The 51,471-nt window shown below is 43.0% G+C and overlaps 2 protein-coding genes across 5 annotated transcripts; both read left to right on the top strand.

The window, feature by feature from the left end:
* Positions 1-359: 359 nt before the first annotated feature.
* Positions 360-38,276, top strand: SMARCAL1 (SWI/SNF related, matrix associated, actin dependent regulator of chromatin, subfamily a like 1). Of its 4 annotated transcripts, none has more exons than XM_032693167.1 (17): positions 360-442; positions 1,354-2,327; positions 3,012-3,062; positions 5,699-5,959; positions 7,132-7,182; positions 11,203-11,383; positions 12,319-12,469; positions 15,283-15,441; positions 17,188-17,253; positions 24,421-24,561; positions 29,999-30,217; positions 30,983-31,053; positions 33,223-33,325; positions 34,384-34,566; positions 35,063-35,163; positions 36,707-36,803; positions 37,193-38,276. In XM_032693167.1, exons 2-17 carry the CDS (start codon positions 1,457-1,459, stop codon positions 37,397-37,399), a joined length of 2,913 nt encoding a protein of 970 aa, XP_032549058.1. In that variant the 5' UTR covers positions 360-442; positions 1,354-1,456; the 3' UTR covers positions 37,400-38,276. The 4 variants fall into 4 exon arrangements, with proteins under 4 accessions (XP_032549058.1, XP_032549059.1, XP_032549060.1 ...); XM_032693168.1 differs by having other exon boundaries at positions 397-442; positions 1,351-2,327; XM_032693169.1 differs by lacking the exon at positions 360-442 and adding an exon at positions 592-685 and having other exon boundaries at positions 1,351-2,327.
* Positions 38,277-42,023: 3,747 nt separating this feature from the next.
* On the top strand, positions 42,024-45,362 carry RPL37A (ribosomal protein L37a). The gene is made up of 4 exons (XM_032693172.1): positions 42,024-42,118; positions 43,096-43,224; positions 44,487-44,569; positions 45,212-45,362. Exons 1-4 carry the CDS (start codon positions 42,116-42,118, stop codon positions 45,273-45,275), a joined length of 279 nt encoding a protein of 92 aa, XP_032549063.1. The 5' UTR covers positions 42,024-42,115; the 3' UTR covers positions 45,276-45,362.
* The last annotated feature ends 6,109 nt before the right edge of the window (positions 45,363-51,471 follow it).

Raw genomic sequence — 51,471 nt, 5'->3', positions numbered from 1 at the left:
CTCACATATCACCTCCAGCGTTTACTCCCCACTCAGTCTCCAGTTAAGAGCCACACACGCTGGTGTGCCAGATCGCTCAGAAGGGGCAGCCAGCGAGGGTGCCCTGCTCCGTCCGTGCAGCACCAGGTGCTGGCTGGGGCAAACCCTCGGCCTGGGGCCGGTAGCAGACTCCCCGCATCCCGTATGTGGCCCTGAACCGAACAGGGGCAAGCGGGTGGCAGGGGCGGCCCCTGGACCCCCGCCTGCTCCGGTGTAACCACCGCAGCGGCCCCGACATGGCGCCCTCAGCATGAGACTACACTTCCCAGCTCCCTGCGCGCCCCGCGCCGCTTGTATCCCGTCACACCGCGCGCTGCCGCCCGCTCGGTGCCGCCAGGCAGTGGTGCGGGGGCTGCTGGGAGGTGTAGTCCCTCGGCGGGTCCCGGGGTGCGCCCGCTGGCGGGTGAGCGAGGGGCGGCGGAGTCCCCGGGGCCGGGCGGGCACCGCGGCGCAGCCCCCGCGCCCGGGGACGGGCGGCAGCGCCGGGGACCCCGCGGGGCGGCGGGGGGTCCCTGGCGGCGGGGAGGGCCGGGGAGCGGGCCGCGGGCCGCGGGCCGGGACCTCCGTGGAGTTTGGGACGGGAGCCTGCCCGCCGCATGGGAGAGGAGCGGGCAGGGAGCAGGTCGCTCCCGGGGTGGTGAGGAATGTGCGTGAATGGAGGGCTGGAGCGGGCGGGCGGCCCCCGGGGCATGAGGTGGAGAGGAGATGGAGCGAGGCCGGCTCCTGGGAGATGTCGCGGGAACCGGGTCTGCGCTTCTATCCGTGAGCTGCCTTTCTCAAGGCAGGAGCCGACTCTGCCCTTTGGGGTTCAATATGTATCTGCCACGCTCTGTCAGGTACCCAAAGAGCTAAAGGTGAACAGGTAGAATGGCCATCGTTCCATCTTTGCTGATGGGTACCTGAAATAGGACACATTTCCACAACACTGTGCAGAGATGTATTGCTTTGCCTGCGTTTACCTTTTTAGAGCTGGCTCTGCAGTGCAGTGTGTCCCTGTGCTTTGCTGTTTCATCAGTTCTGTGGGATTTGCAGACAAGAGTGCTCAGAACTGTAGTGGGATAGGGGTTTTCTCCTTTTTCTGTATGTTTTATCTACATGGGACTGGCATCAATGGTTGTCACCATCTACTTGCTGATAATGACTGAACCTTGGTCTGACAGCTTTGCTATACTACCAGATATTTGTGTAGGATCAGATACAGTAATAGTCAATCACTAATAATACTGAGTTATCAATACAATAATCATTTGGGGGAACTGAGTTGAAACTTCCTGTCTCTATTTGTTGGTGTTCTTTTTTTTTTTTTTTTAGTAGACTGGCCCCCGTTCCTGTAAAGAAGCAGGTGCCTCTGTAATTAGCCTCTGTGATTAATTCCCGATGTAGTGTTGGTGCAGATTTATTATTTGAATTGTTGAAGATGTCGTCAGGCCTTACAGAGGAACAAAAGAGGAGAATTGAAGAGAATCGGCGGATAGCTTTGGCTCGGAGAGCAGAGAGGCTGGCAGTCCAGAGAGCTGCGCAGGTGGGGATTGCTGCACCTCAGGTGAAAGAACAGAGCCCAGGCAATCAGGGAAACTCAAAGGAAGAAAACAACCATGCCAGGTTCACCAGCCAGCACCAACAGAATCCAAACAATCCTGTGGAGCAGAAGAGCTATCTTCAGAAAGGTTATAACCATTACACTGCAAACCAACAGATGGCTGGTTCACAAAGGGAGCAGCAAAAGAATTGTTCAGAGGACTCGGAACAAGCAAGTGGCCTTAAGCGTTTCCCTACAATGATCCCAAATTCTCTGAGTTATTCCCATAAATGTTACTTGGATGCTGGTAGTCAGGAACATGGACAACAAGCTTTAATTAATCTTGGGACCTTCCAGCAGTCCAAATGCTACCCAGCTTTCAAAAACTCCACAGAATCATCTCATCCTAGATTAATTGATAACATGCACCCTGACGATAGTAAAAATTTACAAAGTCTGAACAAATCTGCCATAAAATGTGTTTTACCATCAAGCAGTGCCGCCCCAAGTGATTCAGAAATGCTGATAAACACAAGCAGACTGACAGAAAGAAGAGGGGAAGGTTTTGTCTCTCAGGCCAGTGGTAGGATGCAGAAGCTGACCAACTCTGCTGGTGTGGACTCTACCTTTGAAACTGCCTCTGGCAAGAAAGCAAATAATGTTACAAAAGGAAAATGTGTGAAATATGGGGAAGACAGATTCCAGGTTGAAATAGGGTATAATGCTGAACTTGTTACTGTGTTTAAGAAGGTACCAAGCAAAGCCTATGGTAAGAATTGTTTGTTTGTTGCTATCTCTGTGTTACATTGGGTTGAAGTTTTCGCATCTGCTGCAATTGTAGTTGCTATATGCACCTACCAGTGCACCTATTGCTGGGGTGGAATAGGTGGTATTAATGGGGCCTAAAAAAATAAAGACAGATGAAATGGGATAGAAATTTTGGGTATAAATAGCTTGAGCTTGGATTTAGAAAAGAAATCAAAAGCCTTGCTTTATGAACAGTGCTCTGAGAAATTTAGTGGCAGCAGCTGGTCAGAGTCTTTAGGGAGTGAAGGAAGAGAAGTTATTCATAAATTGATAGGGTCACTTCTGCTGTAGTTCAGAGTTGATAAGCTGATTCTGTTAACTGGGTTACGGAAAGCAGCGGAATCTCCGCCTTTTGGCTTGCTTCTGATCTTTCCCCCCGCCTTTATTTGCTATATTCTACTTTTGTTTCCCCCATGTGTTGCTGATCCCTGTGAATGGCTACTGCATTCTTCTTGTTTTGATACTGATATGCCCTATGGCTTTTTTTGGTGTCACGTAGCTATGAACTGTTATAACTGAGTATAACTGGTTTTCAGATATATGGCAAAAAGTTTGCACGAGTAGATTTAATTCTCTTACCTCACATGAACATTGCATACCACCACTTTTTTCTACCTCAAATGATCCATATTCTACCCTATTTTAGATCCTGCTATGAAAAAATGGAATTTCAGCTTGGGAGATTACCACAGTCTCAGTAAGTAAATTGGTTGTTTAATGATAAAAAAGCATTGAAATCTTGACACATACCCCCCTTCCCCTGCCTTCCTTAGTTATTATTTAGCTCTGTTATTGCCTTGGATAATAAAAGTAGTGCTACTCAAAGATAATGCCTATCTTTTAGGCATCTAGCTCATAGCATTTTTCTGACACTTTGTAGTTGATTAGAAATAATTTAATTTTTCATGTAATCTAAATACCAAGCACGGGTTAAACTTCTTCTGCCATTGCTGAGTTCTTCAGCAACCAAGAAGATCGTAGGAAAATTATCTGCTGTGCTGGTACTTCATTTGAATTTGTATTGAGAATTGAGTGTGTTCCAGTGGCTAATGCTTAATTTCTGCATCCATTCATGTATTTTCTTTTTAAATAGCTCTTTTGAAACACTTTTCCTGTTAATTTTGTGTGTCATAAAAGGATAAAGGGTAACTCTCCAGAGCTTTGAGTGAGACTGAAAATGGATTTGCCTTTTTTTGGCATAACAAGGATAGCTTTATCTTTTTTTCCCTCTCCTATCATTTTGTTCTGGAAAGATTGAGAGATGATAGAGGCAAACACTTCAGGTAAGCTTTTCAAAAGCACACTGTATTGAAGTGAGTGATAAATCACTATTGATTTCAGTGGGAACAGAATTAGGCCTGTGTTGAGCACTTTGAAAAGCCACAGTTGAGTGCTGGTATTTTAGCTTCCCATGTGGGTTGCCACACATTTATAATTTAAATGCTGCTGGTTTGCTTGAATTGTATCGAGTACAGATGAGAGCAGAGTCTGCACCAAGGAGCTTGCAAATGAAGAGGATGGCTTTTAGAAATCAGACATTTTTCCTTAAAGCTATCAAATATATGAGTACTCTGTGGAAAGTTCCTGTTTACAAGTGAAGACAGTATGTGATCAATATTGGGCAATGAAATTGTGGAAAAATAGTCTGAGAAAAGGGAACTGAATTAAAAGGGCCTTGAAGTCTTGACAGTGTAAAACAATTATTTTAAAAGTTCCCACTCTTAATTTAGTTCTTCTGAGTAATGTGGTCTTGTATCACCTTTCTTTCTTTGCGCTATAATTTAAACACGCAGTCAAGCCTAGAAACAAATGTTGAAATAAGAATAAAATACACGTTTTTTCCCCCATTTTCTTTCAGTATTAGTTGTAGAGGTGAGATCTAACAGTAGCATCTGAAATGTTTTGCTTAGTGCATTTGCAGGAGAAAGTCTAAATTGGTGGTTTCCTATTCTTCTACTTTAAAAATTACTTTCACAGGATGCTCTTAAACTTTTTATTTGGAGTAGAAATCTCAAATACTTGGATTTATTTTGGAAGTCGCTTATCTTAAAATAAGATTGGATTAAATCCAAACGGTATATTTATTAACTGGTTAGGAAGAAACTGTCTGAATTTCCTTCTCCCATTTCAGATCTTGACCACTGAACTTAAATTTTGTATATTTTGTTGCATATCAGTTAGCTGGACTGTTTAAAAAGAAGCAGAGTGGATCATGATGTGCAGGTCAATGCTCAAAGGACTGGATTCGCCTGGATCTGCTCTAAACAGCTACCAGATAGGGGAAGTTGCCTCTTCACAAATACATGGAGGCAGAATGTGCTTGGTGATCTCCTGCTCTTAAGTCTAATGGACTCTGGAGATGTTTGTGAATCTTTGTGTTACTGTAGTACCTGTGAGTTGGAGTCCTGGGGACAAATTGCACTATTTTGGTGCTGTAAAAAAATACAAGAAAAGTTATTCCTGTAGCTTAACCATCAGAGTTCAGTTATAATAATGGAGACAACACATGGGTATAGATTGGCTGAGCAACACAGGAACAAGTGGCACATTTATTATGTGGATAGCTGTGTTCTCAGGCTAGCAGCTGTAAAATGCTGCATCCCTTCTCTCTCCATGCCCTGGCGTGACAGAGGTGGTTGCTAGCAATGGGTAAGGCAGGAGTGCAGGTGGCTGGTCAAGACAGTACAAGCCTCACTGTAAGACACAGTAGAATAAAGGGTGATGAACTTAAGTTGTAACAAAAATAATTTAGGAATTTGGACTAGTTTCCTTCCTGTAGCACTGTGAATATGCAGTGTTCTTCCTAGATGAGATTGCCTATCAGACATTGGCAGGAGGCAGGTATTTTTAGATCTTTCTCCTTTGCTGTTTACAGAAGCACTTTCCCATCTTTTCAGGCATGTACCATTGATCACCATGCCTCTGTCCCTGTGATTTTGTAAGTGAAAATGCTGTATGGCTGTGTGCAATTTACTGCTAAATGTAGTTCTGCAGATTGCTTGCCCTGGCTTAGTGAGCCACATGTTAGGATTGCTGACAGAGAAGGAGCCTAATGCAGTGACAATGCTGGACAGGGCCTTGTTCACCTACTGTCATACATTCCCTTTGCCATGTCTGCATTCTCTGTGGAAAATCCCACCAATCTGCTCCTCCAGGCCATTCCTCTCTCTAGTCTTTGTCCCTGTGAGTGAAAGGAGGGAATCCTTTTCAACTTGAAGGTGCATGGTTTGTTATCCTCTTGTCCCTTTTCTTCCCCAAGTATCCTATGCATCTTCAGTTTACTGGTGTTCTCTGTCATTCATTCTTTTCTGTCTCTCATGTTTTTATCCCTAGTGGAAGCAGCGAATCAACTTTCATCAGTAGTTCTGGAACCGCTGGAAGGAGAAAATGCAGTTGGCTTGGCATCAGGCTCTCATTTCATTGGCAGTGGGGTTGATGTGAAATCCCTCTTGAAGATGTGTAAGAACTGGAAAAAACCCTCAGCCCTTGTCCAAGGGAAGTGTGTGCTGATCTCGCGCTTGCGATTTGAGGTTGATATTGGGTATTCTGCAGAAGTGATTGGAGTGTTCAAACAGATGGATTCCAGAAATTATGGTGAGTCTCATGGGGTTTTTTTGCTTTTTTTTAATGACCTTGTTGGGGCTGCTCTTACTTCAGAGAAGACAGATTGTGAGAGTACATCCCTCTGAAAGAGCATAAGAGATTGTGCTTTGGTGAAGATTTTGAGAGCTCTTGTAGTTCTGTTGTAGTGCTGTATCTGTGTCCAGCATTTTATCTCATGGCAGAACATGTCTCCTGGGCCTGTTAGCCAAGGTGATATTTCAGAACCCAACATGATGACATTTACTGTTGAGGTGGGATGTGCTGATAATTTGCCAGCAATATGGAGACCGTGTGAAGTTCTTGCCTTTATTATCAAATGCAGTTGGACATTCTCTTATCCTGCTTTACTCTGGCGTATAATGGCTGCAACTGCCTGGGCAGATTTAATTTACCAGCAGTTTTACCAATATTTTTGAGGCAAGTGTAACTGTAGAGTACTTTTTATATTGGCATTCAGATTTCAATGATAAATATAATTTTTTTCCCCTTGTAATTTGGGGAACGAGGCACAGAGTGTCACAGCAGGTCAGTGACAGCATAGAGAACAAATTCCAGATTGCTTGTTCTTTGGGCAGGGCCTCACCTGGCTCATTGTTCAGCTGATTCAGGATTCACCCTGTTTCCCTGGATGTTGTAGGCAGGTGCTATCCAGAGATAAACCTGCCAGATAGGTCTGGCATGATGTTACATTTTGGATATTGTTGAATTGGTGAATTTCCTTTGTACCCTCCTGAGCATGTCAATTGTAGAGTACAGAGGTACAACTGAAAGTTATTGTTCTACTGTTTGAAGCCAGAGTTTGTTGGTTAACAAATGGGAACCTTCATGCACATTCTCCATCCCTTCTTGCAGGGAAAAGAAAGGGGTTGCCAAAATTCTTGAGCGGATGGGTTCATTACTGTGGTTCATTTGGAGAGCTGACCTTGGCTTGCTCTGGTGATACCAGTTCTAGATGTGTGCTTGTAATTTTAAATCTTCTCCAAACTGGTTGCTTAACATGAAAGCAAACAGAGGAGAAATGATTTTGAAGAAGGTAACAATTCTTTTAAAGCAGTTCTGAAATCTGTAGCAGAAGATATGGATGAATGGGCAAGTTCTTATGGATGGACAATTCAGTCTTTTTTGAAAGAGACTTGTGACATTGTTTGCTGTAACTATTGCAGATGTGAACACCAGAAAGTGGAATTTCCTGCTGGAGGATTACCCCAAACTAAGTGAGTAGCTGCATTTCCGTGGTGAGGGCTATTTTCTGGGGAGGCAAATGAATTCTAACTTTATTTTTTCTTTATTTTCACTCTGGAAAGACAAGTTGCTAATGAACTGTGAGGCCAGCGTCATCCTGTTTTGTCAAATATTTACACTGTTTGCCCAGACTCAAAACTTTATTCATGTGTGCTACTCATGACAGTACTTTAGGGGCCCATGGGGAAGGTAGCTTTAGCTTTTGTCAGATTCTGCACTGAATTTGTGGACCATTTCTTAAAGCGTGGGTGTATTTACTATCACAAAGTTACTTTTATTGCTTATAAGGTAAAGCAGCTCTACTTGAACTAAGGAGTTACAGGAGAATGGATTCCTTTGTTTCCACTTGCCACATTTGAAGAGGTTGACATGGTGGCTGCCAAGCCTACCTGTCCTTACAGAAATTCTGTCAAACTGATGTGTTTTAGCTGTGCTCCCCTTACCCTCAGTGCCAGCCCACCTTGCACTCTTTTGTGTGTATATCAATTCGTACACTGTCACAGCCACCCCTTGCTTAGAAAACAAACATGTATCAGGCAGTTTTGCTTCCATTTCCTTAGTAGTGTGCATGTTGGTGTGCTAGTTCATTTCACACCCAGTAAATTTGGGGTTTCAGATCAGAGCACTAGGTTTTCAAGTCAGATGATGACTTCTGTAACAATCAGTTCATCTACAGTTACAGTCTGAGTGCTGTCTAGTTGATTTTGTTCAGCCTCATATGTTACTGCTGGTAATAATGGCTTTGCAGGCAGCACACAACTATTAAGTTTCTAATTGATGTCTGCAGCAGGTTAGAATTCAGGGTGCTTCTATAGATGAGTTGATTCTAAGGCAAACAAGAAGAGTTGCTTTTTTCTCTTGCAGAATTGTGCAGATCTGCTTGAAGCAGAGGCATTCTTGAAGCTGAATTTCATATTCTACTAAAATGTTTTGATGCTGTTTGGGTGCTTAAAAGAAAGCTTAGCAAGAAAAAAAGCATCCTATTTTTCCTTGCAAGTGGAATTTAAGCACATAATGTCACTACAGAGTTAATTGCTTGGTAGAAGTTGGTCAGTAGACTCAGAATCACAGAATGGGTCAGGTTAGAAGGGACCAATGTGGGTCATCTGGTCCAACCTCCCTCAGGCAGGGTCATCCTAGAGCACATGGCACAAGATTGTGTCCAGATGGTTTGTGGATATTTCTCCAGTGAGGAAGACTCCACAACCTCTTGGTCACTCGCACAGTAAAGAATTTCTTCCTCATATTCAGGTGGAACTTCCTGTGCATCAGTTTCTGCCCACTGCATTTTGCCTTTATGCATCTGTGTAATCCTGCTGAAACTGTGACTTGCTGAACTGAAATGTAGAACTGTGGTTTGTTGTGTTGCAGTGATTTTTTATTTTTTTAATGGGTGCAACTTTGCAGAATAATCCAGTCTCAGCAGCATGCTTCTAGCACATCTGCTTCTTAGTCTTCTATGTTTAGTTAGAGTTTATAGAGTGCTTGGAGAGGAATAGCATTACACAAGTCCTAAGTGTTAGGATTATTATTTTTCATCCCAGTTGACCTGCTGCGTTTGCCTTGGTACTCATATGTGGCTGTGGAATTTGGTTGGGGTAAGCTTCAGGAAGACAATAAGCAAGGTGCTCTACACACATTCTTAGAAAATGTGACTGAGCGTTTCAGAGATGAAAAGCTGTTGCTTAGAGTAGTTTTTATCCAGCATGGGCTCCTGCTTCCACAGGATTCCAAAGCATGTTTAATAATTGAGTATATGCATGCTTCTATGATGCATGCCTTAATAACGTTAGTAATGGCTGTAGAGCTGAAAGCCACGCAGTGGGGCTCTGTAGGAATGCCAGGTCTTGAAAACAAGAGAGTGTGTCTTGGTGGAGACTGTTATGAAACTGCAGGGTTGGGATGCTGACAGGTCCTGATTTCAGTGAGAGCTGGTGTTCACTCACAATTTGCTAAAAAGGCCTTTTGTACGTGCAAAGGGCCTGATCCTGTCGCACATGCTAGGCAGTCTGAGCAAACACATCACCTCCCAGTCTGTCACAGTTTCAGTCAGCTGGCTGGCAGTCATATACATTACATGAAGTATTGAGAATCCCACAGATTTGAGGAAAGAAAAAAAATTTCCGTGAATCTTGCAGGGTGTAATTTGTGAGGGCATTTGAGGCTTCTAGCACGTGCCTTTTAGAGAAACAGCATTTGCTTTGTTGCCTGTTCATTTGCCTACATCAGAATAAAAAAAGAGAATTTAAAAAGGCTGGTTGCCATTTCCAGCAGAGAGATCTGTTAGCTGAGAACTGTTTATAGAGGTTAATGTCTCTTTGCCTAGTTGCTCAGTCATCTTTATATAAAGGTCACTTCACTAAAAAATGTCTGTTGGATGAATCATGCTGGTGGCAGATATATCTTAATCACTTTCCCAGCTCGTGTACAGAACAATAGCAACAGAATTTTCAGTGAGCAAATTGTAGCAATTATGCTAACACGCAGCTCGGTCTGTGAGTGTAATAACAAGCTTCTGCTGTACTTCGGGTGGAGAGAGTTCCTGCTATTGAAGAAGTATAAATTAAACTGGAGAGTTTAAAAAGTTTGGTCATTGCCCAACCACAAATGGAAATCTTTTCATATGTATATTTCTTGGAATTGCTTTTCCCCTTTATATGGCAAGGGTCCATCCTGCTGCTTTCCTCTTGGAGATAACTGAAACAAAAATACCTAACTGAATTCTGATGCATTTACTGTTGATATAGTGAGTTCTTGTTTCAGTTGTTTTTCCAAACAGGTTTTTTTTTGTGTCTTCTGGACTTCATATACAGACCAACCACTAAATAAAAAAGAAAGTTGCTTCCTGCAGTGAAGATCTGTGCGTGTGCATTTGTGTTCCTAGTGTAGAGGTGTCTTTTGTTTCATAGTCACTGGTCAAAAATTACTAAATATGTTTTCCTGGTCACAGTTCTCTGCATGTTTTAAACAGGTATTTATTTTCGTGGAAATTCACTGTTGGATTAAAAAGAAATACGTTTATTGGGGGGGGATGGGATAGAGAGGCTGCTGGAGGGAACTGAAATAAGGTTGTCCAGGAGGAGAATTACCTCGATGCTTTGTTTATTATGATGTATGGGTGAAGGCCTCAAGGTCTTGGCATAATGGAGGCTGGGGATCCCTTTAGTTCAGCTGGGAAGGTAAAGTTCAGGGGCTTCGTGGGTGAAACAACGTAAGTATTGAAGAACTCAAGTGACTGCCTGTGGGCTGGTTCTGACCTGCAAGCTGCTTCTGTCCAGGACAACAGCAGTGGACACCAGCTGAGCAGGGAGGTGCTGTTGTTACTGAAGGATGCCTGTCAGAGTGCTGCTGACAGTGGTACAAGAGCAGTTTCTCTGACTCCTGGGGTGATTCCTGTTTTCTTACCCAAATGTAGTAAACGAGGGAGATGAAGTGGAGACAGAACTCAGCCTGTGTGAATTTGGGGAACAGGAGGAAAAGAGAATTTTCAAAGCTGAACACGTATGGTATTCTTTCGGTAACTGTCTTGGGTCACTCCTGGTGATTTGGACATGGTGGAAACCTCAGAGGTGTTTAATGCAGAATCCCAAGGTCAAGATAAAGATGCCCCTGCCTTCTAGGCTTCAGGAGCTCTTTTGTTAAAATCCATACTTTCATTTCTGAGTAAGTGTGCCCTAAGCTGCCCTCAGTGTGAATAATCCAGCTCCAGCTGTATTAGTAGCAATCATCTCAGAATGATGGCGTCAGAGTTTCATTTTTTTTATAACCAAGTCTAAATATGAGGGGAGGAGATGTGATTCATCATGTGGTTCTGAAATAGACTTCAGGGAACAGGCCAGGCTAACACCTGTGCATGATGCAGTGATTTCTGTGAGCTGTTTCAGGACAGGAAATAGTATTGCTGATGAGGTTGAGGGTTGTGCCCTGACGTCCATAATGTAAGTTGTGTGTATGTTGCCCCTTGCAATCATAAACTGCTCTGTTCTTTGCAGTGGAAGTGTTACAGAGCCTCGTGTCAGTAGAAGTGGAGCCACTGCCCCAGGCAGTAATACAGACCTTTGCTGCTCAGCTGCAGAGATCCCCGTCACGCACAGACATTCCTGATGCCGACCTTTCAGTAGTGGACTCCAAAATTGTGACGAGCCTCATGCCCTTTCAGCGGGAAGGTGTGAAGTATGTCCTTTTTGCATGCTGTTAAGGGCTACTCCTTGCCTAGAATTATCTAGTTTATATTGGTGCCCAGGTTGCATTCTCTTCCATGGAAGGCTCTGCATTTCTTCAGTCTTGGTCTCTTATACTCTGGCATTCTGGGCTTTTGGTTGTTTGGTATAGTATGGTTTATTTGGTTGGGATTTTTTTTTTGTGGAATTTTTGAGTGACACATCTGTTTTGTTTCTAGATAGAATTCATCATGAGTCAGGAGCAAAGTAGCATTTTGCTAGTCTGAAAAAATTGTTCAAATGATACATCTCTGATCTCCCTCTTGTGATTCAGTATGTACATAATTGTCATATGATTTTTTTATTTTGTAAGGTAAAATATTTTTTTATGAGTACATCTCTTTTGTTGTTGTTGTTTTTTGAATATTAACTACACAGGGGAAGGGACCAGGAAATGGGACCAAGGCCCTGACAGATTCAAAATGACTAATTGTATGTAAAGATAAACTCTTAAATGACCCTGTGCCCATCGTATATGATCATTTGTTGTTTTCAATATACAGTCCAGGAAAGTCTGTTCTTAGTGGCCTTAAATTGCCATTGTTACGGGTAATGATTTCTTAGCTCAGCCAGGATGAACTCTGGGACAGAATGTAATACCATGTAAAGAATGTGCTTTAAATAATTGTATGGTCTTGACACTACTTCTCATATGAAATCAGTCTCTAAGGACTAGGCTGAACCACTCTGTTCAGGAGCTTCCAAGCTGTGAGAGATCTGTACGAGTTGCTCATGTCTGTTAAGACTAAGGGAGAAAATCCAAGTTTACTGAAGAACCCAGATCACTTTCAGGTGATCCACATTAGAGGCTTGGTGATGACTTGTGCTCATCTTGGTTGCCAGACAGTAATGCAATTCTTGACCCTTATTTCCCTCTATTTTCCCTAGTTTCGCAATTTTGAGAAATGGACGTTTGCTCCTTGCGGATGACATGGGCTTGGGCAAGACCATCCAGGCGATCTGCATTGCTGCCTATTACCAAAATGAATGGCCCTTGCTGGTGGTGACTCCTTCTTCCGTGAGGTTTACATGGGCAGAGGTACTGTGAGCTTGAGCATGGGCAGGTGGCCAGTAAAGGGCCTGTGAGATGGTTATACTGTATTGCACTTTGTAAAAGTTAAATTTTTAAAATATTGAGGTGAAGAAACTAAAAATTATACTGATTTAGAAACTTGAAGTTGGGGAAATTGCTTAGCATTGACTATATGGTATATGCCAATTTTGTTTTATTGGCCGTTTTTCTTCTTGTGGTCCAGCTGATCCCTTGGAAAGAGGGAGAACTAGAGAAAGTATCTCCTCTGACCCTCTGTTAACTTTGTTCTTACAAGTCAGCTGGCTCCAAGGGGGCATTTTACTCATCAGTGTCAAAGATAATAGTTACATTCAAACAATTGTCTTGTATTCAAGTCCATTGTAGCAGTATTTGCCAGTTCCTTGGCTGGAACAGGGGCCCAGATGCTGGGATTCTCTGCTCTGTTCAAAAGGCCCCATTATCACCATCATTAAGTGTGTGTCATATTACGTCTTTTGGCCTGTCCACTGTATGCTGCTGACTCCGCTGAGTCCTTAATTAATGTTGATCAAAGCCCAGGAAAGCTTGGATGGTTGGGAATGTATCTCAAAATAAATCACTGCCATGGCCTGTACACTGTTGGGTTGCCATAGGCTAGTGAGATGCTCACTGTGGGAGAAGAAGGTGAGCCAGAGGTTTTAGGTCAGTAAATTCATGCCAGAGCAGGAGGGGCTGGGAGTTTAGCTTTTCCTGGAATATTGCATTGATGAGAAGAGTATTGATTGGGATTTGCTGGTTTTGTGCTGTAACCAGGTCATTAGAGCATCCTGGTGTGTGTTTTCACATCCAGTAGTGCAACAAAATGTAGGGCTGAAAAGAAAAGAAAATGGGAGAAGGGAGTGATGCTCATCAGACTTGAAATTTCAAGGCCTGTAAACCTCTGGGACAACACCATCGCTTCTGTGGGATATCTACCAGGAACAATTTGAGGCTTGGTTTCCTGAATTACTGGGCACCTGCAGCTAAATTTCTGCGTTCTGCTTCAAAAGATTTAAGCAATATGAGGCATTTTTGTTTGTTTGTTTCTTTGAGTACTTGATTTCTTCTTCCTTCCCCTAGTCCTGACTCCCCAGGAGGCTGTTGTATATGTTTTGTTAGGTCACTTGCTTTAGACGTGTTGCTTTTTGAGTATGTGAAGGATGCAGGTGTAAGGAAAATGTGTCACAGAAAGTGGAAGTAGGTGAGGTTTATTATAGTCTCTGATCTACTCAGTTCATTCTTGCACAGATGTGTTTTACTGTAATGGTAGAAACTCTCTGGAGCCAAATTGGCAGAAATTTTCTTCATCTTAGTGTTATCAGTGGTTTATTTTGGCTTTTTGGGCTCAGGCCACTCAGTGACTTCATACTCGGGGTGTCATAGGAAGCTAGTGGGAAGATGCAAGGTACTCTTGGGTGACAAGTGCTGCAGCATTTAGAGTTCAGAATTGAAACTTGATTATTTAATGGTCAGGGCAGTTTCGAAGCACCTCTTGTGGACGAAGGTCAGTATCATGTGAGAAGTACAGCATCACTTTTGTGGTGTGAATTAGTCACATACTCTTTATGAAAGGAGAGGGCAGTACAATTAGGAGCTTCCAGATACTTTCCTCTTGCTGCTGCCTTTGTTTAAGATTTGACTTGGTGCCAGCCAAATGTTTTTTGGTTGGGATCTAACCTGCATGTTGGCTTGTTTTGATTGTGGTGCTTATAGTAAGTGGTGAAGGATAGTTAATTGTTACTTTTTCACATACTGAGAAATGTGGAAGCTCTCATCTAACTCCTCTTGCTGCTGCAGGTGGTTGCTGACCAGTGGAGAGGAATGATGGTTGGGGTATTGGGTGTTGGGCAATGGGCTTAGAGACAGAAATGCCATTTCTCATCACCACTTGGTTACATTTCTGTAGGGACCAGATTCGGATGGCCAAAGTCCCAGACAGTTTTATGCAGTGCAACATCAGCAGAACTCAAATGTTGCAGAGAGCTTGGTGTCATTTGGGACAAAATTACAAGGGAAATAGTGGGTGGTCTGTGGCTAACAGATGGGTTTGGGGGAGGATATCTTGCTCTGGTGTGTGGAGCATTTCAAGAGGTTGATTGAATGACTATTACCACATGTATTTCAGCTGCTGTCATAGAGCAGCTGGTGTGTTGTCAACTTGATCTTTTCATTTTTTATTTTTGTTTGGCAAGTTGTTATTTTTTTTCTGTAGACCTTTTCAGAAGAGGTAGTGGAAGAGTTTTGTTGATCTGGATGAGTTGTACTTTATCCTCACTGTGGAGTAAACATTGCTATAGTAATAGATGTTTACTGCTCAGAAGTCTGTGTTTCACAGCCTGAGGTTTCCTGTTGAGTAGGAAAACTAAATTTCCCTGTAAGTAGTGGTTGCATCATTCTCTGGCTCTGAGCATAGCAGGTAACATTGTCAGGAGGTTATCCACATTTCTAATACAGATCAGGGGCTTTGTTTGTTTTATTGGGGTTTTTTGTTTGTTTGTTTTTCTTTTGTCTGTCTTGCTTTTTATTTTTTCAGTAAGAAGAAAGAATAGAGCACGTTTGAGCTTTCCTAGCTGTGGAAGGTAGATTTTGCCTTATAGACTGAATTGTGGTCTTGATCTTCCCATTATTAGCGTGGTTGGGGGAAGGCTGCTTACCCTTACTGTGCTACTAGGTGATGTCTAGTGGTGGATGGGGTGGCTCCATGTTCTAAGTATTCATGAGGATATTCTGTGAAGTGCTTTGCAATCTTGAAAAAGAAGATAAGCACCAGAATGCAATTAATTTCTTTCCTCTTCCTCCAGGCGTTTCACAGGTGGCTTCCATCCTTGAGTCCAGATAGCACTAATGTCATAGTGACTGGCAAAGACAACCTAACAGGAAGCTTGATCAACATCATCAGCTTTGACCTTCTCAGTAAGATGGACAAGCAACTTAAGAGCACATTCCAAGTAGTTATTGTTGTAAGTGGTACACTAAAATTTCCACGTTAATTGTATGCTGCAAATGGGGTGACCTATGTACAGCAGAGGAGTACAAAGTGGGCCTTATTTGAAACTGAAACTGTCTTATAATTGTGGCTTTGATCACAGCTGTCTTCATGAGTACAAGGAGGTTTTTCTGAAACCTTTTAAAATAACTAGTGGAGTTTAATTTTTTCTGATTCCTGAGGCTGTGTTTTCGCTTTTACTGTTATGGTGCCTCTCTGATTTCATTGTGGTTGGTCATGTCCTCTGCTGGAGAGAAAGGTGTTTAATATGGTGTGTCAATACAATAGTCTTGGAATTGTATCTTCTTAAGGGGATTGGACTTCAGGGTGGTGTTACTGTTTATCCAGTAAACCAGATAACTTCTCAACAATCAAGTATGTGGGTAAAGTGTCTAAAAAATCCCCCTTTATTTGTGTTCCACTGACAATCTGCATTAAGCCTTCTTTGATCACTTGTATCATTTCTTTTGTAAATTACTTCAAAATCCATTTTTTATCCTTTTACAGAGCCACAGTAAAAGGCATTTTTCTGGATTTCAGTTATTAAAAATTCAAAACATCTAGTGTTTCAAATCCAGCTTGGATCAATAGAGAGCAAAAGTGTATAGGTAGCTTACTATGAGTGTTTGATGTTCTCAGTCTAGTTTTCAGCACACATGCACCTGTCCAAAGATATGACAACATAGTAATCCTTTTGTTTCTCAGCATTAGATGAGCATGTGGTAATAGGTGGAGTTCTTTGGAGACCAAACTACTCATGAGGAAATTGATTTTTTCACTTTTATACTTTTTCTCTTACACACACACTGACAGGAAATTCTGTTGCTCTTGTAGACCTGGGGTGGAATTGGGCTCTACTGCCCTGGAACTTTTTACTAGCCCTGAACTGGCAAATGTTCTTTCTCTGTGTCTATATGTTCAAATTTAGACCCTGTTTATGTTTTTACAGAAGAGAATAGTCCTATTGAGTGCTGAGCTTTCCCATTTTTTTCATCCAGTGTTTTTGATGCCTGGAAAATTTAATGTAGTTTATTTGTTAATCAGGAGGGAGAAGCCTGTGCCTGAGAGGCTAAGCAGTTGTACTGTCTTTGCATGCATGGTTGCTTACCTCTACACACATGGAAAGATGAGAATGTACCTTTGGAGGGCACTGATTATTTTTTGTGTCTTAAGTTTTGCCTTGCTACAGCAGCAGAAATGAAGCCTGTTTGAGGGTGATGTTTAAGTAGGAAATTATTACCCACCTGGTGAGCCCTATCAGCAGAACAGTTGGGTCTTAATTGGATTTCTTTTTTTTTTTTTATCATTTTCATTCACCCCTTATTAAGGGAACTGGCACTGTAGAGGCCTCCTATGTTTGCTGCATTTAAAGGATACATAGGGGCAAATGAGTATCAATGGTGGAAATAATATTCCTTTCTCCTTCCCTCTCCAGCCCCCTCTTCTCACATGTTTTTTTGTGGTCATTTATGATTCATGGCTACCAGGTTTGGTTTCTGTTCCATTTGCTTGCAGTTGCAGTTTTGAATGTTGGAAGCCTGCTACTCTCCATCCTGTCTTTTTGTTTAGAATTTGATGTGACTATCCCAATGCCTGAAATATCGTCTGACATGAGAGGCTTGTAAAACTAGATAGCTGAGAATACTGGGAATTTCTTCTGTAACCTGCAGTTGGACTATGGATCAGAACTGACTTTGCTTTCATTCCTGTTTTGTTTCAGGATGAATCTCATTTCCTAAAGAACATAAAAACTGCACGATGCCGAGCTGCCATGCCTCTACTCAAGGTGCGTGTGCTGGTGGCAAACCTTGAAGGATCAAACTGCTAGGGCCAGGCTCCCAAGGCAGTGTTGCTCCATTTACCAGGTTTAGGAGCCAGCAGCTGAATTCTTGCATTGGTCAAGGGGAAATCCAGCTAAAAGTGTAGATCCAAAAGCAAAATTTGTCTCTGGCGTTACTGCTTGTTTCTATACAAATATTAGATGGCAAGACCTAACAAAACAACTTGATCTCATTGTGGTACTGCCACTGATGAGTTTCATGGTGACAGGAGAAAGGGAATATCAAAACTTACCGAATATATTCAGGGAGAGTAGAAAGACTCTAGTGATGTCCACACAGCTTGTTTAATGAAAATAATCATCAGTTACTTCTTGGCACACAAATTGCTGCTGTTTATAAGAAAGACATTGCCTAGGTCCCTTCCTTGGCTTTGGTTTAGGGCTCTAGTCTGTTACTGCAAGCTTCCAGTGTATTTGTGTGGCTGGGGCTCAGGATCATTCCTGCTGGTTAAATGTACAGAACTACTAGGAAATGGCAAAATGTGAGGTTAGCAAGACAAGTGGCCCACAGAAGGGAGGCAGTAGTCAATTATGTGATAACAGGAAAAATGCAAATACTCATGTTTTCCTGTTGTCCTGGGATCAAAGAATTGAACTCTCCTTGGTAGCTTCTAACAGATACAGATTAAAGTTATGGGTAGTTTCTAGATACTGCAGAGTCTGTACATTAGAAGAAGGTACAGGCAGTTCCTCTTCAGCAATTAATCAGCGAGTATGTATAAAGAGAAGATTCGATGTGTGATGGCTTTATAGCAATCAACTTTCATATACAAGATTCTTAATGGCAAACTGAAGGTGGTTGTCCTTGAATAATTTCATTGTTCTCTTTAAAGGCCTGACTCTTGTCTTCTCTTGGTTTTCAGATCACTTCAGGACTTTTAATGTTTGGAAACTAAGTAGGAGGTCCAATTTTAAGAGTAGTTTGAAATACAGTAATTAGGGTATCTGTCTGACAGTGGTGGAAAATAACAAATTTACCTCACTGCAAAATGCTCAAAAAGCAACCTTATCCTTTCCTCCATGAAGCTTTGTTAGGATCAGCTTGTCAGAATTATTTGCAAGCTACAAGATATGAGAATGAAGGATGGTAGCTGTTAGGCAAAGGTTAATTGCCTGTATGCACTTACTGAGAATTTACAGTTTTATGCTGTCACATCACTGGTCTTAAAGAATTGAGAACTGATGCTTCTGAAACAAAAAAAGGGATATCCATAGGGAAGTCCTTGATAGGTAAACTGCTTCTAGCACCTCATCCCTACCTCAAGGTCCCAGTGGGAAGCCATGCCAATGCTGTATCCAGAGCCCCTGGAGCTATCTCCTGCCTTGTCTGTCTGCCTTTTAGGCATTGCTACTTTTAACTGTTGTTAGCATTATACTACTTTAAACTGTCTGAAATTGCCGTACTTGCTTATATTCCTATGAGGTTCCCAACATCCTAAGGCATGAAAGCTTAGCCTTGAACTTTTAGAGACATAAAAAAACCCCACCCTTGGTCCTTACATGCTACGAAGATTTATGAGTCCATAATGACACTGGACACATCTAAGTTAAAATGTTTTTGAGCCAGAAATATTTCTGTCACTTCCATCCATACTTGTTATCCTGATAGAATTTGCTCTTGTGACTTCTTCATTTGAATAATAAAAAAAATACATAAATTGTTGCAAGTGTTCATACAGAACTTCACAGTAATCAGATTAAATCAGTACATTCATAATAAAGATGACTTACCTTGGATATTAATTTTAAATCTGTCTTGTTAGACAGCCAAACTGAATCTCCACCTCTGAAATATTTAACCCATGGTTACAGCATTTAAAGCCTCATTATAGTTTTCATATCTAACATTGACCAGTTTTCAAAATGGTATTTTTAGCCACTAAGTAATAATAATTCATCTTTTCCTGCTCTCTTGTATATATTGCAGTACAAGTGTGGTATGGAATTCTCAAGGAAAGCCGTGTATTAAACATGTGACCTAAGTTTGTCAGTTGGGAACTTCTGGACATATTTTTAATACTAACAAAAGCCACAAACTCTGTGTGTGCAGTACTCCGTATCTTTTCTGACATACTTGGCTGCTACCCTGACAGAGATTTAGAAAAGTTTTGCTTGAGACAGTGGGAGCTGTGAACAGAAGAACTTTTATAATGACTGGATGTATGCAGTGGCTGTGCTCGCTGCCTCAGCCTGCCCCAGGTTGTCATTAGCTTAGAGTATATAGAGTATATAGACATGTTGTGCCCAATTTATTGTTACTGGACAGAACTTTGAGAGGAACTTGTAATTGCACAAACAGTAAGATAAGGTGAAATGGCAGCAGCAGCAAGATGGATGTTTAGGCCAGATTTCTTACTCCCTTCGTGTTCCCAGTGGATGTGCAAACTTGTGGGTGTGCAGACTTGTACGTGGGGGAGAATGCTTTATCCGCCTGCATGGAAGCAGGTGGCAGAGTTTGTACACAGTCTGTGCATCCCTGCAAAATTATGAAGCAGGATAGTTTGAAAATTGTAGTAGAAAAAAGTCCTTTGATGTTTGATGGAGTGGCAAAACCCCTGCTTTCAAGGTCAGCCACCTTTCACACTGGCTGGTCTGTGCCAGCAGCTTCGTGAGATCTGTCCTCAGCTGCAGAACCTCTCACAGTACTCAAGAGGGCTAGAAGTTGCTGTGCTCAAAGTGGTCCTTTTGTCTTGTTTCCATGGGCATCAAAGTGAGAATGGCTTCATCCTGTTGGGCTTTGATTGAGTGGTTAGGCCTGGTTTGTCCTGTTTAGGCCTGGATTGTCCTTACCCCTAATTGAAAGCTATGGCAATGGGTATTAGGACCTAGTTGTCACCTGCTGTTTTCTGTAGTCTCATGTTTGGGTGACTAAATTCTCCTGGATGTACTGATAATACTGGTTGCTCCCTTCACCTCTCCGTGCATCTGCCTCCCTCAGAGGCAGAGAGTGCCAGTGGTGTTACACCTTTTGTAAGTATTTTGTTTTTTCCTTCAAAGATTAGACTGACCCAGAGACGTAAACACAGGAGGGGGGCCATACATGCTACCAGTATCTTAAAACAGCAAAGCCTCAACAATGTAGATGGAGAAGAAATGGCAAAACAGAAGTTTTTCATTGATCTGTAGTGGGATCTCTTAGGGACCAGATTGAAAAGATTCTACCTCTTTTGACCAGCCAAAGTGCTGCATGGTCTTTATTCTTCTGTAGTTGCATGGAGTACTGCAATGCAGTGGAAACTGGGGAAGGTCCCAATGGAAAATGGATGAGTTTTTTGGAAGCATGACAGTAACTAGTGAAGAACTGGGTTATAAATTGAGAAATAAAAGGTAATATCTAATAAAAAATTCCAGTAGCATTAAATATTCTTATTCCCTTTGTGCTCTCTATGGGCATTGTTCTCCAATATTTGAGTAATATTAATAATGTGACTGTTTCCACTGAGCTGCTGTTCCAGTTAACAGCATGATGCACATCCTGATGTTTGGGTTAAAGGTGCTTGGTTTTGTTAGGGGAGTCAAATACACCCTTTGTTCTTGTTTCAATAGAGCAACTTAAAAATAATGAAGGGAAACAGGTCAATGCTGAAGGTAGAAGGTGAGGAGAAAACACAAATTTCCCTTTCTAGTGGGAAATAAACAGCAGTTGTCTTTAAGTCTTACAGATGTGTATGGATTAGATAAATAAGCCTTTCCTTGTCACCTGCTGAGAGAAGGAACTTCATCTTGAAATTGAAGAAACCCTCAGGGCTGTATCTTCAGATCTGCTCTTACCCTGCAATTTCCCTTCCTTCTTGGAATAAGAAAGTAGTGTAATTTGCTTCAGTCATAGCTTATCACTGCTGTTTGACACACTTTGGCTGTCTAGATGTCACTTAAGAATAGGGAAAGGTATTTATATTTTTTGGAATAACTACTGTAGGATCATCTTATGAAATTCACAGCCCTATCTACCTTGCCCAGGTATAGAAACAGATTCCTCAAAACAGCTGCTACTCTTTCCCTTTATCAAATCTTTTACTTCATCAGGTGATTATTATATTATGGCCCCCCTCAGATTTTTCATTTCAGAGAATAAGCTATTCTTATGCTAAGTAGTTCAAAATGACACAGTAACCAAAAACTGGGGACACAAGTAATTGTACAGCCAGAACCAGCCACACTTACTTAAAAAAGTATGTCGTCTGTTAGCATATGGCAGAGCTCATGCTGTGAAATTCATTTAACACAGAGACAGTCATTGTATGTTAATGAGGCTCTTTGCACGTTCAATTATTTGTTTGTTGCATAACCCCTCCTCACCTATTCCCTGTTCAAATTGTTTGATTGCTGCGTTTTGACCTCTGAAGTGCGTGCCATCATTTTACAAATTATTCTTTGACTTTCAAAAGTGACTTTTGTAAATGTTCTCACACCTGTGGAGTTAATTCTTGCTGGTGTATTGTGAAATGCTAGAAAGCCATATTTGTCTCACCTTACTTAGTAAATGAGAACTGCAGACCGGGTCTCCACTAGCTCCATGAATTCCATACCTAAATTCAACTGAGCAGCTAATGTTAGTTCTTCTATGTGGAAATATATATCAGTTGCTTCAGATCTGATTTTGCGAGAAAGTCCTTTCTGGTCCCTGCAATCTTACTTTCTCTGGTGGTGTTCCATATTATTCTTACAGACCTGAGAAGGAAGAGGCTAAGCTCTCACTCTTGGCAGCACAGAAAGTTCAACAGGAAACAAGAATTAAGCAGTGATCAGCAGAGACTTCTCTGCAGGAGCAAATCTTTATTGGCATCTATTCAAAATGAGTTGCCACTAGAAAATAAATTGGAATCAAACCCATTTCTTTCATCCAGAATTTAAGTCAGCCCTTAGCACTTGGAAATTTGTCTTCTTAGGATTTCTTTTCTTCTGTTTTTTCTTGAGCTGCATCTGTCATGGGTTTTAAAACTAAAAGGGGCCTTTGGGATAATGAGTTAGACCACCTATGTTACACAGTTTTCTGGAATTAATTTCTCAAGTTCTTCCTAGCTCTTGTAGAGTCACTGTCTTTTGGGGTTTTTGTTCTTTTTTTTATTGTCTCGGTTTTTTATTTTTCAATTTGTTTAAAATGGTTAATCAGAAGATGTGTCACAGCCCTTATTATGAGCTTGCAGTGGTTGGATAGATACCCTGTCTGCTCAGAAATTAGTGACACACAGCAAAACAGCAGCTGGAAAAGTTTAGAATTCAAATGATCTGTAACTTCATAATTTTCTCTTTTGACACCTATTTAGGGATTGGGGAAGGAGCCTGACTAATTCCCCTGACTACTGGAGAATTAGTCTTCCAGCCTCATCTCATGTAGCTCCCAGGGAAACCCTCTAAAGAGGAAGGGCCTTGAGAATGGCATAAAACCTTTCAACAGTTAGGTTTATGTTGCATTTATTATGTCCCTGGTCTGTTTTGAGTGTGCTTTCCTTGCTTTAGCTTGATCCAGAGTTATTTTAAATGAGATGTCTGCAATTGCATGACCTCTGTGTTTTCTTTTTTTCTGGTGATGGCCTTCTGTTGGCCTAGGAGGAGCAACTTTAATATGGAGGTTTCTTGTTGTACTTGTGGGACTGTCTTGTCTTGTGTTTTAGCAGATTCCTCAGGGTGGTGTCAGTTTGCTCTTCAAAGGCTTCTGCAAGGCATCAGATATTGTCTAGGTTCTGCTCAGTTGTTCTCCAGTGTTACCTTAATTTTAAAAGCTGACCTAATTTCTGCCTGATCACTTTGTTTCTTCATGGCATCTGATATCTCTAGTCTCTGTGACTCCTTCCTCCATTGAGTAGCATAGGCACCTCTGTCTTGGGCAAACTAACTCTTACCTTCTGACATGTCCAAAGGTTTGACCTCTCTTACTCAGTTCAATAAACATACTGCTTTTTTTAGTGTTCATGGGAATTGTCTGATCCTGGTGGTGGTCACATTTCTTTCTGATCTCTTTAATAGGGATGACTGGAGAAGGCAAGTCCCACACTGATCACAACCTATATATAAATAGTTGATAGAGTTCTGAAATTAATTTCCGGTAGCTGATCTGTGAACTCTTTTTCCACCAGATTTGGTTGGTGATTGCATGAAACAGCTGAATAGAGCTGGGTGACTTGTTGATCTCAGTGAAGTGATAAAAGAATTTCATTTTCCTTTTCATTTAAATGTGAATGAGCTGTTGGTACAGATGTCACTCAAGAATTTCTTTGTTATTTTAATGAACCTGCATTAAACCGTGCAGGAAATCGCAAGGCATGTGTAATTTAAGTATTATATGTGAATTTATAGCAGTAGAAATTCATAGCTCTCACCTAATAATTGAATTAGGTAATAGTGAAAGTAGAAGTGCATCTTGGATACTTTCACGTCTATAGTGTAATTATTTCCTTCACTTTTTAGGAGCACCTAGGTTATGTACAGGTTTCCCACCCTCTTCCTGTCTCCCCTACAGCATGTTTTACAATCTTCTTGCATGATTTGTGTTTATTGAGTCATGTTCTAGCATCCAGCCAACTGTGCCTGGACTCACCATGGCTGTCAGATCTTCTTCTGGTCCTGCTTCAGACAGCTTCATCTTTTCTTCCTTGCAGTAGAATTTTAAAAAATGAAAAAAGTAAGAAAAAGAGTCCTGTCTCTTTTTATCTCTTCTGCTTTTGTTAGAAAGACAGTCTGCTTATCGCTTGTTGTGGCAACTTTATTATGAGAGAATTTATTTTGGAGGTGGAGATGTACCTGAGAGGGTGTGTCATGTTCCTATGACATCTGATTCCAAATGAAATGTTCAGCCAGGCTTAAGATATTAATGTGTTTAGGGGGTAAATGCCAGTTGAAAGTACTGTAATAAAGATGGATGCCCCATTCCCTAACAGCATGTGGATGTTTAATAAGAAACTGTATGGTTTGTCCTACTCCCTAAAAGTTTTTTAAGTACTGTCCTTGAGTGTCTGCAGGTAGTGATGGCTGAAAGTATCTGTGGAAGGTGAAATACTCTTCCATTTTAGGGTACTTGAACAGAGGCCTGGGGGTTTTTTGGGACTGGGATGATTACTTAGGTTTTTCTTATATTGTAAGCTGTATGATAATGATGCTGTTTTGCTTTCCCAGGCTGCCAAGAGAGTGATCCTGCTTTCAGGAACCCCTGCCATGTCACGGCCTGTGGAGCTCTACACGCAGATCGCGGCTGTCCAGCCATCTTTTTTCCCCCAATTCCACTCCTTTGGGCTGCGCTACTGTGATGCCAGAAAGGTACTTCAGTGGGGAAAGTGGCAGACTGGGACTCTGCAAACAGCACTGTATTTTATTCAAAATGTGGGGGCTTTTTCTTTTCTTCCTTCTTCTTTCTGTCTGATGTTACATCTTCTCTTGTGTGAAAGTCTCACTGCAGAGTAACATTTTGAAAGCTCTTAAGCTGAGAAGATCTAGGTCCTGCAGTGGTGGGCCTGAGACATGGAGGTGGTAATGTTTCTTGTCAAAATCTGCCATGGAAGCCATAGAAATAAAAGCTTGTAAAAAAGAAACAAATATGGCCATAACTGGTGAAAGGAGCCTATTCTGATAAAATCTTCCCCCCAGAGTGTTTTAAATGGGCAGAGTAATATGGGGGCTTTAAGCAGCTGCAGGTTTGGGCTAATTGATTAAAAATCACAAAACCAAAAATCCAGTTTCTAGTCTGCTTTAGTCACTTTGATAAAGGCCTGTGTTGCTCGGGATTTTGGATTTTATACTTCCAGGTAAGTAAAAAATGAGGACTTATAGTCCATCTTTGTATTCTGCTCTTCTAATTCAGGAAATGGATGTGATCCCCAGCATATCTTGAAAATAACTCCTCTGCCAGTTGCTCAGCAGTAGTTTCCATCGAGTCATTGAGTCCAACCACTGCAAGATCTTGGTTTTGCAGGAAGCCAGCATTTGGAGCCATGATGGCAGGTGTCTGCCTTGCTGCCAATGTATGGGCAACTCAGCTGTGCTTGGATTTGCCATCTCTAGGGCTGCTGTGTGTATTGGAACACACACTGCTAAAAGAACAGCTTTTGCTGCTGCTTGTTGTACAAGGAGGCTCAGGGATCTTCTGTGCTGGTTGCATAGACACAAAAGGGGAAACCAAAGTTCCCCTGACTTCTGATTTGGAACAAGAGCCCTCTAATCTGTCTTGCCCTCCAGGTCCTCCAGGACAAGCATGTAGTAGTTTGCACGTGGCACAGAATGGCTTGGCAGTGTGAGGACGCACCTGTAGCACAAACTTGGACACTCTGCTTTGTTCTTGAGTAATCCATTTAACTTCTTGTGCCTCATTGTCTGTAAGACTGGGAAACTATTTTCAGCAGAGTAGTTGGAAACACTAAATGACCATTTCATGTTCAAAAATATTTACTGAAGAACTGAACATCATCACTGTATGCCATGAAAATAGTTACAGCTATTTGTAGGGCTTTTCTGTTTGTTTTCTTTTCTGTTTAGTGTAGCCAACATATACCAGGTTTCCCTCAAGAAGATTCTTATTGCAGTCTTATATAAAATTCTCGAGTTCCTTTTTTCTTAGGTCTGAATGCCCACTTTTGATTTCATAGCCAGTGTAGTGTTGTTCTATGTATGTTCAAATGTGCAACCCAGAGGAGCAATTAATTGGCATTGGTACTCGTGTGCTGATGCCGTTGATTAGATTAAGGCCATTAGCATGCAGAATCATGGATACAGAGCTGGAGTCCTAGACTCCATCCATAGTAGGTAATCATATGGAAGGAGGGAGTCACATCTTCTGCTGAGCTTCATTGTCTTTATTGAAAGATTCCTTTCTGAGTAGTGTTCAGAATGCTTCCTAGAGAAAAATGAAGAGATACAGTTCAATCTTGTTGGTTTTCTGCAGTAAAAAGGAAAGTTAATTTGAAGCCTGTGAGTCTGAATAGGTTTGGAGTTTCATAAACCCTTTAAGGGTAAAGTTCTGCATGTTGCTTCAGTTGTGAGGCACACAGACCTCAGGTAGGATATTGGATATAAGAAATAAAATAGTTTTACATGATCCAGGTTGTAACAGTGTACTCTGTGTAAATGAGTTTTCAACCTGCAGTGAAACTCAGCATGGAGGTCACAGTCTGTATCAGCTTCCCTTCAAAACCTTAGCAGGGTTTCTAGTACAATTTTTTTTCTCTGTTTGACCTGTCTCTACTAAACAGTTGAACGTTGCTGGTCTTCTCCATGCTCATCTGGGATATTTTTGCTGCAGTTAATGTCAGTGATAGAGTGAACCTTAAAAGAATTTGGTTATTTGGAGAAGTGGGGCTTGTGGAAATGAAGAGATGTGGATAGTATTAGAGGAAAAAATGGGACTGCTGAATATTGGATTGCCATAGATCCCCTCAGCAATGAATAAATTTAAAAGGTGTTTTGATGATTGTAGTTGTTCTTTCATGACTGTAGACTGTCCCTCATGTTCCTTTTTACAGCTCTAACCTGAAACTGTGTTAGGAGTTACATCTTCTCTGTAGAACTGTTCTGGTATTTCTGCTGTCATTACTTAAATGTGTCCTTCTTTCTGTCCTGAAAATAGCAGCTTTATGAGTGGAGATGGAATTGCACAGAACTAGAGAGGTTTTGCAAGGCTTTTGAAGATCTGTCAGGATGAAAGGTGCTATGTAAAAATGTTTTGGTATTAATAATAAATCTGATTGCATTATAAAATTAAAGAAAAACTGGCAAACCCGAACCATTCAACCTAAAACTAAAGCCTGACTAGTTTCTGTTTCAAGATAGTAGGTTTTATGACAGAAAGTTACAAATATCTGGCAGATTTTATTAGAAAAGATATTAAAGTTTATAATTTTGTAATTCAACCTCCCAGCATCTGTATTCTTAAAAATACAAGTGAAATGTTACCTGTTATTTACGAACTATCTCAAGTCTGTTTTCCAAAATACATGCTGTGAATTCATTTTTCGAACTGGGTGATGTTGGCAAATATTAAATAATTTCTATCTGAGCACATGCTCTGAATTTGTAAGAGTTTGGCAGCTTCTGCTAACACTGTAATAAGTTTACTGACTCATGTAAGATGCTGTAACAGTTTGGTAAGAAAATCACAGTTGGAAGCATGTGTTCTGGAATGTTATGGATCAAAGCCAGATGTGTATTTTGGCAAAATAAATGTCCCTCTTTTTTTCTCTTTTCCACAATAGGGTATACTAAACTTAAGTCTAATAATTCCAAAAATAATTATGTTTTTATCACTAGGTGCAGCACAGAGCTAGCATGTTTCCTTGTTTGCAATTTGTTCCAGCACCATGAAAGAAATATATAATCTGAATGTACTGTAGGGACTCTGCCTGTATGAGCTTTTTAATATCTCAGTAGATGGTATATTGGCTCTCTGTGTTTCTTGTTCTTTCTCTGATGATGATGTTGCTTTTCTGAAATGAATTGGGCTACATGGACATAAAGCATATGTATTACTTGCTTGTTATGGAAGTGGAAAGTGGACAAACATGGGCTCCATAAGTAGAATGAGGCAACCTGAGGAGAGTCCAGACCCCACAGTAGGTCTTGCTGAGTAGCCTAATCTGAGTTATCTCTACAATGCACTCAGTGCACTGAGCAGTGTGGGCAGTGGGCTTAGAAGGCTGGGCACAGCCCAGTGGTTCCTCCTTGGTTCTGTACAGCTGCTCTGCTGGGCCCATGGAGCCTGAAGTAATGCAGAAAGGGAGAACAAAGACTGTGGCTTAGCAATGTCAGCTTTCCTACAGAGTGCCTAAAGCTAATAAGCCCAGCTAGACTTGAGCTTGCTCTTCACAGACCTGAGGGATGTATCTTGCACTTCTGGTTTCAGGGAAGCAGAGCAGTGATACCCATGTTGGCTTTTTAGGGGTTGGCTGAGATCCAGGTGAGCTTATTACCTCTAGCTGTACACCAGTGTGCTGTTGTCAGAGCCAAAGTTTTAATTCTACAAGATTTAAAATGGCTTTGTGTCTGGGGTTTGAATTGTTTCTTGCTTTAATGAACCAACTGTAGCTAATCAGATGGTACCATAATTATGTAGGAATAGATTAAGTCAAATGAGTTTTAATGGTGGCCATAAGTTCCAGAATCTGAAGTCAGTTAATGGTTCACATCAGTACAACATGGCAATAGAACTGCAGATTGTCCTGTTTTATCTCAACCTGAAGTAGGAATGTTCACTTCCAGATATCAAAGAGGTCTTACTTAACTATAAGCTGTTTGATTGCTCTTCTTCCTGTCCCACAGCATGTTCTCATCCCTTTTTCATCAAAGCACCACCTCTTAATACAGTCAGAAATGTGACTAACCCCGTGGTTAGTATGATTTGTTTTTTGTCTCATGCATTCTGTGAGAGGATGGAGGGTGCAGTGAATACTTTAGAGCTTTTTTCTATTTTACTTCCATTTCTGTGTTGCAGCAGGTTTCTCTTGGGGAAGACAAATAAAAGAGATATAGATCTTTAAGGTTAAATCTATTTTAGCAAATGATGTGGTACAATAAGAGTAGAGCAGTAGATCAAAGGGGTTGGTGCTGAGGCTCCCCACACCTCCCTTGTATGCATTTCAGGAGCAAATTTGCATCCATATGCAGTGGTTTACTTTGGATTGTTATTCCAAGACCAGAGGTTGTATTTTTGGATGCTGCCAATATGACTTGGAATTGGAGCTGTGAGGAAGATTTCACCTCCCTCCCCACCTTGGTTTTTAGTATTACTGTAGCTGTATTTCCTGCCCTTATTTGTGACATTTCAGCAGAAAGGTTTTTCTTTTGCCTTTGCTTCAGCATTAAAACCTTATGGGTCTCTTCTCCAAAAGAAAGTTGTTTACAGATGCTTCTTTTGGGGAATGTACCAATTTTGATGCCACTGTGTGTCTGCTTAGTTGTTCTTTCTCAGAGAACAAATGATAGGCTGTGGAATTACAAGTAGGAGAAGTGATGAGCTGAGATTAATTGAACAGATGTGTATTGCCTGCAGACAGGATCTTAGAGAATAGGGTTCAGAGGGGAGCGTTTCAAGGAGTAAATGAAGGGCTTGTTCAGAGGAGCTTTGACATGATGATACTTTGAAGAGACAGTGTTTGGAGTGATGTATTTTGGGCCACAGTTTATTTATGGTTTGCTTGAGTTTGAACCAAACATGTAATGGCAGAAACAGAGTATGTCAGGAAGTGGATCAAGAGTCAGGTCATAGTGGAATACAGGCAATTTTGACCTGGCACAGACAAGTGTAACAACTCTGTGAAGGCATGTTGGTTAAGGATGTTTGTCCTCATGCTGTTAGAGAAGATTTTTGTGTGTCTCTCTGCTTAAAGCTGAGGTAAATGTGCATGCACAGAACTGCATTGAGTTCTCTTGGCCTGCTCAAAGCTGCAAGTGGAGAGCAGCACCTTGCTGTGTGAGGATGAATACTGGGGCACAGTGCTGCAGTAGGGATCCCTGCCACCTTTCTGCGTAGTCCGCTTCCCTGCACCTCCCTGAGCACTTGTAGATAGGGGAATTTGTAAGTAACCTTTCCACCTTGGGTGGATTAGTTTGTATGTTTCTATCTTACCGCCATTTTTATCAAATGTCTCTTCCTCCTGACCCTTAAGTTCTTACCTTGTCCAGTTTCTTGGGACATTTATTCTGCTTTTGGATTGCCTGCAGACCAGTCTTTTGTAAGTTTGACATTGATAACTGCTTTGATCTTTCCCAGATGCCATGGGGTTGGGACTACTCTGGATCATCCAACTTAACTGAACTGAAAATTTTGCTGGAAGAGTCCATCATGATCCGACGTCTGAAATCAGATGTGCTTTCCCAGCTTCCAGCAAAGCAACGCAAAATGGTTGTGGTGGCTCCTGAAGGCATTAATGCAAAGACCAAAGCTGTCTTGGAAGCTGAAGCAAAGAGGATGGCCAAAGGATATAAAAGTGTAAGTCAGAAACTATTTTCGTGATGAGCCACTGCTATTTCAGGTACCTTTATTCAAAAACATCAGCTAAAAACAGTACCTGAGTTCCAAAGAAGGTCAGAGCCACACCTTATGTGAAGGCACAGTTTGAAGTGAATGTACAGCACAATCAAAACTGCTCATCTTGTTTTGCTTTTGATGTAAGTGGTCTGCTTTGTCCCTTTGTGTGAAATACCATTTCCTCTCTTTTTTTTTCTTGTGTTAATAATTTCTAATTGCCTTTCAGACCTCTTGCCTCTGTACTTACTCTTCTGTCTAGCGCTGTAATCTCATTCAGCCTATCAAAACACAGCCTTGTTTAAGCTGTGTTGTGAACAGAGCAGTAGCCAAAAATGTGAAGAGTGTGCTTTTACTTCTCTTGTTTGTTTTCCGTGTATGGATGGTAAATGCCTGTTCTAGGCTCCTAGGTTGCTAATGCGGTTCTGTAAGAACTTGGGAGTTTTTCCTTGCTGTTTCTCAACTAAAGCTGCATTTGTGATATACTTGTCATCCAACTTGTAGGAGTTGAGTAGGAGGTAGAAAGGGAGGTGTCAGGAATGTATGAGTATTGCCATACCCAGAGGTGAGTAGGAGACTTCCCCCTCCAGGCTTCTATTGTTGTGCATTTTATGTTGTTGTTTTTTCCTAGCAAAGTGTTTATTGGCAGCAGCAGATATCCCAGATCTGTGAGCAAGAAGGAGAAAAGGCATTTTTGAGACTCAAATTTGTTTGTCTTTCTCTTTACAGAAACAACAAGAGAAGGAAGCTCTTCTTGTCTTCTTCAGCAGAACGGCAGAAGCTAAAATCCGCTCAGTCATGTAAGCTGTGTGTCACTGCTCCATTCCTGCCTCGTGAAATGTGTTTGTCTGCTGAGAACAGGAAACAGTGCCTTAGAGATAACAGTGCAGGGACATGAAGCATAGCCTAAAGTCAGCCTAGAAAAAATTGATGTTAATTACAATGCACTAAACATTTTCTCCTCTCAGAGTTCCTAGGCCGAATAAGTCTTCTGATTTCATTCCAGATATGGATCTAAACTGTCATTTGAACCATCTAAAATTACTTGGTGTTTGGGACTTGGACCAAGTTCCCTGATCCAGACCCTATTTCAGTTTAAGGAGGGAGGGAGCAATGAAACTTACAAGTACCAGCAGAATTTGAGGAAAGAAATGCTGCAGTCCTGCTGCAGCAGGAACCCTGAATCAAAAAGCTTCTGAGATAGACTGAACTTTAGTTGGAATGCGCTCGAGGAATCTCACAGCCCCTACGGAAATTCTTGGCTGTTCCACGGGGCTCACATGGGACCTCAGTAGCGAGTTTTGTACCATAGGTGTGCTTTTAACTCTCTTCCCTAGGAGTAATTTCCTTCTGTGACTTCCTATGCCCATTCACCCTTAGCCTTTCTGCTGGGGCTGCAAAGGAGTTGCTTTAGATCATTTAGCGTAACTTTCTAATAAGCAGTATGATAATAACATGAAAACAGTTTACTTTCCACAGCTCTGTAAATGTAAGGACCAGCTGATGTGCACTGTGTGATTTCACAGTCTCAGACCTTGTTGCAAAATTTGCCTGTTTGGCACAGAACTGCACTTCAGTGTCCCAGTGCTCATTTCTGTAGAAGAGTTTCTTCCTTTTATGTTAGTGAGCAGTTGGAAGACTTTCTTGTTTTTATTTCAGTTGCAAATATGAACTGAATATAAAACCATGAAGTGTTGTTTACTTGACTATCTGGTAGGAACTTGTCCATTTTTTTTCTAGGGTTTAGGAGCATTTAAAATATCACTTACTATAAGCTGCTAAGGTACGGTACCATCTAGGAAACGGTACTGTCCTATGATCATCAGCACTTCCCATATTTTACCCTTGTTGACAGGTCTTCCATTGCTTCCATTGAAATGACTTGCCATTTGTTAAATGGAATATGGGAATGAGGTATAAAATAATTGTGATGTGTTGGTTGGCACCTGCTTACTACACCGAATGTTTGCTTTGCTTTTGTTTTAAAATCCAGCAGTCCCACTTCCCTCCCAGATTTCTTTGTTAAATGATACTCTCATTAACTGGGATCTGAACATCATGAACCCTGGGGGTTGTCTGCAAAGAACTGATAAATCTTAATACAGCACTGGAAATGCTGCCTGGTGTTTTCTGACAGTTGCCGCTGACCTAAGTTACGTTGTATTTAGCAAAGAACTTGGTATTCCTGATCTTTGTAACAATTTTGCTATTCCAAAGAAAAGATGACATTTGTGTCATCTGTATAGGCTCCAGCTGACCTGATTGTAACACAGGTTACTACATGGGTTCTGTAGCTTTGCTATTAGTCCATGGGAAAAGCCAGATGTTTTCATTTAATTAACACCTCTTAACTGCATTTAAAAGGAGACTTGTTGCCTTTTATTGGCCATTAGCCTGTATGCATATGGATAACTCCTAGAAATAGCTGATGTATTTAGATTGTTAAACTGGAGTAAATTGTCAGTGTGAACCCTTGCGAGAAGGGTACTTCTAGGATATTGTGATCTATGTGTTTAGAGATCTTTTATTCTAAAATAAAAACAATCCTAACTAAACACAGAAAGTACAATTGCATACAGCATCTTTTACTGTATTGTGATTGTTTAAAAGTTAGAAATACGGATGGGTGAGATTGTCATTAAGTGTAGATGACCTTCAGTTGATTGGTCTGGGATGTCTTGTTTCAAGTAGGATATAATAAACTAATTTTCATTAATCCCCAAGTATAAATGTAGGCAGCTGTTCAGGTGTGGTGATCAAGAAATGAGTGATTTTTCCTTCAATGTCATTTTTAATCTATAGAAGATTTGACTTGCTACTTGCACTTTACTGCAGCTTTCTTCATGCTAGCCAGTTTCCTCGTGCCTGTATGTAGATGAGCAGTATCTTCAGAATTTGTTGTGAGCTAAGTCTGTATTGTCTCAGCACATAATTTTATAGAGTTTTCATATTTTTCCTCTTTCATGTAGAGAATACATCCTGGAGTTACTGGAAAGTGGGAATAATAAATTCCTGGTGTTTGCTCATCACAAGATAATGCTGGATGCAGTTGTTGCAGAGCTGGAGAAGAAAGTAAGTGACTGACTGAGTTGCCTTAACTTTGTCACTGTTCCAGCCTCAGAGCAGTTTCAGAGCTCCCTGGAGTTATGGCCGGTCAGATAGTTTATGAAAGTTAGTGGCAGAGATAATTTCTACTTGCTGTGCTTCTGAATGTGCCCTTCACCAAGGGAGCTGAGCTGTCAGGGTGAATGCCTCACAGAATGCACTTTGTATTAATGTTCTTTTAATCTCCATCATCTTCCCTGGACCTTGTGAATTCCTGGAGGACTATTACCCTGTGTGGCAGTCTCTGCTTTGTCCTCCAGGCTTTCCTCAGAGGCAGAATGCAACAACCCAAACCCACTATGGCTGCCTGCCTTTACCTCTGTGGTGCTCTTATGTTTTTGAACTGTAACACTGTAGGGAGACTCAGCAGACCTGCAAATTGTCTCTCTTGACTCCAAAGTTGTTTGGTTAATTTTTCATTTGAGACTTCCATGGATGCTCCTAGGGTCCTGCTAGGCCAGTGTGAAGAATGGTTTAAGATAATATTCCAACCTGTAAACCACAGTGGCAGTGGTGACTTTGCTCTATGACAGCACTGGACACTGAAGAGTTACGGCCCTGCATCACACAGGTTTGCCATGCCTGTCCTGAGCCTGCCACAGAGCAACTGAGATGTCATCACATCTCCTCCCACTGCAAATGGAGGAATACTTAGGGAGGCTGGGGAGGTTGTACCACCTGTAACTTCAGCACAGAGACAGTGGTTAGTTTTGTATTAAGCTAGTTGCCTTTCCACTGTACCCGAGCTTGTCACTGTCCTTCTTGTTGTGCTGGACTCTGGGAGAAGAATGGGCATGGGAGCAAGTCACACACTGGATGGAGGGGGAGGTATGTTAGGTATGTTGTATACTGAGCTACAGTGCTTCTGCCTGAAAGATTAGGAAAGGTCTTAGAAATATAACTGTTGCCTTTTTACTTTTCTGATTCTGCCATGGGGAAGGGAAATGGTATCCACTAAGACATGGAAGGAGTATACAGGAAAGGGGACAGAAGGTCTCTAAACAGTATCTTGTGCCTTTTCACAGCATGTTGAGTACATTCGCATCGACGGCTCCACATCTTCAGTCGAGCGGCAGTCTCTGTGCCAAAAGTTCCAGTTCTCAGAGAAGCAGGTTGTGGCTGTCCTTTCCCTCACTGCTGCAAACATGGGCCTTACGTTGTCTGCTGCAGACCTGGTGGTGTTTGCAGAGCTCTTCTGGAACCCAGGGGTAAGCATCCTGGAGGGAACAGGGGTTGGATGCTCCCTGGAGAGCAGAAATGTTGCTGATTAGGAGATATAATGGGCAGGGGACTTTCTCTAGGGTTTTTCTCTTGCTTTCTCTGATGTCTCCTATCTCTGCAACCTCAGGTGCCTGGGCTTGAACCAGTGAAGCTGGTTACACAGCTTGCTGGCTTGGAGAAGATAGCATGAAAGGGAAACATGCTCCTGTTTCTTAATTTGACAGAGCTCTTAACAGCTCGCCAAACCAAGACCTGAAAGGGTCCATCATCAATGCTGACCCTCTACTTTTGAAAGATGCTGGGAACCTGGTGTACCAGACTACTTCTTGGCTTAGTCTGTGTTTGAGGATACAGGTGTTAACAGGATCCAGATAAGAAACAGTTGCTAAGCACAAGAAATGAGATCTTCCCATCCCCTGGTGCTTACGCTACTTCTTAGATGCTGCAGTTCTCACTTTGTATTTGTCATGTTTTTACGTTAAGATTTTGATCCAAGCAGAAGATCGGGCACATCGAATTGGACAGACCAGCTCCGTTAATGTTCACTACCTGGTGGCTAGAGGCACAGCAGATGACTACTTATGGTAAGAAGAGAGAAAGACGCTCTGGTTCTCCTGCCACCTGCTCTCCACTGTTTGTTACATAGGTGATCTGAGGTGCTTAATGTTAGTGCTGATTTGCACAGCCTGTGAGGGGAGGAGCAAAAAGTGCCAGTCGGGTCTGCTGTGAGCTGGAGACATGGCCTGGTTGCAGTGGACATGACTAAGTGGCTGACAAGCAGAAGGAATAAAAGTAGTTACCTGACAAAGAAAAGGCCCTTAAGAGAAAATCTGGAGGAGCTGATGCATCTAAAACCATTACAGCCTCTGTATAAGGAGAAGAAGTTGTCTTAGATAACATTCCTATGCTAGGGTACTGTAAAATGCTGAGTATTTTCACGCAAAGTCAGCAGACAGTGGAGATGGTTCAGTGTATTGTAAATTCAGTCTGAGGAGCAACCTGGCTTCTAAATGCTTGGACAGGGAGCTGTGAAGGAGGACTGTACTGCTGCTGTCCTCTTGCTCTTCAGCGAGTCCTTCAGATGGATTAAAAAAGTGCCACTGACCCACCTCTGGATAGTTGTGGTATGAGTCTCTTTGGCTGCTGTGAGGGTCATCAGTGGACACAAGTCCTTAGGGCTGGGGAAGCTGACATCTGGGGGTGGGGAGGATCTGAGGAATCTTCAGTGCTGCAAGAGAACTGACCTGCAAACGATGAAAAGAAATTATCCGCCAGCTGGTTCATTTAAAGTCCAAAATTACATCTTTATTACCTTGTTTAAAGGAACAAATGAACTCAGTGAACTTGTGCAGTTCCCAGAATATCATGATGGCAAATAATTATAACCCTACAATGCAGGGATCTGGAAACTGATGCATTGCCTAAATTTCATGGAAAGTTAATGACAGTAATTCTGCCTTTATTTGTGAAATGCTGTCTGTGCAGTCATTAGTGCTTAATGGGAAGGAAATATGGCTCTTGAAAGGACAGTGGCATTCTTTTTAAAGATGAGAAAAAGATCAAGACGACAAGGCTATTTGGTTAATGCATTAATTGTGCCATGGCCTTTGTGCCTTTCAAAGTGTCCAGTCTGCAGGTGCAGCTGGGACCTCTCTGCCTCTGGGGCCAGTGATGGATTCTTCCTCCTGCTGTACATTGGGAGTTATCCTTGAAATGCTGATGTGTCTGTTGTTGGGGATTACCACTGCTTGCCTTGGAGACTGAACACACAGGTTATTGAGAGTCCCTTTAGCTGCATCTTCTTGTTCTGGCTTCATACCATTGGTGTTGCCTTAGTCAGCTAGTTTCCCTGTTGGATATGTGTGTTCTCCAAATATTTATAACCCTAAATCCTCTTCTCGTTACTTAGATAATTGATTGATACTTGTTTAAACTGGATTGACTGATACCCCAAGACAGCATACAGTCATCATAAACAAGAGCAGGACAGGTTAAGGAACCAACAGGCATTGGTAGAAAAACCATCTTTATACCTGGTTATATCGTTTTTTCATCTACACATAGTAAATGACAGTGTCCTTGATGATGCTTTTTTCCTTTCAATAATAATCCATTTATCTCTCCTAGGCCAATGATTCAAGAGAAGATCAAAGTGCTGGGCGAAGCTGGTCTTTCAGAAACCAATTTCTCTGAAACAGCTGAGTCCACTAATTACTGTCCTAAGGTAATTGACCTGAAAGAATATTGGTGGTCCCTGGGAGAGGCTGAACAGGTTTTGGCTTGTGTAATCTAGATTGGCAGGCTGACCTTACACCTGTTCTGCCTTTAATGCCATGGACCAGATTCTCCAGCACCTCCCAAAATCCATGTCTTGACTTAGACCTTCCACAGAGATGTTCCAAACCTTCTGTTTGCAAGGAGACGTGTTAGCCTCCATATCATTTGTATGCCTTTGAGTGTATATATATGTATGAGATATATGTGTGTGTGTATCATACATAGTATGATCTGTGCACAAAAATGCACCGTCTCAGGGGGAGCATCCTGTGATTCTTGCTCACTAGGTTCTATATGACAATGTCCATGCAGACTCTGTCTGTTCTGTTTTCTCAGCCTGATCCAAAGCAGCAGACCATCTATGACCTTTTCCAGAGGACCTTCTCTGAGAGCAGAGATGATGCTGATGATGCTTTGCTTTTGGAGGCAGCTGATGCTGGCTGTGAGTTTGACTCTGACAGTGTCTTGCAAGATAAAGAAGCAAAAACATATTCAGTGAGTCCCAGAAAAAAGCAGCGTATTGAGGAGTTTTTTAAAGTGTAATGGTGACAGCAAAAGAGATGGCAACTAAGAGATCTTTTTTAATTAAAAAAGAAAAACCAAAACCAATCAAGTTTTATTTTTCAGTTTTCAAAAATAAAAGACTTTTAAGTTTTCTGTATCTCTAGCATGTTTCATCTCAAACAATGAGAAGGCAGTCTGACAGATGTGCAGTGCACACCTGGCAGCCTGCAGGTTTTGCAGTTCAGGTTTGCTGATGACTGAATGGCCATGGGCAAGTAGCATGCTGCTGTGTTTCAGTATGTTGGTTTCCACAGTTGTTTGGTTTAAAAAGCAGGTAACAGTTGTCTGTCCACAAGGCAGAACTATTGTGAAAACCAACTCCTCAGCAGCTGTAGAGTGCTTTTAACAATCAGTCTTCCAGCTCCAAGAGTTCTAGCCTGTGTTTACATGAGTTGGTTCACCGGCAAACTTAGTTCCTACTTGGGTTGCTCACAAACTGGCTTTCTGATATTCCATTTGGCCATGAGGAAAAAAGATCCAGACAGATTTTGATGTTTTGTGGACGTGGGGAAGACAAGGGAAAAGAGCAGTCGGTACCTTGAAACTAAGCAGTGTAACTGTGTGCCAGGAAGTGTGCATTGCCTGATAGGCACATCTGCCTGAGCACTCTCATCTCTGACCTCATCTGCTGAATCTTAAGAGCTGCTCCATGGCGTGTGCTTCTTGTGTCAGTAGAGAATAAAGCTTGTGCTAACTGCCAGGGATTAAGTCTGGAGGGGGGGGGGGTGTTTTCTTCAAGACTCAAGACTAATTTCTACAGGTGAGTGAGGAGAGGGGGACATGTGCAGAGTTTTGCTCTTGTTTTGTAAGATGCTGATTCTGGACTAAACTGTTTAAATAAAAAGTTTTTCTTAAATTGTGGTTCCCAAGCTTTTGATACTTTTTCTGTTTTAGCATTTCATCTCCCATTTGGACCTTAAGCTTGAGAAGTATGTGATGCAGTGGAAATATTAACATTTTCTTAAAAGTACTTACAATGTCTGAAAGATATGTCCTTTTTGTGCTTTCTAAAACACATCAACTTTCAAATGGGAAACTCCCATGATACTTTGCTTATAGGTGAATCAAGAGTTACTTCCATAAGATGTTTAGGCTGGTATCCTGGGACCTGTTATTTGCTCCCATTACAGCTCTGTGCAGGTTACACTAAGAATGCCAAAAGCAGCACTGTTGTTTAATGCAGTGATTAAAATGCCTTTTTTTGATCTGTGATAGTCTCTACCATGCTCTCAGCCCTGTGAACTGGGATGCCTGACCTCCCAGCCTCAATGGCACCTGAGCAAATCTGGTCTTTGGTTCCTTTCAGGAGCCTGTGACACAGTTGCTGTCCCTTGGGCATGGCCTGATTCCACTTCACAGAGGTGATGCCTCTGCAAAAACTCTAGAGGCCACTTTTGATGTGGGCTTGATGTAAAAGCAAGTGGCTTTGTTTATCACAACTAGTATTCTTAGGCATCTCTGCATAGTTTTTTTTTTGTGTGTGTGTATTATTGCCAGGGTGGTGTAGCGTGATCCCCAGATTAATGTCTTTCATGCTTCTGCTCTTAGTCCTAGAAGATACTTGGAAATGGGCTGGTGCCAGTGTGACCAGGGAGTACAGGAGAAGATATAATTTCACAAAGGTATCAGTTATCTATGTTTTACAGCCATAATCTCTAGAGAATGTTTGTGCTGCAAGATCAACCTGGTAATAGTAGATATTTTTTCCTGCATTGAAGGGTTTGATTATTCCATTTGCAGCAATTGTCGTCATGGAAATGCCCCACAGGCTGCGTATGCAGTTGTGCTGGGTGGAGAATTGCTTTTCATTCATGACTGCAGAAGGTGCTTTGGGGTGTGAGAGCAGCAGTGAGGATTGTGTGACTGGGCTACTGGAGGAAATGCTTTATCTCTGGGTTTGAGACTGAGAGCTAAACATCGTTGCTCTTGCTTCAACAGCTGGCCAGGAAATAAAGACACACTTTCTGCCATTTTTAAATGCCTGTCATCTTGAACACAGAGTATTCAATCTGTCTGTAAGACAAGTGATCTTTCTACTTGCAAAGTGGGTTGTTGTGAGTAAGGGGTGAGAAATGCTGCTGTCTGCTGACTGAAAAAAAAATATGGAAGACATTATTTGTATACTCATATTGTTTTCTCCTATAGGAGTAGTTCTTTTCCTCTTTGTACAGCTACAACTATTTCAAAACAGTATTTTTCTGAAATACGCTGTAAGTACCCTTGGAGAATTCTGCTTCTCATGAACTCTATTTATCTTGTCCATATGTTGATAAATCCCAGCCTGTTAGAGGAATGCTAGGTGTGCTCTTCCTTTGCTAGGACCCATAAAATCTCAGCTGGTTTGCTGCAGAGATACAGAGGTTTTTTTGAAGTACACTTGAGATTCTCTTTATCCTTACTAGATGAAAAAGGGGAGAAGAATCTTGCAGGAAAGTGCTTTTAGTGATTACTTCAAGGAATTGGAGAGACTGTGCAAGCCTTATCCCAATTGCACCATTAGTCCATCATTAATATGGTGAGGAGGTGGCTGGGCAGCTGCCAGCAGGCTCAGACAGGATCTCCAAGGCTTGCTTGTACAAGGTAATGTGCAGGCTGACAGACCCACAGGCAGACTTGGGAACATGCAGCACTCTTGGGGACTCTTCCACCTGCCCATTGAAGATGACACAGCTTTTTGGCATTATCTAAAGCAGAGGAAAGGGAAGGACCCATCTTACTGGACCTTGGAGCATCTTGCTGTGGCTGGACGCCTGCTCGTACATCTGCATCAGTGCTCCCACCCACACTGGAGAAAGGTGCGTTTGCAAGAAGGATGCCAAACCAGGAACAACAGGTAAAAATACCTGAATAATAAGCTGGAGCAGTTCAAACTAAATCTCCTACATGTCCCAGGCTGGCCATCTTCATGTGCTGAAGAGTTCAAGGCAGTGGACTATCAAAGTAAAGCCGAGCTGTCCTGTCTGCATCCATTATCGTCTCAGTCACTTGGAAACTGTGTTTACTCTGGCAGTGCTGGGAATGGCTGTCATCCGAGGGGGCTGGGTTTAGTTGTTGCTAGAGCTGTCTGTAACACTGGTAGATGAAGGGTATGACCATGCACTATACTCTCACAGAAAACTTTTAACTCTGTAGATACAGACCGGAGAATAGCAGTAGATTCTCTGTCCTGGATGTGTTGGCTGACACTTTATATTTTTTTAACCATATCATCCCTAAGCAGCCAAAGGAACTTTTTACTTTCTTCCCCCCCCTTTTCTTTTTAATCTTCTAATACGTCGGTATCAAAGCTGTATCCTGTGAGTCATCATTATGATGAGGATCTGAAAAGGGCAAATATATTCCTAGGATATATCAAATGAGATTTTGACTCAACACAGGGAGATATAAATACCATTGCCTAAAGCCCTGCTGAGCCCTCATCTGGAACACGGCTCTGGCCTACCAGCTCCCAGGAGAAGAGCTTACAGGGATGATCAGGGAATGGGGAGCCCGGCATGAAAATTAAAACTATGAGTGTTCAAACCCTCAAAGCAAGAGCCAAGAGGGGATGCAGCATCTGTCTGTGAGCGTCTCTGAAAGTACAGTCCCCAGCCAGGGAAAGACTTAACACGGTGGCAGGGTACACTTGATTCATTAATTCCTTACTAACTAAATAGACTGCAAGTGAAGAGGAGGGCTGTCATGGATCAAGGCAGCCAGGGTGGGTATGGAGCTGTCAGGAAGGGAGGAAAAGCACCTGCAAGAAGCACCTGGAGATGGTTTTTCCAGGTGGACTGGGAAGCTCTGGCTCTTTCCTGGCAGGAGGGGATGAGCTGGATCTTACATTAAAAAGCTCTTGGGCTAACTAATTACATTTCTTAATGGAGGTTAATGGGTTGCTAATCCTCATATGAGCATTGCAGCTCACTGGCATTGGTATGTTTTGCTGACCCCACATTTTGGTGCTGGTGGTGGAGACGCCTCCAGTTCCCCAAACACCTGGGGTACTGTCTGGGTGCTGAGTGCCACCTCTGCATCGACACACTAAGGATTTCAGGGCTGGTTGTCTCAACAGCAGATAACCCCGAGGAAATTAGGAAGTTGCCTTGGTTCCATCAGGTCAGGTTATCTTGAAACCTTTTGGTTTAGGGCTGGTATGTTCCAAGATGAGAATTTGTCCTCACTGATTAATCATCATCATCTTTCTGCAGTTCCAGTCAGGTTTTCTGTTCCTGTTTTAATTCTGACATCTATCTACTACTTTCTCTTTAAAAACGAAGTCAGTGAATGTAACTGCCCCATCTCCTATCCTGGGGGGACCTCCCTGGGTGGAAGCCCAGGACCCTGAGCCTCCGCACTCCATCTCCCTCCGGCAGTGCTGGGGCTCATGGCTCATATACCGCTTGGCTCTCACGTTGGGTTCCACAGTGTCACAGAACGGACCACGGGGCATCATCTGGTCCAACCTCGCTGCTCAAGCAGGGTCATCCCAGAGCACAGGACTGCATCCAGACGGTTCTTGTGTAGGTCCAGTGAGGAAGACTCCACAACCTCTCCAGGAAATCTGTTCCAGGGAGCGCTCCTCACTCTTGTTCAGGGGAACTCCGGTGCAGGGGGTGTCTCCCAGAGGGACAGCGGGACCCGCCCCGGCCCTGCGCGTCACTTCCGCCCGGACCTGCGCACGGGGCTCCTTCTCCCCGTCGGCGCCGGCGCAAGATGGTGAGTGTGGCCGGGGCGCGTCCGCCGCCATCCCCCGCCATCCCCCGCCATCCCCCGCCATCCCCCGCCATCCCCCGCCATCCGCCCCGGGGCGGCCGCGCCGTGTCCCCCGGCGGGCCCCGGCCCCACACTGGGCTGCCACAGCGGCGCGCTGCGCTTGGGCGGTCGTGGGGAGGCGACCCGGGAGCGGGGAGGGGCGACCGGGGAGGCGGCGGGGACAAGCCGGCCCCGGGCTCGCAGCGGCTGCACCGTGAGGGGCCGCGGGGGCGAATCGGGTGGCACAGCGCTCCTGAGGGAGCCGGGCTGTGCTTGGGCCTGGCGGCTACGCTGCCGCCCGAAGGGCGCCGGCAGAAGTTGTGAGGGAGGCTGAGGCTGCGGCAGCCTGGCGTCATTTCCTAACTGCTGCTCCAGTAGAGGGCAGAGAGAGTGATTGGGGGACTGGAACATTTCCCTTACGGGGACAGGCTGAGGGGAGTTAGGCCTGTTCAGCCTCGAGGAGAGACGGCTGGGAGAGATTCTCATTAATGTGTATGAATATCTAAAGGGGCGGTGCCAAGAGGATGGAGCCAGGCTCTAATCGGTGATGCCGAGCAATAGACAGGAGACAACGGGCAGAAAGTGATGCGCAGGAAGTTCCACCTGAATACGTGGAAGAACTTCCGTGCGAGTGACTGAGCGCTGGAACAGGTTGCCCAATACAGGGCATGGAGTCTCCCTCACTGGAGATACACAAGAACGATCTGGACCCAGTCCTGTGCCACGTGCTCTGGGATGACCCTGCTTGAGCAGGGAGGTTGGACCAGATGATCCACTGTGGTCCCTTCCAACCTGACCCATTCTGTGAACAGTCAGTTTTTACAATGGGGGCGGGAGGCAGCAGCCCCAGTTTAGGTCACTGCTGTGACAGGAGAAGGAAGCAGCTGAGGAGATGGCAGTCTCTGTAAAGTCAAAGCTTACTGTGGTTTGCCTCCCAACAGGCCAAGCGCACCAAGAAGGTTGGGATTGTGGGTAAATATGGGACCCGTTATGGTGCATCCCTTAGGAAAATGGTGAAGAAGATTGAAATTAGCCAGCATGCCAAGTATACCTGCTCCTTCTGTGGCAAGGTGAGAGATCTCCTTACCTCAAAAAAAATCTTTAAGAATCACATTGTTTCTGGTGCTAGAAAGGCAATTTGATGCTTCAGGAATTTTTGTATAAAAGGGATAACATGACTAGTTTTGAGACAGTGATTAGTGTATAGTGAGCTTTGGCCTACTGTCAGAATCCATGAAAAAGACAATAATATACATTTCACATGTATGTTTAGTGGTAGTTAAATGAAAACAAACATAAATTATGTTTCATTATGCAAAAGATTGAGCAGCGTTGCCATTACACCTCTCATAAAATAGATCTGACAGAATTAAAGTGTCACACTTGTTATCTTGATAATTAACACATGATTTGAGCCTTTATTTTCCTTCAGTAGCTTTATAGCATACCTGGAGGAGGAAGAGAGGAGGAAGAGAGCTTGCTTTTTCCCCACTTAAAACTCTTGATGGCAGTTGCATACTTTTGTGTGCTATATAACTGAGGAGGGGGAAGAATTTTTGATAAGCAGTAATCTTACCTGCTCATGTACATAATCAAAATTCACTGTTAAATCTGGTTTTCAACAGTTTAAGAGGCCCATCAGCTTGTGCTTTGCCCAGATATTTTTTTATTGTTATCTGTAGAATAGGTATCTGTAAGTGCCTGGGAATTTAAAAGTATTTTCATCAGAGTTTTTGGGGGGTTGTGTTGGTTTGTTATTGGTTTTCTGTGTTGTTTTTTTTTTTAACTTGGTATCTTTGTCATGTGAAGTGAGAATGTTGATAATCCCCTTTGCAGAGCTGCCTAGATCAGGCATAGGTCTAGGCAAACCTGTTGACACCTTTGCAAGGTGAGGGATACTTGCCCAGGAGAGAGGAGTTCAAGACCCACCACTCACTCTTTAGATGCTGTTTGAAGGGTATCTGGTTTACAACAGTCTTGGGTTGTCCAGGGATTACTGGGAACAGTGGTGTCACATTAGTCACCAAATCCAGGTCAGAGCATCAGTTACTATGACCAAGGTATCTCCTAACTATTTTTCTCCTTCAAAAAGAGCTGAATTTTTGATGATGCATTTAGAAAAGATGCACTTTATATCTGAATGAAAAAGTGTTTCAGGTGGACTTCCCCTGTTCTGCAGAATCAGAGTAAAAACATTCCCTGATCCTCGCCTGTCTTAACTAGGCTTATAGGAATGCTGTGGTGTGATGCTGAAGTCCTCGCCTGAAGTTGGTTGTTTGGCTTTTTCAGCTGATGGAGAGTGATTTTTTTTTTTCTCCCCCTTTTATTGCAGACCAAAATGAAGAGGAAGGCTGTGGGTATCTGGCACTGCGGATCCTGCATGAAGACAGTTGCTGGTGGTGCCTGGACTTACAAGTAAGGAAATGAAGAAGCTCCTATCAGCATTTATTCTTGTGTAGCTGAGGCATAATACAGCTTTTGATTTTTTTATCTTTTTTTAATTTTAATCTACTAACCATTAAGTAGATCTGTGTTGAGTTAGTGACATGGGAAGTGTTGCCTGCTTTGTTAAAATTTGATTGCAGTGGATCAAATTGTATTTGATCGCTATTCTTTGCAATAGGCAAAACCAGATTTACTCCAGAAAAATTATTTCCATGTTTTCCTTTTGTTGTAAAAGCACTGAATCATGACAGCCCTTATTGTGCAGGTGCTCTTGCTTACTCCCTCTCTTTACTCTCCTTCCCCCACAGTCTTGATAGAAGACACTGTTGCTCCACATGTAACAGTCGTGAGGGAGCTGAGCCCACACCATGTGCATGTGGTGGGTGCATGACTGGGTAATTTAGGTTAAGATGTAGCCTGTGAAGCTGCATGTGCTTCTGTAGGCCAAGGCCTACGCTTTGTTGTCATGAAAACAGAAGTGGAATTAGACTCCTGTTGACAGCGCAATCAGACGATAACTATTCAAAATGAGTTGTGCTTTCTTAAAAAAAAAGATAACACTGGCACAGTTGTTCTGCTGCCACATGCAAATGACTCTGTTTCTTCCTCCAGTACCACCTCTGCAGTGACAGTCAAATCTGCCATCAGAAGACTGAAGGAATTGAAAGACCAGTAGAAGCTACTTCCTGTTCTCCATGTGAAACATCTTTTTTTCCCATTGTCAAGATCTGTCCTTTTACCAATAAAAAGGTGATACTGGAGTACAGTCATGTTCGTCTTTTCTGCAGGAAGTTCTGTCTGTTGTGTTATGTGTGGATCTTGGCTGGATGCCAGGTGCCCACCAGAGCTGCTCCATCACTTCCCTCCTCAGCTGGACAGGGAAGAGAAAATACAAGGAAAAGATTTGTGGGTTGAGATAAGGGCAGGGAGAAATCTAGTTACCTAGTTACCATTACAGACCTGACTTGGGTAAATTACTTTAGTTTATTACCAGTCATATCATATGATAATGAGAAATAAAACCAACTGTTGATTCCACTCAACTCTCCCTTCTTCCCAGGCTCAGTTTTTGATTTTTCTCTCCCTCCCCCCCACCAGCAGCACATGGACAAGGAATGGGAACCGCAGTCAGTTCATCACACGCTGACTATGCTGCTCCATCTTTTTCAGGAAGAGAGTTCCTCACGCTTCCTCTGCTCCAGCATAGGGTCCCTTCCACAGGGTGCAGTCCTTCAGAAACAGATGGCTCCATTGTGGGTCCCTTCCAGGGGGTGGAGTCCCTCAGGAACAGGCTGCTCCAGTGTGGGTCTGCCATGGGTTCACAAGTGCTATACGCAGACCTGCTCCAGCATGGACTCCTCTTCACGGGGGCACAGGTCCTGCCAGGAGCCTGCTCCAGTATGGGCTTCCTACAGTGTCACAGCCACCTTTGGACATACCCCTGCTCCAGCATGGGGTGCTCCACAGGCTGCAGGTGGATCTCTGCTCCACTCTGGACCTCCATGGGCTGCAGGGGGACAGCTGCTTCACCATGGTCTGTGCCAGGGGTGCTGGGGAACCTGGTCTGGCATTGTCAGGACCCATCCCTGAAGGTGGGGTAACCAAGGTTCTTGTTAATAAATCTTGTTAATAGATCCCTTGGGGTGGCTTAGAATAGAACAACACTGGATGGTGTTTATAAATATATATATATCTATATATGTATATATATGGTTTATTTTAGAACAATTTGGTTGCAATGGAAAGGGGCTATTTAGCTGGTTTGGTTACTGTCTATAGAAATGAAACAATATAAAAGTATAAAGATACTACTTATGAAAATACATAAGAGTAGATAGTGGAGAGGAAAGATACAACCAGCTGTTGATCCAGTAATGGGGCTTAATGCAGTTTAGATCTTGGTCAAGGTGACGGGTTGCGATCTTGATCCGTTGGGGTCGGGGGGGCTCTGTGCAACAAAGTTCAATGGGTTTAAGATATGTTTGGGTTCAGGTGGGAACACCCAGGTGCCTCCCCTGGAGATGGGGGTGGGGTTTACACTATCTGATGTAACACGGTGGATGATGTGCGGTCTGTGGTGGAAGGCCCCAGAAATTAGTTGTTGATGGTTTATGACACCTTCTAAGACATGACAGGTGCCTCTCAGGCCAGTTATGCCCCATCAGAAGGGATAAACACCTTCAGGCCTACGTGTTAATTTGAATATCCCAATACCTTCTGGGGGGAAGGTGAGGCGAGGGGTGGTGAGAGCCAGTGGTGTGTGGGTGGAAGGAGTTTTACACCTGAGCCAGCTGTGTAAGGAAGGACATTAGCTTGATAAAAAGCATTATCCCAGCTCCACAGGATCTGCTTCTTACCAGCCTTCTCCCTTGCTCAAAAAACAATGTTTTGCTAAACAGAAGTTCATTTGTCATGGTTATCTTCTGGTGATGGTGTGCATGCACCCCCTCTGCACCTGGACTGTTACCTTGCACATTGTCAGCAAAGCATCCGCTGCTCCTTAACCTTTAAAATTTCTGTCTCTCACAGACCACTTCCTCTCTCTCCTTCTGCACTGACCTGAGTACTTGCAGAGCTGTTCCTCTCACATACTCTCCTCTCTGCAGCTGCAGTTGCTGTTGCATTCAGTTGCTGCAGTCTTAACAATACAGGTCAGAAAACACAAGGCTTGTTAATAACCCTGGTACCTGCTGAAGGAAAAACAGTAAGGAGGTAGCAGAGGGGTCACTTGCTCTTGCTCCAGCTTAAGCTTTAAATAGATTTGGGTGGTGATGAGCTACAGCATTAATAATTCATTAATGAGCCCAACATCTTCAAAAGATCAATTCAAAACTGGACCTAAGTAGGAACTTTTTCCCAAGCTGTGGGAAAAAAGTTCCTAAGTAGGAACTTTTTCTGAGCCAAAAGTCTGTGGCTCGGAATTTTGACTGCAGTGTCTCTGAACGTGTTTCCTAAACTTTTTTTTCCTTTTAATTCTGTGCTTCAAACTTCCCTTACTAAAGTAAATTCATGTATTCAGGTATCTGATGTCATTCCTACCAATCTGCATATCCTCATGTCACCTCCTAACAGGACTTGTACTGTAACCCCTTCCCTGGGAAGTCAACTGCAGTGTCTAACCACTCTCTGGGTGAAAAACCTTTTCCTTATATCCAGCCTAAACCTCCCCTGACACAATTTCAGGCCATTCCTTTGAGTTCTATCACTGGTCACCAGAGAGAAGAGTTCAGTGCCTGCCCTTCCATTTCCTCTCTGGAGGAGCAGGACAGTGTTGTTCTGCTCATTGCTTTTTATTCTTGATTCGGAGTGCTTGGGTCACATTTTCATGTGCAGAGATGTGACTCTGCACACATTTGTGCTTTCTTCATCAACGCAGAGGTCATAATTGAAGTACAGGTTTCTGATAAAGCTCAACTGCTCTGAAGTAGCCATTCGTTGGCAGGTGCAGAGGATACGTTTTGCTATGTTGATATCCCAGAGTGATTGCACAGGTATCTTATCTAAGGTGACTTCTATTCCTGCCGAGGAAGTTGTTAATTACCCTTTCGATTTATATTCGCAGAGGGCAGAAGCTGGGCAGGGTGGAAATAGGAAGAGAAGGTAAGGATATGAGATGATCTTTTTGATCTGGGTTGTGTGGTTCTACCTGCATCCTGGATGAGTAGGCTGCATCCATCCATACTATGCATGGATGGGTTGTGCCCTCAGACCTCCTGGGCTTGTTGTGCCGCGGTGCTCTGGCCTGATCCTCAGCAAAGGCGTTCTGTGTTGGGGAATCTTCAGGGCTGCCAATTCCACCGGTTTCCCCAAAGTGAGAGCAGGGAGGAAGGTGGAGGGGGCCCGGAGGAGTAAGGATGCTGCGGTCAGAGCACCGGCAATGCTGCGAGCGGCCAGCGGGCGACACTGCCGCTCTGCTGCGCGGTGCTGCGAGGCTGCTGCATCCTCTCGGCTTCCCTTCCACTCGGGAGAGGGGCTCTGCTCACCTCTATGCCCACTGTAGCTTCTCAGCTCAGCGCTTCATGCTAACCACCCCCCTTCCCAAACAGGCTACAGTATTGAATGTAGACTGAAACGGGATTCTGTGACAAAAGACATCAGGAGGTAAAAATAGGAATGGGGAGGTTGGAGATAAGGATTTTGTCTGTCATTTATCACCTCTAACAGAACTGAATTTGTGTTAGGTCTCTGCCTAAATGCTGTATATATTGTAGGAGAAATTTTTCTATTGATAATTACGTGATTTGGCCAGTTGATCCTCCAAATTTGTTGTTTCCTCTGGGAATCTAGGGTGAAAACAGGAATTCTAAGCAATTTTGCTTACTGCTTTCCATATATTTGCTGTTGAGCCTTAATCAGGAACTTGGAAAGAGTTGTCTTAGATGCTGGCACCTGTCCTGGAAGGTGTGAACTTATGGTAGCATCTGACCCATCTGGATTGCTACAGCTCTGGGAATTGGAGAACAATTTGATGGAAATGGTGACTTTAAATCTGACTGAATGTTCTGTAGATGTGGCTGTGCAGGTGTGTTGATCTTGGTTGCTTTTGAAGAGCAGGTGGGAAGGGGACCTCTTTCTCAGAGCAATTTGTCAGTCCCGTGGGATTTTTCTTTCAGGATCAAGGATGGTAGCTGTAATTGGGATGGCATTTCAGGTGCCCAAAGGTATGTCAGGAGCCCAAAGGAACCTGGAAATAAAAAACTGAACAAGCACAGTTCAACTCTCCTCATTCTGATTTCTGTTAAGCATTTACTTGTTTCCAAAAGAAAATAATTGCTTTGGCTTTACCCCATTCCTGCTCCCTCCTGCTCACTGACAGCCTGTTTGGTTGGATCATGGGGCACCATTGGTGTTTGTATTATGCCACATATTAAAGACTGTTGGGGCCTGGGGCTCACAGGGATGAGAAACATCAACCATAGGTGTTGGTTGCCCCTTCCCTGTGTCCTGACTTAAAGCTGGTGTGAACTCAGGCTGTGTGAACTCAGGTGCTCAAATCCTTTCTTAGGGATTTGGCTGTAGTACAGTCTGACAGTTATAAGCAATAGGCACCATGTTTTGAGGAGCATATCCCAGTGTGATTTCTGACTTTTATGAACAGCAAATTTCTTGCCATTGCTGTATGGTCATCTGCCCTCATCCTTGAACACAACCAAAGGCTGCCCACTGCCTTTCTGAGCTACTTCATACCTCTTCCTCCATGCGCATCCCAGGGAGATTTCCAATAGCACTTCAGAAACAAGAGTGACTGATGCAGATGAGTCACCTTTCTGGTGTCAATATACTCTATCTAGGGACAATTTGCTAGGTCTCTCTCTAGAAAGAAAGGAGATTTAGTGATGAAGTTTATTGCTGGCTTTGCATGCAGCTCAGAACATTGGACAAGAGAAGCAGCCAGAGTCAGGGAATGATGTGACCACCACTTTAACAGGCTGCAAGTCACCATCTGATTTTATTGTCCAAGCTTCCACCTGCTTCTTGTCTCACCTGTATTTTCAGCAGCTCCGCATGGGGAAACATTGCATTACAGAGCTGATCCAGCTCCTGTGAAAGAAGTGGGCAGGCAACATCTCTCTGCTGCCCAGCTGAGCAGCAGGGCTCACAGATTTTCTCAGAGAAATGATTCCTTAAAGGATGCTACAGAATGATTTGCAGTGGCATGAGACTGTGTATTCCCAGCAGCTCAAGGTGACAGGGAACTGCCTGCTTGAAACTGGCCCCAGTGCTCTGGAAGTGGGCAGAAGTTGCCATCGGTAACATATCCTTCCTCTGAGTATTTGATCTTAGCGGATGTCTTTTGAGGCATGGAGTGTGGCAGAGTTGTGGATATGCCTCAGGTGCCCTTATTAGATGCCTGAATGCATTTTGAAAATGGCTGCTTAGAAAATGTCTAATTGCTATTCCACATATTCAAAAAGTTTTTTTTCTCTTGACAAGGCTTTGGCATGCCTTGGATTGCTAAATATACTTTCCTCTTGCAAATTCTTGGCAGGGATCTGTGTAAGGAATTATGCCAAGCAGTCTCTTCAAATGTTAACAAGCTCATCGGTGTGGCTTTCCCAGTGCAGGGTTTGTGCTCTTTTTTTTTTCCACCTTCTTTCCCAAAAAATCCCAGCCCTTCTTTTTGTACACTGTTGCTCTAAGCATATGAACTACAGCAGCTCTGCAAGAAAGGATTTTTCTAACCAGAGCTGAAAAAAAGCACTTGTTTGGTGTTCAACAGTTTGGTGTCACTGCCTGTTCAATCTCCTAGGGCTCCTGTCGAGTAGGAAGTGTGGATTTTGGGGTGCTTCTGGAAAAAATCTGTCTCCTCTTGTCCCTTGCCTGGTCTTGCTTTTTCCTCTGTTTTTAGCAAGTTGGACTGTGTTCTTGCATGGCAATCGTAGATTTGATGTCTTTCTTTCAGTATCCTATTAGCAAGTGAATGAGGCTGCCCTGCTCCCTTTTTGTTTCCTCCCCAGTGCTTATACTGGTGCAGAAGCAGCCCTGGCGGTGGTGCCTGCCGCAGGCAGGGACTCACAGATTAGAGCTTCAGGCCTGGGCTGCAGCTCTCCCTCCCCCAGGGAAAGGGCAGTGCTGCTCTGGTATCTGCCAGCAAAGAAAGCAGGGAGAAGCCAGTGCAGCACAGCTGAAACCCCAATGTGTCCCTAAACCTTATCCTAGGAGTTTGGCATCCATCAGTATGTCAGGTTACAAACCTCCCTTGAGCCTCACCAGAGACAATCTTGCCATAAGTATTTGGAGAGCTTTGCCTCTGACATGCTGTCCTGGCCTTCAGTCATCTTATGGACCTACCTTGGGAACAAGCATTTATGTTCCGGTTGGGATGTTAAGATTCCCCTCCCTGTGCTCAAAGTCTTGTCTGCTCTTCATGG

This window comes from Chiroxiphia lanceolata, chromosome 7, assembly GCF_009829145.1.
Source record: "Chiroxiphia lanceolata isolate bChiLan1 chromosome 7, bChiLan1.pri, whole genome shotgun sequence".
Lineage (NCBI taxonomy): Eukaryota > Metazoa > Chordata > Aves > Passeriformes > Pipridae > Chiroxiphia > Chiroxiphia lanceolata.
Note: the sequence above shows the minus strand (reverse complement) of the source record. Positions and strands in the feature narration are given on the sequence as shown.

What these genes read in the sequence shown, in the direction of transcription:
- SMARCAL1 (XM_032693167.1), top strand. Translation starts at nt 1,457, where the DNA reads ATGTCGTCAGGCCTTACAGAGGAACAAAAGAGGAGAATTGAAGAGAAT. An exon ending in GATGGATTCCAGAAATTATG is followed by an intron (nt 5,960 to 7,131) that starts GTGAGTCTCATG and finishes TAACTATTGCAG; the next exon opens with ATGTGAACACCAGAAAGTGG. An exon ending in TGGCCAAAGGATATAAAAGT is followed by an intron (nt 30,218 to 30,982) that starts GTAAGTCAGAAA and finishes TTCTCTTTACAG; the next exon opens with AAACAACAAGAGAAGGAAGC.
- RPL37A (XM_032693172.1), top strand. An exon ending in CCTGCTCCTTCTGTGGCAAG is followed by an intron (nt 43,225 to 44,486) that starts GTGAGAGATCTC and finishes CTTTTATTGCAG; the next exon opens with ACCAAAATGAAGAGGAAGGC. An exon ending in GGTGGTGCCTGGACTTACAA is followed by an intron (nt 44,570 to 45,211) that starts GTAAGGAAATGA and finishes TTCTTCCTCCAG; the next exon opens with TACCACCTCTGCAGTGACAG.